Below are 72,089 nucleotides of genomic sequence, written 5' to 3'. Positions count from 1 at the left end.
TTCTTCATACCAAACACACCCTAAGTGTCTTACTTTTCTCTTTAATTTGTATAAAAAAAAGTATATCTTTCTATATTTAATAAGTTTTTCAATTCTAATATTATACATGACGTGTTTAAATTCATAATATTCAAAATGTTACACACATTTTTAATTTGAGACTACAAAATTTCTTTTTATTTCTTAAACTCTATGCACGATCAAATTATGACACTTCAATTGAAATGAAGAGAATAAGTGGTTGTTTGGTAGTTGGTTAGAAGAAATATCATACATGTATATTGTATCTTACATAAGTAATATTGTTTTGGTAATTGGTTAAGATTTCAATAAATATTAATATTTTGAATTTGAAAGTTTAAAAGTTAATGAATTTAACGATAAGAATCATATAGTTTGAATTCATCAACTTTAAATTTTGAATTTATTTCCTTTAGATTTGAAGTTAAAATCTAATGAGATGCATATCATATTTGAAGTTAACATGCCTAATCTAACTTACCGTTCCCACTACATTACGAGCATTATTGACTTTAGCTTTAAAAAAAGTAGCTTTTTAAAAGTCAAATATTAGTAATTTTTAAGTTAAAATGAAATGTAGGGGAGTAGTTACTTTTAACTTTTTAAAAGTTATTTTAAATTTATTTTAAGTTATTTTTAACTTCGTCAAACACTCTCGAAAGCTAAAAATAAATTGAAAGTAAATTTGACCAACTTTTAAGCAATCCAAACAGGCTCTACATTACTTTTGTGTGTATTTGAAGTTTTTCATAGTCGAGTCAAAATGTTGGTTGATTGTAAGATCCATATGTTGTATAGAGTAGAAGACTTTTTTAATGCATTTGAACTACCACTAGCTTAATTATCTACAAGTGACCTCTATTATTACAAATTTCATTAAATGAAAAGTATTAGTTTAAGGGGGAGAGAGAAATTGATCCTATGTTTTATTCCTGGTGGATCTTTTAAGGGGAACTTATAGAAATGACTATAGTTTAGGCCTTAACAAAGTTTAGTAGCTATAAGTAAGATAATTACTAGTTGTAACTAACTTTTAATTAACTATCCTGTTGTATCTTAATGTATTCACTGTGTTTGTTAGTTGTATTCTAGTATACATATGTTGTTTTTAGGTAGCTACTCCGCATACAAATACAATATTTAATGCAGTGTATTAATTGTGTAGCAATATCTTTTAAGAAAGGAAATTTAACATAATATCTCAATCTTCCCTAATCAATGGAACTATGAAATCTCATAATATTTTTTCCATAATAAACAAAGAAATTGCACAACAAGATCTTTAAATCTTCATTGATTTTGTTGTATCACTAACTATTACGTGTACGATATTGATACATAATTTTTTTGCTATAGCGTGTTTTACTTGAATGCATTTGGTATGACATTGATATAAATGCATTCTGGTGATGAATACCCTATAGAAATACTCAAATACATTGATACAAATATATAATAGTGAACAAAAATATACTCAAATACATGATACAAATATAAAATAAGGAACTAATGAGCTTGAATACATTGATACAAATTTATAACAAGTTGCAAGATACACAATGCATTGATACAAAATGAATAACAAAGAAGAGATACACTTTGATTCATTGATACAAATGTGTAATCAATATCAGATACAAACAAATACATGTGATACAATAATAGTGAAACGAATACACTCAAGTCATGAATACAATGTAGATACAAGTACATTAATATATGAATAGAATGCATATATGTGGCGTTTGATTCCTTGAAAAGTTCCCAAATTTGCCTCAAATTTGCACCAAGAATCCCTCAAATTCAAGATATGAACTCCTCGTATTATATAGTCTTTCGAAACATCACCCATTAATTTTAGTAACAATTTCTTGAATTCGTAATTTTGAAATTAAGCTTCAAAGCTTTCTCTCAAGGTTTAGAATAAAGTTTCGTAAATCATCTTGATCCAATGTTAATGATGTTTTATGGAAAAAGGGAGAGGAAGCACATCATCATTAAATTTGAATTTGAAAAGAATTCGAAAGAATCGCCCATGGAAGAAAAGAAGAAGAAAATTAATTATTCATGAAAGAGGAAAAATGTGTTAATTTGGGGTTATACACTAATTTGGAGAGAGAAAAGAGTAAAGATAGATAATTGATAAATACAATGCCTAAAATTAAGCCTAGAAAGACACTAATTGAAAGATACAATTTTAAATTGAAAAATAGTTATTAAATAGATATTATAGCTGGAAATTATATATATATATTAAATACATAACATATATTTGCCTTGCTATGTAAAAATGAATAAAAAAGGTGGACTGTTTTTTAACTCAATAGGTGAATGAGGAGCATATTTAAATCTTTTTAGATAGTCCAGGGTATTTTGGCCCTTTTTTGTATATCTATTAAGTTTTTCAATTCTAAAATTCTACATGGCAAGTTTAAAATCATAATATTCACAAGATACTACAAAAAAACTCTTTATTTCTTAAATTTCATGTATAGTTAAACTAAGACACTGCATGTTTGGCCATGCAATATGGTATCGAATCATGATATGATATCATAATATAGAATTATTATTACATTGTTATTTGTTCTCCACTTAAGTAACTGTTTCATCTAACTTTAATTCAATAAAAAAATTGAACATAAATTGTAGTGTATTAGTCTTTAATATTACTCAACAATCGGTTGGTGTGAGTTAAAGTGACTATATGTTGGTGAGAATAATTAATAAATTTTATGTCGATGAGAATAATAATATTTTAAAAAGTAATGATGTCGTTATAAATTTTATTTACATATAAAATAAATGGTTAGTAGATATAAATGTGGGGTTGTTTTAACAAATAAATTTGTGGATCAATTTTTGTATTAAAATTATCTCAAATCATGATATGGAATTCTATATCATGGTACTTGGAGATAATGGAATCACATCTCATGATATGGAATCATGAGATGAAATCAGCGTAAAATCGCATGTCCAAATGCTAATTTCATCTCATAATTTCATACCGTGATATGGTATCGCATGACCAAACGCCTACTTAAATTGAAATAGAGAATACTTGTTTAGTATATATATATATCATCAGAAAATATTGTGTTTTGGTTGAACCCAAGGGATTGTTTGGTAGCTGGTTAGGAGAGCATAAGTAATAGTACCATTTTGGTAATTAGTTAGGACTATATATAAAATTAATATGGTGTTCTGTTTGAAATTTAGAAATATTCATAACTAATATCTATATAAGTTATAAGAGAATTAATGTATAGTTTTATAGTACATGATAAAAAATGGAATAACTAAATCATGTATAACGAATTTCTGCATGAAACAATACATAAATATCCTCATAACTGATTAATGTATTACTCATAACTACACCGACTCCTGACTTTGACAAGTTGTTTGCAGATATGACGAGAATTTGCCAGACGTAGACATATTCGTTTGTACAGCAGATCCATTAATGGAACCTCTAACAATGGTGATTAACACAATATTATCAGTCATGTCATACAATTACCCTACTCAAAAGTTGAGTATTTACCTTTCTGATGATGGGGGTTCACAATATACATTTTATGCTCTTCTTGAAGCCTCTCAATTCTCTAAATATTGGATACCTTTCTGCAAGAGATTCAATGTGGAGCCTAGGTCCCCTGCTGCCTATTTTCAACATGATGCCTCCAATTTAAATGACAAAGTTTTTGCACAAGAATGGTTCAATATCAAGGTGAGAACTTGAGATTGAGAAGAGGTAACAAATAAGTCATGACTCAATCAGTGGCAGAGCCAAAATAATTTGACTAGGGGTTCAAAATAGTAAACACATGAACTAGTCGAAGGAAGTTTAATACTGTAGAGTTTTGACACGACAATTTGATGAGTCATTTCGAGTTCAAATTAACAAATGAGTCATATCTTAGTTCATCTAAACTGATGTGTAACTTTCTTCAGAAATTATATGAAGATATGAAAAGCAGGATTGAAGCCTCCATAGAAAATGGTAGCATTCCCAATGAAATTAAGGCTCAGCACAAAGGGTTCTCAGAATGGAACACTAAAGTTACAAAACAAGATCACCACTCAATTGTTCAGGTACATTATATATGCTATTGTTACTACAACAGTTATTAATTAACGTCGAAAATGAACAGAAAACAAAAAAGAGACATGTAATTTGTATCTTTTCAGATTTTAATAGATGGAAGAGATCATAACATGGTCGACATGGATGGAAATCGACTGCCAACGCTTGTCTATATGTCACGAGAGAAAAAACCAAATTGGCCACATAACTTCAAGGCTGGATCAATGAACTCATTGGTAAATTAAGCTATGAAACTTATTATTAGTAATTTCTTAGCTCGATCTTTTTAACAGTATAAATTTGTTTTTGTGTGTAGATACGAGTTTCGTCACAAATAAGTAATGCACCTATCATTCTTAACTTGGATTGTGACATGTACTCGAACGATCCAGATGCAATAAGAGAATCATTGTGCTTCTTCATGGATGAAAAGCAAGGGTACAAGGTAGCCTATGTTCAGTATCCTCAACGTTACAATAATGCAACTAAAAATGATATTTATGGAAATGTAGCTCGAGTTACTCATGGGGTAAGTTGTAGAAATGATTCTTTGACAACCCTCTTTTAACAATTTTTTTGTATATATAAGACAATTTATAAACTTCGAATCTCGACATGTAGATTGAACTTGCTGGTATGGGAGGTTATGGAGCAGCTTTGTACTGTGGCACAGGGTGTTTACACAGAAGGGAAAGTCTTTGTGGTCGAATATTTTCTGAGGATCAAACTTTTGAATGGAATAACAAGCTGCAAGAAAAATCCACCTATAAAACTGTGGAAGAATTAGAGGAAGCATCGAAAGTTGTTGCAAATTGTAACTATGAAGAGGGGACTCAATGGGGAAAACAGGTACTAATTCCTAGATACCGTCAAAGGGTGTAGTGGAATGTTAAAACATTCATCCTGTTTTGATAGATGTTTCGAGTTCGAGCTCTGAGAACATATGTTTGATTATTTTTGTCCAGATGGGGCTGTTGTATGGATTTCCTGTGGAAGATATAATCACAGGATTAGCAATCCAATGCAGAGGATGGAAATCAATATACTATAATCCAAGTAAACCTGCTTTTTTAGGTGTTGCTCCAACAATCTTAGATGTTGCTCTTGTTCAACATAAGAGATGGTCAGAAGGCATGTTTCAGATTTTCATATCCAAATATTGTCCCTTCATATATGGTCATGGCAAAATCAGATTTGGTGCCCAAATGGGATATTGCATATATCTTCTTTGGGCCCCTCTATCTGTTCCCACACTAACTTATGTGTTGGTTACTTCTCTTTCTCTGCTTCATGGTATCCCCTTATTCCCAGAGGTAAATCAACTTACGTGACCATCTTATCTAAAAACTTAAACTATACTTTTTTCATGACCATCACCTTTTATTTACTTAATGATGTCTTCATCACTAATTATATTGCAGGTGTCAAGTCTATGGTTCTTGCCTTTTGCGTATGTTTTCATCGCCAAGTTTGTGTATTCCTTGGCTGAGTCCATTAGCTGTGGTGACACACCTAAGTCATGGTGGAACTTGCAAAGGATGTTGTTGATTCGAAGGACAACTTCATACTTCTTCGCGTTCATAGATGCAGTGATTAAGCAATTAGGCTTCTCTCAGACAGCATTTGCCCTCACGACAAAGGTAGTAGACGACGATGTACAGAGGAGATACGAGCAAGAGATGATGGAGTTTGGCAACTCATCAGCTATGTTCACAATCACAGCCACACTTGCATTGCTTAATCTAATTAGTTTCATTTGGGGAATGAAGAAACTTGTAATGGCTGCAACACTACAAGAAGTGGGAAATGTTGTGTCACATGTGATTCTATGTGGATTAATAGTTATAGTGAATGTGCCAGTGTATGAAGCACTCTTTTTCCGCAGTGACAAGGGAAGATTTCCATCCACTGTTATGTTTAGGTCTGTTGTCTTAGTATCAATAGCATGTATGCTACCTATCTTTTAGATTGTAATAGGACATCAAACATGGGTTAAATAATATACGGAGTGAGCAATAAGTACCTCTTCATCTTCAATTAGATATCTCATGTTCGAGTATTTAGAGGGAAGTTAAAAATTTTAATTTATGATTTCTAAATCATACCTCTCCCAATTTCACTCGCCTCTCTCCTCCCTCTCCTAAACTCGCTCACCAAATATACAAGTACATATGTATACCAGCTACATATATACAATTATCTGACAGATATACATCTACAATTCAACTCTCTCTACTCTATGCCCTCTCTCGCTCGCCTCTCTCAATCTCGCTCGCATCCCTCCTCCTTCTAACATATAACTACGAATCATAATTAGCAAAGTATAGCTATAGAGCCTAATCAAATTTGTTTTAATGTTATTTGCAAAATTTCCTCTTTACTATATGAAGAAAGAAATAAGTCAAATTTGATATCGATATAATGACTGAGACTCGTACATAAGATTGTTCTAGCTTATATTCTTCTAAGGAAGTATGAACTACTTTCCATTCTAAAAGTCTTTCTAAACTCTTGAACTTAAGAGAGAATTCTTTTCAAGCTAATCTTTATTTTATATGATATAAAGCTTAATAAAAGAAAAGTGGCGTGACACTTTTCTTTGGTAAAAAAATTTATTAATCTTTTTTTCTCAACTTTTTATATTTTTTCCTATTTATTTATTACTTATTATTATACAAAAATAAATGTGTCATTTACAAATCCTTCTTTTATTCATATTTTTTAATATAAAATTAATTTAAGTTATTAATTTCCTGACTATTTAATTATTGTATAGAAAGTTTGTTGCTTTACAAATAAATCATGTGGCAGAATGTTTTTTTCGAAGTTGCTGCCATCAAATTTTCTCTTCCTTTCGGTTAAAATTATTTCTCTTTTTTAACCTTTTGACGGTAAATAAATCTCAACCATCAATTTTTACCTATACACACGGCAAGTGAGAGCGGGAGAGGATCAACTCAGCGTGTGACACATATAATTTAAAGTATATATTACTTTGATGTAAAATAAACACATTTAAATAATAATAATAAATATCTCATGTATTCTAATAAACAACAACTTGTGAAATATAACACATAGAGAAATTCATTATTAATTGCTTCAATTTAAAATGTGCAAAGCTCAAATGTGTTTGAGAATATTAATCATTAGCATAGGTAGTAAATCATTGATGAAACTTAAATTTACTATACAACCACATTAATTCAAATCTTGTTATTGAATTAGTGAGAATATTTATTTAAGATAGAGAAAAGCAACAATTTAGAGGAGTTTTTTTTGCAATTTTTTGAAACTTGAGAATACAATTAGTGTAATAAAAGAAGCTATCAGAAATGTTTGTAAATTAAACACAAAAGAGTTGGTGCTAAGTGATTGCACTTAGCTCTTTTTTTTCCTGATTCAAGGTCACTGTAATCTTTGACTAATCTATTTTTAAATTTGGCATAAGAAAATTTGTAAATTAAACACAAAAGATCAGTCACTGTTGAGTCATTAGACATAGTCTTTTTTTCTGATTCAAGATTACTATAATCTTAGACTAATCTGTTTCTAAATTTGGCATAAGAAGTTACAAGAAATAATTATAAACTAAATACAAAAAGGGTCATTGTTGAGTTATTGCACTTGGCCTTTTTTCTGATCTAATATCATTTTAATCTTTGAAAGATATGTTCCTAAATTTGGTATATTAATTAAAATTTTCTTCTAAATTATTTGGAAAATAAGGTGTAATATGATTATTGAGGTGAATTTGTATTATTATAAGAGATGAAATATTTTATATTATTAATTTAACTACATAATAGGCAAGTGAAAACACACACTCAAAAGATATAATCAAAATTTGAACAAAAAAATATCTAATTTGAACGCTTTATTAGAGTTGGATATTCAATTAGAATATGACTTAATTTGGATATCTAAATGAAATATATTGACAAATTTAAGGGGCTTCATTATTGTAAAGTTGACCAATATGAATGAGCCTGCTATTGTAAAGTTGACCAATAATAAAATATCTTGACCAATCTTATTATTATAGTTTGAAAGAGACAAATATAGTTCAGATATAAAAGCTATAACTATAAACAAACACTCACATCTTTCTCCACTCAATTATAAGAAGGAAAACAAACAAATCACACATACAAGAAACAACATTTCTACTTACAAATCATGCCTCATCTACCACCGGGCCGTTGTTGGCATTCAATCTCATCCCGCTCTACCACCCCACTATCACCATCATCACAACCAATACCTTAATCGCTAATATTTAGTAATACCATTCCCCGTTCCGTTGATCAAACACCCCAATCGTTGTAGTAGATGGGGCTCTCCAGCCAGGGGCGGAGCTACAGCCTAGTAAGGGTGGTCAGATGAACACCCTTCGTCGGAAAGGGTAGGCAAAATAGAGTCTAATAGGTGGATATTTATTAATTGAACACTCTTTGAAAAAGCAAAGGCAGATGGTCCAGTGGTAGGCTCACTCGTTCACCTCATGGAGGTCTGGAGTTCAATTCCCTCTAGCTGTATTTATAATACAAATCACTTTTTAAACAAAAAAACTCAGAAATTTTTGTGCTCCGTCACTGAAATTTTTAAAGGTTGAACACCCTTGACGAAATTTCTAGCTCCGCCACTGTCTCCAGCCATTCACTAAATATGGATAACAATCAAGAAATAACTAACAACATTCAAGACCCTGTGTACCTGGCTCAAATTATAACAGAAGGGATGAGGATGAAGATAGAAACCTACGACAACCACATGAGTTTTCCAGGGAATTACCCACCCGTGGAGAATCTAATTTTTACCTAATGGGGGGACCATTCCTACAATTCTCCCATGGGTAGAACTCCATTACTATCACCCCCAGCAAACAGGGGTGACAGTAATGGGAACAAACAACCCACTAGTCTCGCCGATACACGTCCCAAGTTCCGACTCTTCGAGCAATACTCACACCACACCTTCACACCAACCACAAATTGAACAAGAATTAACTCATATTCCATCGATAACATTTCAACTAAGAATTCTCCTAAAGATTTATGTTCTCAACTTCATGATATCCTATTTGTAAATATGCATTTTAATGAGATGCCATGAGGATTTTTTCAAATTTTTTTTTTTTGTTGAATAATTACAATTAGCATTTCATGGAATTGAGAACATAAATCTTTGGGTGAATTCCTTGTTGGAATGTCATCGATGGAAAATGAGTTATGTCTTGTTCGATTTGTGGTTGGTGTGAAGTAGGGTGTGAATACTACTTGAAGGGTCGGAAGTTGGGACGTAGATCAACAAGACTAGTGGGTTGTTTGTTCCCAATTGTCACCTTTGATTATTTGGGTGAAGGTGATAGAAAGGGAGTTCGGTCCATGGAAGAATTATCCCCCTGGTGGATAATTCTCTGAGAAATTCATGTGATTGTCTTAGGCTTCTATCCCCAACCTCGATCCTTCTGTTATAATTTTACTTTCATGAGGTCCTGGATGTGCATAATTATCTCTTAGATTGTTACCGTCAGGTACAAGGATCTTTTACTTAAATGAGAGTGGATTTGTTATGTCATTCCCTCAAATATTCAGTTCATATATTCAGTTAAAATATATTTGATAAGGTATATGGTTGCACTATAATGTATACAAAATTTATTTTCATATCTTGTTTGTGTATTCAGTTGCAATGATCTAAACTTAGTATTAAGCATTCAATATATGTGTATATATACATTCAGTAGGTGTTGAACTTTGAAATTTACTACAAATAAACATATATTTTGTTGAATACATGCAATTACGTATACATTTAATCAAGTATACATTCGCTCTATAATGTATACATTACTTATACTTTGTTTGTATACATTATTAGTATACATAAGTATATTTTGCACCTATTGATGTGTATACCTTTCGATAAAATATTTCGATAAATAAAATCAGGTTTGTATACATACTTTCAAGTGCATATACATTCAGTTTGAAGACATATATATTAGACTGTTATAGAGTTTTACATCAATGTATATGAATTCATATTTCACAGTAAATAAAAATCAAACGTTTCTTCGACTTGAATACCTAAGTGAGTTTGTATATGTTGAAATTGATGTTGTAGGTAGAAAATGTTCAAAAATGAAATCATTATCCATTAATATTTATAATTGACAATTTTCAAACTCATCATCGATTTTCAGTTCATCATTTCCTCCAAGAATTTCACATTGTCATTTCCTACGTATCTTCTCTTTTGAGAATGAACTATTCTTATCCATTGAAAAATAATAGAAAACACAAAAATCATATATATTTATATATATATAAAAGAGAACCTTAGGCCCACCTACCGCCACCACAGACCAGAATTCCCTTTTAATTTATTTATTTCCAAAGCTAGCCTTTTCCTTTCATGAAAAGTTGTGACTTTTATGAAGAGTTGTGACTTTTATGAAAGGCTGTGACATTTATGAAAGGTTGTGACCTTTCCAAAGGGTTGTGATTTTTTCAAAGAGTTGTGACCTTTCCGATAAGGCACAATAAAAATTTGTTCACACTATCATTTGTTGTCTATAAATAGAGGAATTTCCTCTCATTTTAAAACAACAAAAATTCTGAACTTTTTCTTCTTCTTCTGCACAGTTAAATATTCGTGTATTTTGGTCCTGTTGAGTGGGTTATTGACACCATTGTTCTTGTACAATACGTTGGTGAATAAAATCATTCCATCCCAAGAGGATCTAATTCTTTAAACCTCAAGTATTAGAGCGGAATAATTTTCTTAAGGGGACACTGCGCATTCAGTGGACTCGATTTTTTTCTTTCTATTTCATTCTATTTTTACATATCCTGGTATTTTTTTACAGTCATTAATTTATGCTTATGATGTTAATTATTGTTTTTGAGTACATATTTCAAACTCTGTTGTTTATGTTTCTACAAAGTTATTGTCTCCGGTTATATTGAACCTATACACATATAGCAGGTATATTCATTGTGCAAAAAATAATTATTGTACTCAGTTCCAAGAATTCATGTTTTGATATTCTATATAAAATTCTATAACTTAAAAGTACTATATATAAGCTTACATATTATCTATTTTAACATAGATATGAGGTTTCTCACTTATCAAATGAAGGAATTCATTACGCAAGTTCAAAAGTTATAATTGCTTTCATGTTCAAGCATAATTTCTTTTTTGAATCTGTATACAACTTTTTGATTTTTTTCCTAAGACGGATATCACAATTGTATAATCTATGCAACTTAAATGTGTTTTTTTTCTTATGAAATGCCTTTGTATATATATATTCTTATTTTCTTCTTTATTTTCCTTTTAATGTTGATTAAAGAACCAATAATTTAGTATTTCCTGAATAATTCATTTGTTAGAGGTTCTTGAGTTATGTGATAATGATAAATAATCAAATTCATGTTGAAATAGTAAATAATTATTTGCAAGTTCAATGCAATTATTATTTATGACTACACGAAGTGCGGACAAATTACCTAGTTTATAAGTAATTAAAAACAAAAAAAACTTGCATCCAACCACAAAATAAAGAATATAGAAACCCTCATTTTTTCAAATAAAATGCAGACAATCAATTAAAAAAAAATAGTGTGATTTGAGTTACTTATTATGGAAAGTTACTCTTGTAATTGAACTCTAATAGAGATATTTTAGAGAAGAAAAATAGAAATCCTAAAACTTGAAAAGGGAGAAAAAAATGGAAGAAAGAAGGAGAGTTGAAAAATACCGTGATTTTTTTAAATATAAAATAGTGTACGCCCTATTGTTGTGCAACTGTTTTGGGACTGATGATGGCAAAATCGGTTGACAAATAATGAGATTAAAAAAAACAATAAAATAAATGAAATCGAGAGAGAAAATCAGAAGAAGAAATCATTTTTCAAGAAAAAGAAATATAGCTATTTAATGCCAAATAGATATAAAAAAAAATGCCCAAAAAAAAATTAAAAATAGACTATTTATTGCCAATTAAATCTTAGGTTGTAATGTTGTGCCATTTTTTCTTTTTGAAGTGTTGGAAATACTTGTATCTTTTATCAAGACTCACCCGCACTTTGTATACATTCATTCCTTCAATTAAAACATGTCATGTCTCATGTGGTAAGTTGCAAACTCACGCTAACATGACTTGAAGCATTTGTTCGGACGGCTAACCCTAGGTGAATTATTATTGTTGTTTATAGGGTGAATTTAAGAAGGGTTATGGGGTGTCATGTTACACTGCCTCCTCGAGAAAATTTATATATATACAATTAAATGGAAAAGGCATATAAAAGAGATATATACCACAAGATAGACAATCCTTAAAAAAAAAGTTTGTTTAGTGCAATTGGTTAGGCTTTTGAATTTCAAAGCTTAGGTTGCATATTTGAACTTGTATAGCCTTTTTTTTTTTTTTTGTACATTTTTTATGTTTTTTTTCCTTCTTTCTCACTTTAGTACTAACTATTATTTTTAATGATGTTATATATATATATATATATATTTCTCATTTTAAAAAAGTGACATCGCTAACGAAAAATTACGCCACTGATTATTCATTCACATGTCACACTTTAACGACTCAAATCATGGCCGTGATATCAGTTTATCTCTTAGTTCACTTGTGTTATTATTTTATCTTTTCCTTTTTTCAGATTTTTTTTAATACGTTGTTTGATTATATATTTGAAATATTTTTTTTGATTACTTTTTGAAGATGAACTTTTCAAACTTGCAAAAGTAGTTTTTGACACATGTTCAAACACAAAATCAACTTTCAAATATAATCTTTCAAAGTTCAACTTCATATACTAAATTGTTCAAACATCACTTAATTCATGTCCAAACCCTATTTAAGTTGAAGTTTCACAAGTGAAAAAAAAGATGTTTCACTTGAAAAACTCATCTTGAAAATTAATTAAAGAATGAATTCAATATATAACCAAACAATGTTTTGAAAAACTAACTTTTTTTCTAAGTTATAACTCTTCTTAACAATCTTATTGAATGTTCAATCTTTGGGGAAGAGATGTACGAAGGAGGATAACAACCTTACTTTTTTTTCCCATTTCTCTTCCAAGGAGCAAAGCTAAAGCAAGAGGAACTATAAACTTTTAAATTTTTACTTCATCCTCCATCAATTAAACACTAAAATTAACATGTCGTGTACTTGTGCTTCCGAAGACAGCAGAGTCAGGAATACAATCATATTCCCGTCTATAATGTGTCCGAAGACAAATTGACAAACAAAACTTCAGAAATATGAATGTAGGAGAAGAGAGAATGACTATCACAAAGGGGCAGCCTGATGCACTAAAGCTCCCGCTATGTGCAAGGGTCCAGGGAAGGGCCGGATCACAAGAGTCTCATACACATAAGAAACGAAGCTGAACTCTTGCTTTGGCTTTCTGGAAAGGATAACATATCTAACTACCCTTTAGGACTGATCATGACAGCTCCGTTATCACCCGTTCACATTTTTCTTCTAAAATCTTTACAGCTTCTGTAAACAGCACCTCAGGTGGCAATGCTCCAGTTGATTCTATGGTAACTAGAAAATACACAAGAAATATTGTAAGTTTCTCTGAAGATCGAGCTATTTGATCGGATGAATGGGACCAAGGAATGGAAAATCAGTTATCGCCAAGAAGCACATAATTGTGTTCATCCAGCAATTGAAAATATGCATGAATTTTTCTCATGTTACTATGAAAACCTGAAGCATAAAGAATCTGTTTCACTCTGCCACTTCTAGATATGATCAAAATGCTAACATATTATACTCAACCTAACATTTTGATATGCAGAATGTCAAAGTGATGAGTAAATTGAAGTTAAACTCTCAATACCCTAAAATCTCTTGGTACTAGAAGTAAACATCACATACTGAAACAAAACTATTCCGCTAGAATAAAGTAAAAAATGCTAAATATATTACTACCAGTATTTTCTTGGATGAAGTAATATATTATTATCATTATCTCATCAAAGTTACCTCAAGAACCCCAAACCGAATTGAAACTCAAGAAACTTGAATTTAAGCTCACAAGAAAGTAGATAATAATAGGGGACAAAGATACAGATATTATTCTATTTAAAGGATACCAAGAACTTTGGACATCTCTGCATACAGTACTCAACCAAGTAAATACCCTGCTATTGCTATACTTACAGATGAAATGATCATTTACACGTCTCAGCGCTACATTCTTGTCCCAACCTTCCTCTCTGATGCATTCCCTACAGAGAGTGCAAACCCTTGGTCGAGCAACAGTTGCCCTCTTTTTACCTATACATTAATGCTTGTTAGAAACAATGGAAAGAACATTATCGCTTCAGCTTTGCATTTTTAAATTTGCAATTGGTGACCTAATTAAATCAAGGACTGACAGATAAATGTCGCTATAGCGGCTATACCTTTACCAATATCTTCGATGTCGAACACCTTAACCGGACACTTCTTCACAAGTGCTTCTGCTTCATCATCTTCAATATCCCGCAATAATACAACCTTCAGTGCCCAAATAATAAGATCAATAACAAGCATTTACCAAAAATATGTTGGGTCTTCAATTTTAAGACTTAAAATTTGAAAACTAATAGTCAGAAGGTAATAATTTCTATACACAAAATCAAATATTGTGAAAAATCTATAGTCACCTCGGGAAGCATCCTGTACCAAGCCGTAGCCACAGGAGACCACTTTGCATGTGTCTTACCCATTCCTTTAACAGCATGAGCTTCTAGCTCGATTTCCTACAAAGGAGGCATAAAAGTTCTCCAGAAGTAAATTAAACACCTTAAATGCTCCATAGGAAGAGACAAATATGTGAAGTAAAATTTCTGTTCAACAGAGATAAGCATGTATTAGAAACAATATTTGGTGGAATGAGTGAGTGCACTACATAGGAAGAGTCAAAACGTGTTGATACAATGTTTACGGAACTAGTCAAATGGTAATATAAGTATATTTGATCTTCAAAACTTTGTAACAAATGGTTGTGTTTAATGGTATCTTCAATTAGTAATATTCGAAGCAAAGAAAGAATACAAAGAAAGAGTTAGTGCACTACATAGAAAAAGTCAAAAGGTGTTGATGCAATTTTGCCATTCTTAGTCAAATGGGGATACAGGTATTTTAGAACAAAACTTCCATAACAAATGGTTGTCTAGAAGAATCTTCACTTAGTAATATGCAAAGCCAAAAAGGATAGAAAAGCAAAAGTGCACCTACAAGTTTGTGAAATAACAAAGAGCAAAGTGCTGATGATCAAGCAGCAATACTACAATGTTCAACAATTCAAATATTGGCTCTAATAAGTTTCTTCCCTTTTCAACAGGGAGCAGCAAATAAGAATATATAAGACACAAGGGCTACCTGACCCGGTCCAAGTTTGGCTACAATAATATCTGCATCTTTTGGGGCAATTGGTTCATTCGAGAATTCTGGTCGAGTATCCTGACTACAGCTGAATGAAGTATAAGTTTTTGGTTTCGCACTCGAACTTGATGCTGAATGTTCGGTTCCTAGTATCAATTCACTGCCATTTGGTAACCACTTCAGCTCACTAGACAAGACTGCAATATTTAACACAGAAATGCTGAAGAATTAATTAGCCTGCATGAGTAGTGGCAATCAAATGGAGCACCACACATGAAAAAACAGAAAATGCAGAACTAAATGATGGGAAAATTTTCATGATATAGTCATACTAATAATATTACCTCTAAGTCGATCACTGCCTTTTGTACAACGAGCATGGAGTTTGAAAACAATTGTATTCTTTTCATTAGGGACATCATTTTCTGACCAAAAAAAGAGGAACAAGTTAATTAGCCATCATAATTCCCATCAGAGGCAAATCCTTTATTTGAGAAAAGGGGGGAGAGGCTTAAAACGAAACTCAATAGTAACTACTGATATGATGTTACAAGAAGATCTAATACCTGACATATACTCGAACAGCCTTGGATCGACTTCAATCGGGATGAGACCAAGTCTATGAGCGAGTACTTCATCTTGGATAATGGATGTATTGTTTGCAATAAGAACTTTTTCAATAGCCATGGTTGGGAGCTGAACGACAACCAGACAGCAAGGGAAATAAATAAACATCATCAACATTTCAAATGCCAGACACAATTCATCAAGTAGAGGAACAACACAAGCCAGAATATGTTATGAGGAATAAAATAAATATGTCCAAATCATCGAGTTCATGTCTTAAACTAACCAACAAGTTTATATGGTCCAATCAAAATGGCTTGTCGATAAATAAGCAGAAAATACGCCTCAAAGTAGCCCAGAATCAATTGTTCATGAAATCTTACTACATCGCCTCAACAACATAACTAGTGTAATCCCACAAGTGGTGTTTCGGGAGGGTAGTGTTTATGCAGACCTTACCCCTACCTTGGAAGGTACAAACATTGTTTCCGATAGACCCTAGGCTCAAGAAAATAATAGGAGTGAAGGAACCAAGACAAAATACTAAACAAGGCATGACAAAGCATTCAAAAAAGAAAAGTAACTACAACAAAATAATACAATAATCAAAGTACAAGGAACACTAAATAGTAATAGTTATCAAAAGTAGCTAAATTTAGTTAAATTTGAAAGCTTTCAGCTTCTGCAAACAAGAAAATCAGAAAGTGGTTAAATTGTTTCTGTTTCCTAAAATAAAAAGTTGAAGCAGAAGCACAAATTTACTCCAAAATGTGAAAATCCAAGTATTTTTTTTCAACGTGCAGATTTAAACTTTGAAACGTCACAGCTCCCATTGCTAGCCAAACAGTTGACCAAGTTCATGAATTTCCTATGGAGAACATATCGCTTCACTAGGAGCCCGTTTGAATTGGCTTATTTCAAGTGTTTTTTAAGCACAAAACAAACAGTAAAAGGAAAACAAAACCTAACCACACCAAAAATTCAATTCAGAAAAACTGTGTAGAGAGGGAGAGAGAAGTGAGCACCTCAGCAATTAGGATTCTGCGAAATGCATTGGCAAGAGAAGGATCAATACCAATCATATCAAACTCCAATTCATCCTCCTCAAGTCTCACAATTTCCACTTTGAAATTATTCCGAAATTGCTCAAACCGCACACTGTTATCAACACCCATAGCCGCATAAGCGCCTGAATAATTAACATTCTCTGTCTTCACTCCCCCAAAACAACAAACAAAAAAAAAACATAAGAACAGTAAACAAACCTCAAAATTCTTCACCAACAAACTCAAAATCACAACACAACATCATTAATCAAGAAAAATCAAAACTTTACATTAGTAGGAGCTAAAGAACCACAGAGAACGCGAGTCCTCTGAAGCTCAATGTGAGGAGGCAACTTCCCCTTTGGCAAGTCCGGCAAATCCCATACCGAAACCTTTGTGAAGGTCTCCTCTTGTGTTGATGTGCTTTCGGAATCCATGCTCTCGCTCTCTGTTGCGGTGCCCATGATTAGGGTTTAGGGTTTTTAAGTTCTTACCAGTAAACAAGGGATCCCCGCTTCTAATTAAAGAAAGGAAAAGGTTCCAGCCTTAACCTATTCGAAAATATCTAGATATGCCGGTTTAAAGTTTGGCTCACTTGTCTCATCTTCGTCCAACTTTTCGCATATATATATATATGCTCTTGTAGACATTAGTTGTTTTGACGGAAATAACCAACTCATTTTTTCTTTCCTTAAATAAAAAATGGAATTGCCACATTCCCTTTTAATTACCACATGACATTTATATTTAAAAATAAATACAGCTCTTTTAAATAGAATATCCTACCGGTAAATCATATCCGACCCAAATTCCTTTGGTGGATATTTCACATAAGCGGACAAACTATATCCGACCCAATCCTTTTGGTCGGAAAAACACCACCTCCAACCAAACTCAATCCATTTCTCCTAATAGAAAAACACCATTAAAGGTGAGCTTCGAGCTCTAACCATGAGCAAACAACGGAGCTCCAACGAGTTCACTGATTTGCACAACCTCCGATAAACAACCATCAAATAGCTCCGACCACCACAAGCTCCAAAACACCACCCACAACGCAGCCGACAAAACTCCAACCCATGCACCTCACTGGTCTGGCAAGACAGCCAACAAACGACCCCAAGCTCCGTGCTTTGGCGAACCAGATCAAAACCCCATGAGACAGCCTCCACCATAGCTCTCTTGTTAGCTCTGAGCTTAATTTTAGGTGAGGTTTGAGTTTTCGCTTCTAAATCTAATTAAAATTGATGTTGTTTTACTTTGTGTTTGCTTTTCTTGTTAATATGTTCAGTTGCATTTCAAATGTCAAATGTTATCTCATTTTAGATTTGGTTGGAGGGGTTCAAACTCCGGCCACCTTGGATTGGATATGATTTACGGATCAAATATCCTAATAAAAGAGATGTATTCATTTTTTAAAAATATAAATGTCATGTGGTAATTAAAAAGTATGTGACAATTCCATTTGTTATTTAAAGAAAGGAAAAATTGAGCTGGTTATTTCCAGCAAAGCAACTAAGGTCTACAAGGACATGTATATGTGAAAAGTTGGATGGCGTGGGCACGAGTGAGCGAAACTTTAAACAAAGTATATTTGGACATTTTCGAATAGTTTAGGGGCATATTTGACCCTTTTCTTATTAAAGAAACATAATGATTTATTATTTTTTAGATGATTAAAAAAGAATTTTTGATATCCAACTTATAATTTGTTATTAATTTTTTATTGGGGTGGGTTGGCGGCAATAATTTGTTTGGATTATGGAAAAAGAAATTCTTAATATTCTAAATTTAAAGTCTACAAAAAATATATACAGGTAAATCTTTTCTTTGACAAATGAATTTGAATTAAGTTCATTAGATTTCATGAAAAAAGTATATAAAGTAATTAAAATTATTTATAAAAAGAAATATATATATATTATAAAATTGAGTATATAACTTATTAGTGTGGTTCGATTTTTTATTTGATCTATTTTTTTTAATTAAATCAAATATAATCGATTTTTAAAAACTTAAATCCAAACCCCAAATCAAACAAAAAAAATGATTTGATTCAATTTTTTATTTGGATCGATTTTAACAAAATCATAAACACTCCTAAAGAAAATAGTCAAGATTGAAATATCGCAACAATTATAGTATTTTATTTCGAATATTGTTAGTGTTATAATCTCTATGAATCTTCTAATTCTTCTTTCAAAAATATATATTCAATTACTTTTGAATTTGATCTTGAGTTTGGTGGACTTGATCTTAATTTGTTCTTGACTTGTATTTGAATTTAAGGGCCTGAAATTTGATCTTGAATGTTCTTCTTGATCTTTAGAACTAGTAAATAAATACTTGATTAATGCTCGAGTGTTTGCACTTGTAGCTTGTAGATAAATTTGTTTATGCTTGCAAGCATTTCATTAGCTTAATGGATTCTCCACTATCGAAACCAACGACGTAATTTTTGTCAAGGACTTCAATTCAAGTACCTGTGGAATAGTCAAGGTGTGCATAAACTAGTCCGAACATCAATTGGTTTTTCAAAAATTGAACTATTGAGAAAAGCTTAAGCCTAACCTAAGTTGATTTGAGGCTTGAGCAAAATCGAAAAAAACTTAGACTTCGTCTTTCTAATTCGAGATCATTCAACTGTCCCCCCCTGGGCCCTCTATTTCATAGTTCTTGATGTAATAATGTTAGTTCAAAGAAATGCAGAATTTAGCTTATAAAATCATTTCTTTGAACTAGCATTGTTACATCAAGAACTATGAAAGAGAGGGGCAGGGGGGAAAAATAGTTGAATGATCTCGAATTAGAAAGATGAAACAATTGGTCTAAGCTTTTTCCTTTTTTGCTCAAGCAACAGATCAACTCAGGTTAGGTTTAAGCTTTTTCCAATAGATCAATTTTGAAAGAAACAATTAGTGTTCGGGTTAGTTTGTGCACATCTTGACCATTCCATCGAGTACCTGCTATATCTCCACTCAAGATGTCCCTGAATTAGGATTGATCATAATTTTATCCTTCTCTTGCAGGCTTGGTATAGTCTTTTGTTGATCTTCCTGCATGGTAAAGAGTCTAGCCAAATCAGTTACAGTGATTCCAATAGTTTCCTATTCATTGTTGTCTTTATCGTTCTGGGTATGGTCATATTGAGATGCTTGTTCGTTTGCGGTTTGAGTCTCTTTAGAGTTTAGATTGATCACATCGTCTGCAAAATTATTTAGCAAGAGATTAGTGTTGTTGATGTTGTTAATCTGATCGATGTTTTCAGTAACAACATTCGAATAGCAAGAAAAATAAGTGGTCCTCGTTTTGAGTCACTCATGATCACTTATATTCTTTTTAGCATTTATTGGCTTACTTATTTTTCTTTACATGTTAAACTTGCTTATGTGATTTGAATGTGTTCTTGTTCTTGAATTCACAATAGCTAAGCATGACTAAAAGGAATGAAGTTTTCTACAAAGAGCTTCATACCAATAAGATGGAAGCAGCGCATAATATGAGATGGACAAGATCCTCCATCATGTATGATAGCATCGAAAAGGGTCAATCCCCCACTAGACATGGAATATGATTCAACAAGAAGTCTATTGAAAATAAGAATCCTAACAAAGATTGTCTATGCATTCACTGTGGGCTAACCGTACATAAGAGTAATGCATGCCATAACAAATTAATAGCTCATGAGACAGTGCATGCTCTAGACACATGACTGGTGACAAAAATAACTTCCTCTCATTGAATAACTTCAAAGGTGGCAACATAGCATTTGGAAACAGAAAAAATTATGAAATATAGGGAATCAGAAAAGTTGGTCCCAATCACACTCAAGCAATAGAAAATGTGTACAACGTAAAGGGACTACAACACAATCTATTGAGTGTGTCCCAAATGTGTGACAAAGGAAACAATGTGTTGTTTACCTCAAATGAATGTAGAGTGTTCAATCCCATCGGTTCTTTTGGAAAGAGGCATAAGAATATATACAAAGCTGACATCATGAGTCCTAAACAGAAATCGCTAAAATATCTCACTGTTATTATTGAAAGCTCTCTCCCCTAACGTAAAAGGCTAGGACACATCAGTTCCTCAACAATGAACAAGCTCATATCAAAAGACTTAGTCAAAGGGTTGCCCACTAGGAGATTCAATGATAATCAAGTCTGCGGAGCATATACTCAAGTAGAACTTGTGAAATCCTCATTCAAACCAAAAGCAACAGTAAGTACAACCAAGCCCTTACAATTACTTCATATGGGTTTATGTGGACCAATGCACGTGTAACGTCAGGAAGAAAAAGATATGTTTTTGTAATTGTGGATGACTACACGAGATTCACTTGGACCATATTTCTTACAACTAAAGATAAGATATATGATATGTTTGAAATTTTCGTGAAACTGGTTTAAAAGAAGTTCAACTGTGAACTCATTAACATTCATTCAAATTATGGATCAGAGTTTGAAAATTCAAAATTCTCTGAATTGTATGCCAAAAATAGTGTTGATCACAACTTCTCTGCACCAAGAACACCACAATAAAATGGTGTAGTTGATCGCAAAAATAGAACCTTGAAAGATATTTTGTGAACCATGTTAATATCAAGTAATCTCCCAAAGTCATATTGGGTTGAGACAGTCATATTACTTAATCAATAGATGTATGATCCGATCAGTAATGAACAAAACTCCTTATGAAGTGTTGAAAGGGAGAAATGGATGGGGTTGAATTGGTTTTTGATATTGTCCGTCTTAGTAAAGTTTTTCATATCCCCACTGTTGGTTTAGCTGAATATGTACAGACTAAGGATGAGAACAGTATGCTCATGTCTAAATACACTCAAGGGCGGGTCACTGCACGACCTTGAAAGTGCTCAAGGAGGAAATGACATCCTTTCACAAACTGATGTACGAATTAGTGCACAAGGGGGTTCTGCCTAAGGGGGAAGACGCCATAAGGTATCATTTAAGGATATGGTGATAGCCAATGCCTTGGAAAACAAAGAACTTATTGATTGACCCTCTCTCATGATAAAATACATGGCACGAGTGGTTGGTCCCCATCACTTGGCTTTAGGAAACCTCCTTACCATTATATTTAAAGCTTTTGAAGTTTCTTTGGGGGAAGAGAGTGTTTTGTACATGAAGGATATGTTTACCAGGTCTACTCTTGATAACTGCAGACTACTTGATAATAACGATCAGGTTCTGCTATTGCTCCCAGGGCTACTGGCCCAGTTGCCATCCTTCTCAATGATTTTCATGTTGCTAGGGAACAAAATGCTACCATCATTGCTGAAATTGACTCTTCGCACTAACTAGGCTGAGTCACAGGGAAAGTAGCTAGATTGAAGGACCAGTTACTGCAACAACAACAGGATAACAATGCTTGAGTGGATCGTATGTTGTAGCTCTTGGCTTTATCTCACACCCCTCCTCATTCCTCGTCCTAAGCCCTTATACCAGACTGTCCTTTTTGCTTTTTTTGAGACAATCTTGTTGCTTCTTGTGTTTTGTATTTTTGGATGTTGCGTTGGAGCTCTTTTTGAGTTTAAAACATTGTATATTATGTTTTGATTAGCTCATTATCCCTGCATGATTGCTATCTTTGCATCTCGTTTAGATTGCTACTATCCTTAGATCTTGATCATTTACCTGTTTGTCCTGAGTGCTTTCCCTTAAGGCTCTAAGTTTGTTATGTTCATGAGCTATTTATTTTTTACTTTACCCTTCTTTTTTATATGTCAAAAGGGGGAAGAGTGTGTTCTATTGAAACAGGTGCAGGAAAAAGTATATTTGTCATCATCAGAAAGAGAGAAATTTATGAGACGTGCCAAAACATTCCAATAGCTTTTAGTGATGACAATATGAACCATGTTCATAAACATGTAGCAGACATAAAATAAAAAGAGTGAGAAAAGATTCCACAAACATATATGCAATAGGAAACATATTTAAATCAACAATCCAAGTCAAATAAGGAGAAGAATAAAAGCCAGATGAAACTTATGCGAAAAGGGAAGGATAACAAGTCCTATAAGGAAAAATAATATTTTTTTAGAAAAAACTAATTTCTTTCCTTGTAGAAGTCAACTAAGGCTGAATCCACATCTATAAAAGGTCGAAGTCAAATAAAGAAAAATTGACTTTTGCAATAACAAATTGAGAGAATCTTCAGGAAAGGCATAGTGATTCAAAGAGATTAAAAAGACGAGAAGAAAGAAGAACTAGAGTTAGTTTTTTTTTTCTCAAGGGTAGTTGCAATATTTCATCTTAAAAGCATTGCTGAAGAATTAGTGTTCCGAGTGTGTGAGAGAGTTGCGAGAGAATTGTAACAAGAAGTAGGTTTTGCTTCTTGGAGAGTAGACTCTTCGAATATAGTTAATCGATAGAGAGTAAAGGTAACTCTGAGTTGTAATCTTGAATTGTTCTTGAAGGTAATAAAATTGTGGTGTGGTTTTTCCCTTCCTTGAAGGCGTAAGGTTTCCACGGTAAAATCTCTATTTTATTGTGTTGCTTCTTTATTTAGGCAAACTAACAAGACCATGGTTCTTGTATAGGGAATAAGGTTTCTTCAGCCGAGTCTTAATTAAAAAAGATGAAGGGTTCAAAAGACAAAAATCTTGTAGTATACGATTATTGCCAAGAACTTAAGAATTCCAAAACCAAAATAAACTTTGAACTAGATTAATTGAATATCACTTTACTAAGGTAACATCTGCATACAGAGTGCAAGGAAAACATAACATTGCCGCATTACTATCTTTGTTTTAAGGTTTAGGATGCAATCTCAAATACGATCCAGTTTACAGTAATAGTAATAGTTTAATCTATTCATCTAAAGAACAATTAATAGGCTTCTAGACCTATGTAATTTTTTTATGATATCAAGTATTAAATTAATTGAGAAACACAACAATATTAATTACATATATGAAGAACACCTATAAAAAATGAAATTCGCAAAAAAAAAATAGTGTGTACCATTACGCCATAGCAATGCACATTGTCTTAGGTGTAATAGGACTCCTAGTTACTGCGCGCGATCGTGTACTGAGGTACTCCTCACCGGTTGTTGGGACGATGCGAGCTGGGTTGGATCTCGATTCAAAAAGATGAAGGGACCAAAAGTCAGAAATCTTGTAGCATACAATTACTATCAAGAGTTTAAGAATTCCAAATCGAAATAAACTTTGAACTTGATTAATTGAATATCATTCTAATAAGGTAACATTTGCATACAGAGTGCAAGTAAAATAGAACATTTTCGCAATATTATCTTTGTTTTAGGGTTTAAGATGCAATCTCAAATGCGATCCAGTTTACAATAATAGTAATATTTTAATCTATTCGTCTGATGATCAATTAAAATGATTCTAGACCTATGTAATTTTTTCTGCTATCAAGTATTAAATTAATCGAGAAATACAACGATATTAATCAGATATATGAAGAACACCTATAAAATAATGAAATTCGCAAAAAGAGAGTGTACCTTTACGCCATAGCAACGCACAACTAAGACAAATTAAACTTCGGCCGAGTTTTCTCTCCTTCGGTTAATGACGGCGGAAAACTATGGGGAAATGTTTTAGGTTTAGCCACGAGAGAGGACCTAGTGCCATATATATAGGCTTAAAAGTTTTAACCTAGTGGGCCTCCCAAATATAAGGTCACTGTTCGATCTCCAATAGGCCTACACTTTCGTCGGCCCACACCTAGTACATGAAATGATACATGTCCATCATGAAATCCACATAAATATATAGCTCGGGTCTTGTCCACCAAATATTAATACCATTGCCCATTTTGGTAAACGAAATAATAAGTTAATGTTAAGTCTATATTTAGTAAATAAGTCTAATAGTCCCAACTAGTTTGTGGATTGAATTATACTTCTTGTTGTGGAATTTTCACCATCAATAGACCATAATAGACTTGGACTCTTCATACAACAAACTCCAACTTGTTTCGGATTGAGACACGTCTATTACTATTATAAACCAACTATTTATAGTAAAGATGACATATAAGAACGAATGAAAGTAGTATAGAGCAGAAAGAAAAACATTCCTTTTTAGAGAGGTCAAGTTAATTGTGTCCAAAAATAAAAAGTTCTATATATGGAGAGTAAAATAAAGAATAGGATCGGAGATGTCCGAGAAAGGGAAGGAAGACATACTTGGGGTTCAAGCAAATCGGTGGGCCAAATCCTTTTAGAATTTGGACTTAAAAATACCCAAATCCTAGTATTTTATTTCGCCCTTACTTTCTCTAGTTATTCCTTCCTTCCCTCTTCTCCAAAAATTTACGTTTACAGCTAAAAAATCTTTTTCTCCCAAATCCAATCATCTTCCAAGCTCCTAACAATGGCTACTAGGCTTCAATTTGAAAAATCATCTGAAATTGGAGTTTTTTCAAAGCTAACTAATGCATATTGTTTGTTACCTACTGGCGGATCTGAAAACTTCTACAATACATTTGAATCTGAGCTATCACACATTATCCCAGTAATCAAAACCTCAATCGGAGGAACGAGGATAATCGGAAGACTCTGCGCCGGAAACAAAAACGGTCTTCTCCTACCTCACACTACTACAGATGAAGAATTTCATCACTTGAGAAACTGTCTACCGGACGGAGTTGTCGTTCGTCGCATTGATGAGCGATTATCTGCCCTAGGAAATTGCATAGCGTGTAACGATAATGTTGCTATGATGCATACGGATCTCGATGATGAAACTGAAGAGATGATTGGTGATATACTTGGTGTCGAAGTTTTCAGGCAAACAATTGCAGGGAATGCTCTTGTTGGTAGTTATTGTGCTATTTCAAACACGGGATGCTTAGTACATCCTCATACATCTGTTGAAGACTTGTATGAGCTTTCAACTCTTCTCGAGGTTCCGTTCATTGCAGGAACAGTGAATCGCGGTAGTGAAGCGATTGCTGCTGGATTGATTGTTAATGACTGGACTGGATTTACTGGATCAAACACTACTGCAACAGAGGTGTCTGTTATTGAACGTGTTTTCAAGCTTAGAGAAGCTCAGCCTACTGCTATTGTTGATGAGATGAGGAAATCATTGATTGATACTGATCCTTAGGTTTGAATTATTTGTTCAACATAATTGGAGGCCTAAAGTTAAATTTTAATTAGAGGGCTGAAATCTAAATAAACTTTGTATGTATTTATTTATGAAAATTGTATGAAATAACAAATTATTAATTCAAATTAAATGTTATAGCCATAGTTTATTTTATTTGTAATTCGCAGCAAACATCACATTTTTTTGCCATCTGGTTTGGTATACAATTACCCATTCGGTATACAAATATATAAAATGTGTTTTTGTTTGTATAAAGCGAGAGAAAAATGTATATACAAATACAAATACATATATTTTCGTCCTATACACTTATAATTATACAAATACAGATCTTATTATACAGATTACAATATATAAATGAATTTATACAAATTAAAACTGAACAATTTGTATAAAATTGGATGTATCTAGCGAATTATATAAATCAAAAGCTCCATAGCAAACATAAAATTTGTTATGACGCGCAATTATGCAAACTATAACTATAACATACAAATATGCTTTTTATGTTTGTTATATGTGAAAGTTGCTCTTATTATTTTTCAAACTTTTTAGATGGAATTTATTACTTAATTTTTTATTTTTTTTTATGAATGAATTCTTTGAATACCTTGTTGTTTTCAGGTTTTATCAATTCAACCGTTGAAAAATATTTTTTAATGTAATCATTATATATGAATTGTTAATATAATTTTATGAGTAATAAATTGATAAACGTTATATAAAGATAAGAGTTAGAACCATACAATTTGATTCAAAAAATTGATAATTTTTTATAGCTTACATTGATATGTTTGTTTTAATACTTTGTTTAACTTTTTCCGACTATCAATTCATATTTTTGACAGAATATTAGTCTAACTTTTCAAAGATTTGACAGAGTATTTGACATAATTTGGTTTTGCTAAAAATTCGAGGCCCCAAAAATTGGGGTCTAAGGCATATTCCTTAAAATTTTCATTCAAGATCCGGTTCTAAAACTACCATTCTTTCAACCCTCAAATATCCCTTACATCAATTTTTAGGCTAAAAAATATTCTTGATATTAATCCTTTGACTCGTATTTGCCCTTATTTTTAGCTAAAAGGTTGACGTCAGGAATATTTGAAGGTCGAAAAGTGAACGGATGATAATTTTTACCAATTCAAATAATTGAAAGGCATTTTAGGTTGCATGTACTACAAAATTCTGTGTGGAAGTTTGAGTTGTTGCTTTTGTATTTCTTATGTTAAAAAGCTCTCACTTAATAATGCACATATTTCTAGTTAATCGTAATTAAATTTTCTGTTTTTCAAGTGTATAATGTAGTACATATTGGGTATTTATGAAAATTTCATCTCCATAAAAAAGGGATAAAAATACATTGAGGCTCATGAGGAGCTTTGTTGCATCTTTACCTCTCTAGTTGTTGTTTGCATAGAGGACAACAAGATATAATTCTAAGCCATTGATCAACACACTTGAGATGAAATATATGAGAACAAGGCAATTGTCTAATATCTTCTTTATCTCCATACTTGGCTAAACAAATACAACATTCCTGTTACATAAACATCACACAAAAAACTTGTTAATTTACTTTCACTTTTAAAATTTTACAAAATAATATAGTCCTTAAAAATGGAATTTGTAATCTAAGAAATAAGATAGGTTAATTATCAACAACGACAACTTAAATTACAATAATAGTATAAAATTTATTTACATTGTCAATGTATATAAATTAAATTTTTAGATGTAGAGTTTAACTTTTATATAGTATATTGGAGAAATCTAATAGTATTTTAGTTAATTGGTCATATGAACTTTCATCTTGTTGGTGAGAGTTCATTTTTTCGCTTTGTAATCTCTTTTATATTTTCCCTTCCTTCTCTCTTATGCATTATTTTTTTTAAAGAAGTTTAAATTACTTCTATCGATTGAGTAAAAAATAAAAAAATTATTAGATAATTACTTGCAGTATAATTGACCCAAGTACATTGTCAAAATGTGCCAATTTTTTTACAAGTTTATCCAAATGGACACTTAATTCGAATTTAAGTACTTTCGTACATTAACAATGTAAAAGACATCTTTCACATTGATCAGGTCACTTAAAAGATAACTATAGGTGATTATTGATATAAAAAAAGGTTGGATTAACTATCAGAATGAATAAGACAGATTATCTGCTATAATAACTTACGGAATTTTCATTTTGCAGAGCGGAATTTGTGAGGTCTTCTTCCTTGTTTCCAATTTCTGATTTGTATTTCCAGCTTGGAAGAGTGGAGAGTTGTTCATCAGAAGCTCCTCTATCTACAGATGCCATATTCATATTGTAGCCTAGAAATGTGCTCAACATTGGGACACAGCAACAGAGCAATAGAAACAATATGAATGGGAATGAATAGGTAACTGCATTCCAAGTAAGGAGAGAAATGCAGAGCAAGTGAAGTTTAGGAGCGCGATGGTATGACATTAATAACCGCGATTCAAACACCCAAACATTCCCCATCACGAACCATATCGCAAAGAATAGCTCCATACTAGTTTTGAATTTCTCCATCATATGTAATGACGATGCCCTATATATCCAAATTTGTACGTTCAGATAGTTTTATTTTGAAATTTGAAATTCATTGGGTGTCACATTGATTATGAATATAATTAATAAAATCATCACCTGGATTGATCATCATGGCTGCTTCTTTGCTGCTCCGTGTCAGAATCATGTCTTTGTGGCCTTATGTAGAATGCCCAGTAGCGCGAATAAAGCAGGAGGACGCTAAGTATACATCCAAAGACGTACCCAAACGCCCATATCCTCATTGGCCAAACTGGTTTCTCGTCTTTTGAAACAGAGAGTGTATATACACTCAGAATTATTTGGATACTTAATGATATACACTCCATCATCATCCAAGTTATTGAATTGAACGGGTTCGATCCAAGATCAGATCTTGAATATCCATTTTGGTAATGGAAAACTCTTCTTAGGAAAATGAACCACTTTGCTCTTGATATTCTCATTGCCATTCTTATCAAGAATGAAGAATCAGGAATATTTGAAACGCGAGTATACCTGTTTCTATTTCCACCTGCATAATTGCTTCCTCCTACTGATACTGCTGTTGTTGATGGTGAAATTGACGGAAAAGATACAACGATGCTCGAATGGCAAAGTGATATTGGTGTAAGAAAGTAGCGGCGGGTATTCATTGAAAGAGAATTTAGTAACTTGTTTTACACTATCAGGTCAACATAACCGCGGAAACAATGGATTGAGTTGCATCGATCAATAGTGTAAAAACTTGATCAACAAGAGTACTTAGCTAAAAGTAGAAGCTAGCTAGCTAGATGGAATGAGTGTTTTTACAGGAGAAATTTCGAAGAAGTTTCAAGTTGTAGGCATGGAAGTTGTGTTTAATTCAGTTATAACTAACTATATATGTGCAATGATCATGAGCCAGTGATCACTGAAGAAGTTTGTGCACAAGATTCCCATGCTTGCAGAGTTTGCAGTACAATATATAGTAGATGTTGAATCCTCTATGGCTAGTTCGTGTGTTTATTTAGATTCTTTCATATTTTGAACCATCTTGATGAAAATCTTGGTTCCGCCACTACTGACAACAGACAAGTGATTACTATACTCTTGAATAACTTGGAAAATACTTAGATACTACAACAAATTTAATTACTAGTGACGAATTAATGGAGAAATTGGAGGTATGGGTTGAGATGGTGGTGGGTGAGGGTGAGGGTGAGGGTGAGCTATTGGCTATTGCTTCGATTTCAAGTGAAACTTTTAAGGGAGTGACAATGCAAGTATAACCATTTGCCTAACTTCTTATTTTTTTTTATTTTTTTTTTGTTTATTTTGGATCCAAGCAACTCAATGTGGTTCTTCAAATGGACATCACTCCAAATAAAGATTCAATTAATGATTAATTATTAACCTATATATATATATATATTCCTGATGTTAACGTTCCATTTGATTTTTATTACAGAAATGCTAGGTGATGTATTTTGATTGTACACCAAATTTAAGAAATATGTGGAAATTTGTAATGTTTCAAAATTATCCCTTAAAATAAATAAAATTTTAAATAAAAGAGTACATTTTTGTGATTTTTTTACCAAATAAATAAGATACCACATAAGTAAAATATTGATAATGTCACTAAAAATTTGTCAAATAAAGGAATGTTTCATTTTTTAAAACCAAAAGTGTCAAAAAACTACTCACAGAGGTTTCTTTCTTAATCTGCTTTAAAAAGAATGTTTTTTTTTTTTGACAACTTTTTAAATTTCAACTTTTCAGATAACGCATTTAAGACTATAAAATTAAAGAAAAATTTAATATATTACACATATCTTTAATTTACCACAAATTCAATTTATTAAATTTTGCATAAATCAGAATAAGACAAAAAAATTTAACAAAAAAAACATATATTTTGGAAATTCTGGCAACAGATTGACTATCATTTGAGGATATGGCAGTTGGCTACCTAATCAAACAAGCCGTGAAAGCAACTTTGTCCTTTTGTCATGTTGAGGCAGCAACAAACTTTTCTTTGTTTCCACGATTAAATTTGAATTTGCGTAGAAAAATTCTATATTAAAGGATACTTGATGAAATTTGAAGTTGAGATCTCTAATTAAAGATAAAAAAATATTTATCACTTCACCATAATTCTGATCGGTGAAGCAACAACAATTGCTTTAACATCTATTGCCGCTACTGTCATATCACTGGTACTTCCATAAGTTCAAATGATTATTCCCAAATCCCATGTTTCACTTTATATTAGAGCTGTCAATATGGGCTAGCCCACTCCATCCGGGCTAATTCATACAGGCTTTGACATTTTACGGGCCAGGCCAGACTAGCCCATTTTTGGTGTGGGCCAGAANAGCAACAAACTTTTCTTTGTTTCCACGATTAAATTTGAATTTGCGTAGGAAAGTTCTATATTAAAGAATATTTGATGAAATTTGAAATTGAGATCTCTAATTAAAGATAAAAGAGTACTTACCACTTCACCATAATTCTGATCGGTGAAGCAACAACAATTGCTTTAACATCTATTGCCGCTACTGTCATATCACTGGTACTTCCATAAGTTCAAATGATTATTCCCAAATCCCATGTTTCACTTTACATGAACGTGCTTTATTTTTAGTTTACTTAAAAAAGAATAATTACTTTTTAATGTCGTTTATTATGAAAATTAAATATCATTTACTTTATTTGGAAAAAATTTAAGTTAGGATTAGAGTTGTATTTAATCATTTTTGCAAAAAAAATAATCTATTTAAAATGTAAATATATTTTTAAAAAATATGTTTATCACCCTTAATTGAAAAAACTAGTAAAACTATAGAACTTGAAGTCTTGATTAATTTATCTGAAATTACAATTAAAGCTATCTCATACTGTAATAGATAGACACATAGTGTCATAGATTAGATCTTGTATACACATATTATTACAAATAATTTTTAGTATATTTAAAAAATTTGAAAATGAAGTTGTGTTTGGTTATTGTTTTTGATAAATAATATTTGATAAAATAAAAATTTGGGTAATTTTATAAAATAAAAAATTTAGGACAAAATATGAAAACAACGGGTGTGTTACCTTTGGGCATACCATGAAAGAACAATTTGCTTCTACTCGAAAATTATAATGCTTCGGTTTCAAGTTTTCATAGTATTGCAACCCAAAATAGTTGAAGAGCCACGTACGGTTGGTAAGATAGACGGATCACAACTCAAAAGCAGGGCATAGCTATGTTATAGTCGGGCTGTCCAATCGTCGAAAAATAATATCATATATATAAGTAAAATAGTATACAAAGTAATTAAAAGAGTAACATATTTTAGACACCTTTAACAAAATAATGTGTTGTGGCCAAGTAGTTTTAGATGTCTTGAAAGAGACGGTGCTTAGGGTGCTCACAAGTCACATGTTTGAATCTCACTAGCAACAATTTTTTCCACCTTTTTTTGACATCCTTTGTGAAATTCCTGTTTTATTGAATCTCACTAGCAACAATTTTTATTTTTTTTTCATTTTTTTGGACAACCCTCTGTGAAATTTCTATTTTATTTTATTTTATTGTCGACCTAAGAGGAAAGCTCTTGTCATGAGCAGCCACGATGATAATTTAGTTCAAATTCTATATTTATTTATATTTAAAAATTTAATAGCACATAAGATCGCAATCTAAAATACATCTTAAAGTTGATCTATCTTTTCGACGAAGGAGTGTCGCTTGAAACCCCTTTGGGACAATGATAGCGCTGCCCCAGAGAATGAGTCTAGTTCATATAGAGCTTGTACAGAGTTCAATTTGCTACAGTTCAATTAATGATTTGTGAATGTAATACTTTAACTATTTGCTGCATCAGAAATGTTGAAGACAATTAAACTAACTCTCTCTTCATGAAATCAAACTAACGTTCAGAAATATATAATAACACAAGTGTATAACCTACTTGCAATTAACTAGCCATTAGCCACAAAACTAGCAATTTGTGTACACAAATTAACAGATCATTTTTTTGTAGAAAGAATTAAACCTCGAGCCATTTTCGGGTTGAACATTGATATGATGCAGGCAGGGGACATAACAAAACTTCAATCGCGAAGACGTTCAGGCATACAACATTGTCCCTATCAAACGAAATTGCAACACTCTCCTTATGGCTTCTGAGGATCACACCAGGCATTAAAAACTTATATTTGTTATACTTATTCCTCTTGTCCTTCCAAAACGAACTCAACGTACAAATCTTTGATTGCAATAAGAACCGTTGTTATTAATGGCCCCATTATCGCTCCCTGAATAACATACACAATCAAGAATTGACACATATCAAGAAGCGTAACACTATATCAAAGAGAAGGGTTATTCAAGTCGAATATATACGAAATGCAATGCCATGAAATGTAACAGAAAGATGTCTGTTAATTACCTCAACTGCTGAAGGAAACAATGTCACGCCACCAATAATGCTGAGACCGGTGAGGTATGCACTATAGCCGGGGAAATCCTCTTGAATTTCAGATGCACCGAAATCCATAAGCACAAGATGAATAATGGATAAGCTAATGGCCAGCATATATTGACCTTCAAGAACCAACTGTAAAGCTGCTGGGATAGTCGAAACCAATGAGGGGAATATAGGAAACAAAGGACTAACGAAAGCAAGGACAGTTGACATGTACAAAAAATGTATCGAAGATAATCTGAACAAGAGCCAAGTTAAGCATCCTTGAAAGAAGGCAATCTCAGCAGTTGCTAAAAGAACTCCAAAAATAGCTTTATCAAGAACCTCAATAAAACGAGTCCTTGCAGAACGCGAAATGGGAAGCATACATATAACATGTTCTGTTACTCCACCAGATTCTGTTGTGATAAGATAATAAAGTACCCAAAAAAATAATATCGACTGAGACACGAAATTGAAAAGCCCTGCAGCTCCTGATACTATGGAGTTCCCGATCAAGAATATAACCTTCACACTACCACCTAAAACGGATTTGCTACTAACAAGTACACGTTGAGCAAATCCTTTCGCCTTTTCAACTAAGTCCACTCTAGTGATCAACAATTCCCGAAAAATTGCATCAACTTCTGTGTATATTTGCCCCCATTCAAGATCCTTAATTCTCCTTTTTAGGCTCAGGATCTTCTTAGTATATGGAGAGCGGGATGCCAAAGCTGTGGACCGTTCAGAAGAGTTATTCGCGGGGGTTATAACAAATTGCTTGATACCCGAAACAAACTCAGTCATATTATATTGCATAGCATAGCTATCTATCTGATCAAGTACAGTCTGGCACAACTGATTACTGTACTTATTAACCATTTCCGGGACATCATGTTCATCAATCCATTTCCTTATACCAATTTTCTCAGCATAATTGCTCTCCTCTACATGGGATTTCAACGCGAAAACTGCATCTTTCCCCTCGACTCCAATTTTGTAAGAGAAGAAAATCATACCTGCCAACGATCCAAGAATCAATCCAACAATCAATCCGATAGCCACAATGGTTTTCAATTTTTTCAATATCCCTCGAGTAAAGAAAGCAGTTATAGGGAGTCTCCGAAAGCTCTGACTTCTAAGAGATGTCACAGCATTGATAGTAGAGTCCACACTATTAGCTGTGAACATGAATCCAAATGCAAGAAGAGCTACTGATCCAACACCACCAATCTGCTCACATGTAATCACAAACACCCAAAACGACACGAGCCATCTCAACAATATAAAAAATCCACTTCTATGACGCCTTAAAGCGTTATGTTGTTTCTCCCTCCTATGAACAACTCTGTATATCATATCCTTAATCTCAACAAGAGTTCCAACCGAAACCCTGAATACAGCTACGGGGACGGCTAATATGGTCTCTGTGAGGCCTAGTTTTAGAGGTTCGGACCAGAATGCAAGAAGAGCATGCTGAATTCCCCTCAAAGGTATCGAACAAAGGACAGCCCATAAGAGAGGCCTCAAATAATCTTGAAGCAATTTACCAACAGCATAAAGAATGAATATTGTGAGGGCAATGCTAGCATGTGCCATGGCTATATAGAGAGCCTGGCGTACATGGGGATCAGCTGACAAAGTGTTGTGATTTGGTTGGATGCGGTTTCTTGAGGGAGGTTGTGGATGATCATGATCAGGAGGTGGCTTCGGCTTCCTCATTGAAACTAATACAGAAGCCGAAGAAAATAATTGAAATGCGCACAAACTGAGTGAAAAACAAAAGACTCTTTAATGTTTCAAAAAATGAAATCAAGATCCAAATCCAGGCCAGTCCATCTAGATGTTAAAATCTTCAAGAAGTTGAAGAAAATTCAAATCCAGGCAATGCCATAGGGCGGTCCTCTGACCAATTGAACTACAGTCCTGGAAAAATTAGGTGTAAAATTTAAAATCAATTTAGATTCGAACCATTTAATTTCGTCAGTATCTTCAAATTTGGGAGCTGCTGGTTTCAATGATTGGTGACTTCTTCTAGTCCATAATTCTGAGCACATGTTACATTGAAATTTTTGGTGAAATGACTAGTGTACCGTTGGATCTCCTTGTTTGATGCCTAATTCTTTTATTAACCAGAAGTTTTGAAAAGAGAAGGCATCATAGTTTTATGTATTTTCCATAAAATAAAGCATCAACTAGAGGGAATAGTAAAGTTAGTGTGTGAAATCATAACCCGCCCAACTCACTCAAGTTTGGGTTGATTTTGACCCGATTATTTAGGAAAAAGTTTGTTATAGGAATGTCATGAATGGACGCGAAATGTCAAAGGTGTCTTGGTGTATGTAGACCCCTCAAGGAGGGACTAATGGGGCATTAAAGTTTTTTTTAAAAAAACGAATCGATTTGATTCAATGTTTAGTATACATTTTTCTAAAATTGAAAAACTGAACGGGAAAGCTATTGGTTCCATGCCTTTAGAGATCCGTGCTTATGGATTTCGGTGCATCTGAAATCCAAGAAGATTTCCCCGGCTATAGTGCATACCACACTGGTCTCAGCATTATTGGTGGCGTGACACTGTTAGGTTATCATTGGTTCAAATTCAATAGTGTAATCCGATTTTTACTCGAAAAAACCATTTATATATAATGTAATGACCTAAAAATGCCTGAGATATTAAAATCATGGATGGTAAAGATAATATAAACAACTAAAACTTTCAAACTAAACAAAGAAGTTAAATTAAAAATTGTGATGCCGACCCAATACCTATTAAGACACTGTAGGGACAAAAAGTTCATCATATTGTACACTGAATCAGATTTTCTTGTGTTCTCGGTGAGTAAGCAAAAAATATTATCCTAAAAATATTTGTGTATAATTTAGACTAGATCACTAAAGCAGTGGCTTTAGGTCCAAAAAAAATAAGGGTCTCGTCATTGAAAACTTTTAATAGTTTGTTAGACAATATCTTGCTAATTATTATGCACCTATTTTCAATATTTTACTGTTTTCTAAATATACAATTGATGTAGTTTTAATTAGAAGTCATTGATAATCAAGTTTGCAATTACTTGTTGTTTTTTAATTTGACTATTTACTTCAATTTGAATCAATCATGTTTTAATATATTCTTAGACATTTCAAGTTCAAACTAATTAGATTATTGAATATTTAAATTTCAAAAAGATTTTGTCTTTAACTTTGAATGCCTTCTAAATGTAACAATCACTAAAATATAGATGACTTAGACCTATTTTGTAATGGAAAATGGCAATTTTAGTCCCTGTATTATTGCATAATTCAAATTTTAATCCCTATATTATTTGACTATGCACATTTAACCTTTAATTATTTGAAGTGTGCGATTTTGATTCTTGAAGTTAACAAAAGTTAACTATTTAACAGAATAGTTATTTTAAAATATATAAAATAAAATAAATTGAAGGGTTGGTGATTCTAAATGCTTGAAGAATTATGTGTACAATAAAATTGAATTTAATAAAAATTAAATGTTAAATATTTTAAAGACGGGAAGTTGTTAGGACACCATTGATAGTCTTAAGGAGTATGTCCACCTACTAAACTATTTCAAATGTAATCGTATTTGACCTTGATTAATAACTATTGAAAAAAGAGAGGAAGAGCGAGTTGCAAATGAATCAAAAACAGAGCAAACAGAGAAGCAAATGAGATCAATTATATATTTAAATAATCATTCTATTTGTATATTTGTTAAGATTATATAAAATATGATTTTAATTTTATAACATAATTTTTCAAGCATTTAGAATCATCAGCCTTTTATTTTATTTTATATATTTTCAGATAACCATTTTATTAAATAAATAATTTTTGTTAGCTTCAAGGACCAAAACCGCACACTTCAAATAATTGAAGGTTAAATGTATATAGTAAAATAACACAAGGACTAAAACTAGAATTATGCAACAATACAGGGACCAAAAGCGATATTTCCCTTTTGTATAATACAAGTAAAAAATGATACTCTTATTGACATATTCAATCAAGTGAACTCTTAATTATTATTTTTAAATACATCTAGAATAATTTTATAATTTGTGTAACAATTAATTTAATTGAAAAGGTTTTTCAAAATTATAATCAATAAAAACTTATCTAACATTTAAACAATTGTGGTGTTATGTACCGTATATTAATTTATATATGCATGTCTGTGTCTTACAAAATATTACAAGAAATATTATATTATCAATTAAAAAAAAAGAAAAAATAATTTAAACTATAATCAACTATCAAGTATTTCTAGAATTTCTGAAAATAAGCATAAGAAAATTATCAAATGAATAGAAGAAAATAACTTTTTCATATATAGTTATAGGTAAAAATAAAAAAAAATTTAAGCATAAAAACTAAACAAAATTATTGTAAAAGTTTTCTACAAAACAAAAGGAAGACAATAAAAAAAGCCAAAGAAAAAGAAATTTTCTGAATATGAAAACTGTTACCTCATTTGAAGAAATTTTTTAGATCTGTGATTCTCGCTTGGTTTACGCACTAGTTGTTCACTTTTTGTTACAACATATGTCCTTCTACTTTTCAAACATTCATTTCTCCATTTCTTCATGATTCAATGTCTCTTGTTCATACTCTTGTTCCATTAATATTTTTATGACATTTGTAGTAGAGTGAGTAGGCTATGAGCTTTAATTTTACTCAAAATAATGTTATCTTAAAAGCATCTCAATACGTTTTTGTTGTTTGTTAAACAGAGTTCTACCTTTTTCCACACTCTTTTACCTTTCTTTTGCAACTATGACATTCTCTTTCTTTCATGAGATATCTCACATTTTGAAATCATTCTCAGTCATCAGACTTTGAAATCCTTTTCATAATCTCATTCTAATTAACCATCATTTTTTGGGCATTTTACACTAAGAATTTGTTCCCTTTTGATATAGAAAAATTGTGGGGAGGGTTATGAGCCTCCTGGATTATTTATTTGGAAATCGGATAAAAGATTTATCAAGAGAAAAGATAGCGATGCTGGTGAAGCATGTAAAGAAGTATTCATCCTTTTATTTATTGATTTTTAGACTATTAGGAAAAATTTCTATTGTCATGAATGGATGTGAAATGCCAAAGTTGCCTATGTAGACCCCTCAAAGAGGGACTAGTTGGGCGTTAAAGTTTTTTAAAAAATGAACCGATTGTTATCTCCTGTATTCAGGTTAGTAAATCAGAAACAAAAAAAGATGAAATAGAAAGACATAAAATAAAATAATTTGAATCCACAGAACCCACTGTGTATTCTTAAGAAATTTAATCCCCTGAAATATCTGAGGTTGTAGATTAATTTCTCTCAAGATAATACAGATTAAATCATTAAAGAAGTAGTTGTACCTCAAACTTCAATAATCTCAACGAACTCAAAAATCAACAACGAGATCACACACACAGACTCAGTCGATCGATAATTTTATTTGTAAGAAATGTATGCAGAAGAAGAGTAAAATTTTCAGTGTTTGAAAAATGAGAAAAGTCTTTCTATTCATAGCCAACTACAGCAAGTGTGAACAACAGATGTGAACGCACATGTTCAAACAAGAGTGTGAACTCACCTGTTCAGACAAGACATGTATGTTCAACTGTGTCTTTTGGGAAAAGAAGTGTCTGTTCGGAAGGAACAAGTCCTTCTGAGCAACTTTACCGTTACGCGAATTTTCAAACAATTATGTTACGCAAAATTAATTCTGTTAATTAATTATTAATTAATTAACATTCTGAATTTATTTTAAGAAAAAAGAAAATTAATTAATGAGATTGATTAAATAATTTTTTCCTAAAGAATTATCAATCAATCGATTGTCAAAACCAAAGTCAAAGTCGAGCAAGCAACGACGACGGCGCGAGGGGGCATCCTCTACTTAACCCTTTGAGAGCTAAAGAAAGTGTTTCCTAATATAAAGATAAACATTTTTCTTTCTTCTACCAATATGGGAGAAATGACTTTTCATTTTCCCTCCAAATTGATTCCCACACATTTCTCAATTTCTCATTCATTCTTATTTCTCATTCACACCTTGTTTAAACCCAACAATCTCTCAAATGAATGGGGAATGGTTATTGTTAAAACATATGCATGAAAAACTTGTGTGTCTCGTAATAAGGATTGATTGCATCTAGATAAGTAGATTTCCTTTTAAACTTTCCGTAGTGAAAATATATCGAATATACTCGGTCAATCGGTAGATTTGATATCTTTGCACCGTCAAGCTTTGGTGTATATCTAGACAACATAAGTCACACAATCAACCCTTGAACTGTTTTTGGTTCTCATTATTTTGTTCGTTTCAGCCATGAACACTGTCTAAGTTTTTGACAATGTTGAACCGTAATTTATGACTTTGTTTGATCTCCTTGAACCTAGATCTTGGGATATCCAGTCTTTTAGGTAGAGTTACCGCCACGATGACTTTTCCTCGACCATAGTCTTATTTCCATCGATAATTTCTCAACTCCATCTCTAGTTAGGCATTTTATAAGNAGACAACATAAGTCACACAATCAACCCTTGAACTATTTTTTGTTCTCATTATTTTGTTCGTTTCAGCCATGAACACTGTCTAAGTTTTTGACAATGTTGAACCGTAATTTATGACTTTGTTTGATCTCCTTGAACCTAGATCTTGGGATATCTAGCCTTTTAGGTAGAGTTACCGCCACAATGACTTTTCCTCGACCATAGTCTTATTCCCGTCGATAATCTCTCAACTCCCTCTCTAGTTAGGCATTTTATAAGTGGATCCGGTACATTATCCTTTGAGTTTACATAGTCAATTATGATAACTCCACTAGAGAGTAGTTGTCTAACAGAGTTGTGTCTTCGTCGTATGTGACGAGACTTGCTGTTATATATAACGCATCCAACACTTCCTATTACAGCTTGACTATTACAATGTATGCATATAGGGACCATTAGTTTGGGCCAAAACAGAATATCTTCTAAGAAATTTTAGAGTCATTCAGCTTCTTCACGTGTCTTGTCTAAGGCTATGAATTCAGACTATATTATGGAAGTTATACATGTTTGTTTGGATGATTTCCAAGATATTGCTCCTCCCCCAATAGTGAAAACATATCCACTCGTGGATTTCCAATTTGCATCACTGTATCCTTCAACAATTGTTGGATATTTGTTGTAATGTAATTCATAATTTTAAGTGTCATCTAAGTACCCCAAAACCCTCTTCATTGTCATCCAATGATTTTAATTGAGATTACTTGTGTATCGACTCAGTTTACTTATAGCGCAGGTTATGTATGGTTGTGTACAGTTCATGACGTACATCAAACTTCTCAATACTCTGGCATAATCCAAGTAGAGAAAGAGACTACTTATCCATTAAATTGTGTTTATATCAGGTGTTTATTGATGGGAAGGAACATGAAGGAAAAGATTGGAAAAGAAGCTTAATCTGGCAGGAAATTGGGTCTCTGATTTTGCATATGCAAAGGTATGTTCGCTTAAGCGAACGATCAATAGGTTTCTTAAGCGATCGTGCAGGAGTCTCTTTTGCGAACGGGCCACAAAGAGCGGGGTTCGCTTAAGCGATGGAATTGTCGCTTTTGCAAACACCAAGCCGCTTTTGTGAAGCTCGACCATCTAGACTAAGGAAAACTTGGAATTTCACATATTTTAGACTCAAATTCTCATAAAAGGGCTGAGGGTGTAATTGTAGAAATATTGGTGTAATTGTATATATGAAATTGAGGTTTTGTGCTAGAAATAGACAAAACTATTTGGGTATTTAAACTCAGTCTATTGCTTTTGTTATTCATTGATGTCATGATTGAATTCATATAATGAGTTTAATCTATTTTCATGTTTGAATTTATGATTTGAGAGTGCACGCTCAGATCTAACTTTCGATCTTTGTGGGTTGATCGAAAGAGAATTTGTGAAATGGATAATTAGATTAATAATCATATTTAGCTTTGTGTCCTAAATTTGAGACCGGAAGGAGAAGATTTAGGTTTACTTTGTTAAATGCTAAACTTGCTAGAAATAGGGGTTTAGATAAAGGTATTAAATTGCATTGTTGTTAAACACGATTGAGACTGAAATGAGATTTTGTGATATAACACTTTGAGACCGAAAGGATATTAGTGTTGATTCATGATGATCTAGCCTATCTATGATTGATTGATCATGTGTTGAATTGCAATGGATCATTTGAGTGTGAATTGAATTCCATATTTCTCAATTCTCATATATCCCTTGCTTGATATTTTCTTTGCCCAAAGCCATCGTTTGGTTGGCAAAATCACTCTTGATATTGATAATCGTGTATTCTTAAATTTAGGTTCAAACTAGTAGCTTGTAATTGTTTGTCTTTTCAATTGCCGACAAGTTATTTGTTGTGGGATTCAATCCCGACTCTTAGTTGAATATTTTTATTGCTAACGGTCGATTACTCTTTGAACTTGTTTTGAGGGTAATTTGAGCATTATCAGATTTCAATTCTGTTAGTGCTGCAAATAGAGACTAAGGTTCCAAACATAAGCACAAGAAAAGACTTTATTTCTGAAAAGTTGCATCCCTTCAGATTTAAAGAAAGACTTTGTTTCAACAGAAAAGAAACAACACTTCTTTCCTTTTCTTTCTTCTTCTTCTCTAGAAAGTTCCTCCAACAAAGAGTTGTTGATTGATATTCTTCTACGAATACAACTAGTTGTTGATTGAAGATTCCTTCTATGAATATTAGAAACTTAATTATCTGTAACATGTAAGATTTTAGATTGTAACTTTATATGGTATAGCTCATCTTAGTATGTGATTGCATTTTCTAACTAGTGAAACAAATTCAATGATCATGTGTTTGATTAGATTCTTCAGTGAGGAAGAAGAAATCATCCACATACTAGTAACTAGTACTTTTTTTTCCTTCTCCCAATTCCATCTCAATAATCTTTCAAATTGCTTAAAACAATAGCTTTGTTCACATCATTAATCATGTTTATGACTAGAACTGACAAAATGGGCTAGTCCAACCCAACCTTAACGGGCTAGAGAGTTAAATGGGTTGGGACGGGCTGACCCTTTTAATTAAAGGGCCGATAAAATAGCAGCCCAATCCATCCCTAAGAGGGCCACGGGTTGGGACGGGTTGGCCCTTCAACCAAAAAACGGACAACATTTTCCTCTTAGAAAGGATACGAACGTTGATGTCCGATGGACACGACATCAATACATACATACATTCATTCATGAATTACACATACTTCAGTGAATATTTACAAAACAAATACATAATAGTCAAGATACAATATTCATAAGATTTATCCGAGCAAAAAAACATTACATGATCATTATTATCATAAACAAGACAATAAAGGAGAAGTGAAAAATTAGGCATAAAAACAAAAGTAAAAGAGGTCAAAGATTCATAGTTATAATTGTATTGATGCATAATATTATGATATAAGCCAAAGTCATCTGCGGCCCCTCAAAGTTGTCCTCATTATTCATTTAGACACCTCAACTACACCTAGTACCTATTGAACACCTCTACCACCCCAGATTTGAACCGTCTAAGCATTTTTGCCTACATGGCAAATCATTTGTGATTCACGCAAATCGGGTGCGTGAATTATTTTTTCCCTTTTTTACCCTACATTTAAGACATACAATGTTACAATTTTAACTTGGATATTTTAACATTAAAATACCCAATTCTTCTTACCCCAAATCCATTTTAGAACCCTAAATTCTCAAATCTCTTTTCTTTCTCTAAATATCCAACATTTCTCTCTTCTAAATCAATTGTCTTTTATCAAATGTCGCAAAGTTCGGTGAATATCGAGGAAGTTGATATATGTAAGTGTGGTTATTATTGTCCACTGAAAAACTTCGAGGACTCCATTGAACCCAGGTTGTCGATTTTTTTATGCAAAGCATCAAAGGTTTGTAATTATTCGAACAAAAACTACTGTTATTGTATTATTTGAAAAATTAACATTTTTGTATATTTATTACTGTTATGTGGTTTGTAGGAAAATGGTGGATGTGGCTATTTTAGATGGATTGGTCCGTCACTTGAAAATGCTGATGAATCATCCTTAATGAATAGATGGTCAAAATCCGATTGATCGACTAAAGAGAAAAGTGAAAGATCTTGAAGAAGAAAGGAATTCTTTGAAATTTCAATTGAATGAAAATGAAGAGAAGATGATGGTATTGAACAAGAAGCTCAAGGAAGTTAAACTCCAAAGGGATTGAAAAAATATCAAATTTAACAGAGTTGTGATTATTTTTCTTTGTTTGCTAACTATAAAATGGTTCTTTAATATTGTGTAGTTCATAGTAGTTCAAGACTGTAGTACTTAATTGTTTAGTTTTACAGTAGTTAAGAGGCTCTAGATCAATTAGTGTTGTACTTAATTGGTTTGTTAAGTTCATATTTTGTATCAAATTGGAAGTTTGAATGTGAATTGATCAGTGTCGAATTGATCAATGTCTCTTTTGTAAATTTCAGTGTGAATTGATCAGCCTCTCTTTGTAACTTGCCTCTGTTTTCTAACTTGTCGTGTGTTCTGAAATTAGTTATGGGATCGACTTGCCCTGTGTAGTTGTTGTTCAAAAACTGAGCTAATAACACAAATGCATGGCTGGAAAATACATAACACAAAGTCATGGTTGAAAAATACATAACACAAATGCATTGAGAGGTAATCAAAAACCATTGTCTTGCATGGTTCAAAAATATTTAGTCTTTCTAACACAAAGGCATGGTTCAAAAATACATTACATGAGTGTTCAAAATAAACTAAAGAGTAGCTTGTTGAAGACCCTTTTAACATGGGCCAAAATCATAACAACTTTCCAAATGAACTACTTCCAGTTTTTCCTGTTTTCTTTCATTTGTTGCAACTATAAGGTGTCGACTACATCTTTTCCCTTCCATTTTAGGCCACGAGGTTTAAAGTCAATGTCTATATTGGTTGGTGAAGCACTCTTCAATTTTGTTGGCCCATGTAGAATCTTCTCACTTGATGTACCATGCTGCAATATAAGAAAGAAAGTGTAATATAAGGTAAGATCATAATATGGCTATCAGAATATACACCAAAGCAAAGTAAACATATTAAGTGAACATACATTAAATACTTGGGCTCCAGTTGTAGGATCAGAGTAAACACCAAAACCAGTTGCAGGCCTTCTGTTTCCTCCAGTAGCAGCAGCAAATGAGGCAAAATTGTATGATCTCTTGTGACCTGATAAAGGTGGCAGTTGACTAGAAGAACTATCTCTTTCAGTAACAATTGGGGTCCCTCTTGCATTAGCTTTTTTTCTTCCCAATCCTCTTCCAATCCCAACTTGAACCCTATTTTAAGGAGGTCTTGGCACATATTCTGTGTTAGCACAAATAGAACTTGGTTGACTTGATTGTGTAGTTGCATGTGTGGTTCTGAAAGTAGAATGTGATGGACCTCCCATTGTAGACTATATAGCATAAATAAGGATTTATGAATAACTTGTAGAACAATCAGAAAATGCAAATGAATTATTAAATCTAATTTTATTGTTGTTTGTGTAGTTCTTGGCACAGCAGTGGTATCAGCACAAACAGAACTTTGTTGACTTGATTGTGTTCTAACCTATTGAACAAAAATAAGGAGATATGAATAACTTAACAATGAAAATTAATGCAAATGAATATGTAAATCAAATCTTACTCCTGTTTGAGAATAACTTTGTTGGCTTGAATTTCCTTGACTTGTAGGCTGAGAAGTGCTCGCCCTCTCATTCTATGTCACCACAAAATAAAATATATGATTATAATATATATAAACTTTAAGCAATTTACAAATGTGAATATGAAGTATTACTTACTCTTGCACACACAACTTTGTTATGACCAATTTTCTTGCATATGGAACATGTCATCTTTACTCCTTTTCTTGAAAGTTTGCCCCATAGTTCTTCACAATTAAATCACCTGAGTCCCTGTCAATGGAAGCATATAACAACCACTTACAGTTAGCATTTTTGCACTTCACCCTCACTCAATGTTTTTTATTAGGTCTTAACTTTATCTTCCTCCTGTACTCTACAGCATAATCTGCCACTACTTTTCTAAACTGATTTGCACCCTCAAAGACCATTCCAAGCTCAAATATTGAAACTTCACAATCTTCATCATACCTAACTTTTTTGCTTCTCCTTTTAGCAGGTATATCTACTCCCCTAACAGCATCCACATCTAGTTGTTCATCACTATCATCACTCCAACAGTCAGAGCTATCAATATAATTCTCATCTCCACCTAATTTTCCTGCATATTTGTCAGTTTTATTTTTCCCAATATTCTCAAAGCCTCTATCTATACCACCAGCCTCTCCAACTGGTATTTCTTCAAATCCAGTAGCCTTTTTTCTCTGTTTTTTGTTTCTTCTTTCTTGTCTAAAAGCTCTCAACTCCTCATTAATATCTGAACCATCTTCTGAAGGTATATCTAGATCTGAATCACTACTCAAGAAATCAGATTCACCTTCTCCACCTAGATTATCATCCACACCCTCTCCACCTAGGTTATCATCCATACCCTTTTCACCAATGTTAACATCAACACCCTCACCACCAAGGTTTACAGCCTCACCTTCTCCACTTAGGTCAACAACCTCACCTTCTCCACCTAAGTTAACTACCTCACCCTCTTCACCAAGGTAAACATCAACACCTTCACCACCAACATTAGTTAGATAGCCTCTAGGTCCGTCAGTGTCAAGTAAGGGTTCATCTAATACATGACAGAAAAATACTTCAAAAGTATCCTCATGTTTTAAGTCTTTAATTAGGTGTAGGAGATGTTAGTCAGTTGTAATTAGGACCCATTTTCTATTCAATAAATCCTTTACATAAAAGCCTGCAACAGTTTCATACCCCAATTCTTTAGTATAATACAGTAGTTCCAAAATGGAAAAGTAGTCCTTAATAATATACCTGAGTGCAGGCACACAGTTTTCAACATAAGTAGGGATAGATATCTCGGATAAGATTCCACCATGGTAAATCTTTGTAAATATAATCTCCTCCATGGTCAATTGTTAGCCCTACAAAATATCAAACAAACCCTAGCTTAAGATAACGGAATATACTCATATAACTCATACAACAACTAAAAAACAAAGCTTTAAAGCATATTTTCTGGGTAATAGTAAAGAAGGGACATAATATTCGCAAAAANTATCGACTCAGTTTACTTATAGCGCAGGTTATGTATGGTTGTGTACAGTTCATGACGTACATCAAACTTCTCAATACTCTGGCATAATCCAAGTAGAGAAAGAGACTACTTATCCATTAAATTGTGTTTATATCAGGTGTTTATTGATGGGAAGGAACATGAAGGAAAAGATTGGAAAAGAAGCTTAATCTGGCAGGAAATTGGGTCTCTGATTTTGCATATGCAAAGGTATGTTCGCTTAAGCGAACGATCAATAGGTTTCTTAAGCGATCGTGCAGGAGTCTCTTTTGCGAACGGGCCACAAAGAGCGGGGTTCGCTTAAGCGATGGAATTGTCGCTTTTGCAAACACCAAGCCGCTTTTGTGAAGCTCGACCATCTAGACTAAGGAAAACTTGGAATTTCACATATTTTAGACTCAAATTCTCATAAAAGGGCTGAGGGTGTAATTGTAGAAATATTGGTGTAATTGTATATATGAAATTGAGGTTTTGTGCTAGAAATAGACAAAACTATTTGGGTATTTAAACTCAGTCTATTGCTTTTGTTATTCATTGATGTCATGATTGAATTCATATAATGAGTTTAATCTATTTTCATGTTTGAATTTATGATTTGAGAGTGCACGCTCAGATCTAACTTTCGATCTTTGTGGGTTGATCGAAAGAGAATTTGTGAAATGGATAATTAGATTAATAATCATATTTAGCTTTGTGTCCTAAATTTGAGACCGGAAGGAGAAGATTTAGGTTTACTTTGTTAAATGCTAAACTTGCTAGAAATAGGGGTTTAGATAAAGGTATTAAATTGCATTGTTGTTAAACACGATTGAGACTGAAATGAGATTTTGTGATATAACACTTTGAGACCGAAAGGATATTAGTGTTGATTCATGATGATCTAGCCTATCTATGATTGATTGATCATGTGTTGAATTGCAATGGATCATTTGAGTGTGAATTGAATTCCATATTTCTCAATTCTCATATATCCCTTGCTTGATATTTTCTTTGCCCAAAGCCATCGTTTGGTTGGCAAAATCACTCTTGATATTGATAATCGTGTATTCTTAAATTTAGGTTCAAACTAGTAGCTTGTAATTGTTTGTCTTTTCAATTGCCGACAAGTTATTTGTTGTGGGATTCAATCCCGACTCTTAGTTGAATATTTTTATTGCTAACGGTCGATTACTCTTTGAACTTGTTTTGAGGGTAATTTGAGCATTATCAGATTTCAATTCTGTTAGTGCTGCAAATAGAGACTAAGGTTCCAAACATAAGCACAAGAAAAGACTTTATTTCTGAAAAGTTGCATCCCTTCAGATTTAAAGAAAGACTTTGTTTCAACAGAAAAGAAACAACACTTCTTTCCTTTTCTTTCTTCTTCTTCTCTAGAAAGTTCCTCCAACAAAGAGTTGTTGATTGATATTCTTCTACGAATACAACTAGTTGTTGATTGAAGATTCCTTCTATGAATATTAGAAACTTAATTATCTGTAACATGTAAGATTTTAGATTGTAACTTTATATGGTATAGCTCATCTTAGTATGTGATTGCATTTTCTAACTAGTGAAACAAATTCAATGATCATGTGTTTGATTAGATTCTTCAGTGAGGAAGAAGAAATCATCCACATACTAGTAACTAGTACTTTTTTTTCCTTCTCCCAATTCCATCTCAATAATCTTTCAAATTGCTTGAAGCAATAGCTTTGTTCACATCATTAATCATGTTTATGACTAGAGCTGTCAAAATGGGCTGGCCCAACCCAACCCTAACGGGCTAGAGAGCTAAATGGGTTAGGACGGACTGGCCCTTTTAATTAAAGGGCCGATAAAATAGTAGCCCAATTCAACCCTAACCGGGCCACGAGTTGGGACGGGTTGGCCCTTCAACCAAAAAACGGACAACATTTTCCTCTTAGAAAGGATACGAACGTTGATGTCCAATGGACACGACATCAATACATACATAAATTCATTCATGAATTACACATACTTCAGTGAATATTTACAAAACAAATACATAATAGTCAAGATACAACATTCATAAGATTCATCCAAGCAAAAAAAATTACATGATCATTATTTTCATAAACAAGACAATAAAGGAGAAGTGAAAAATTAGGCATAAAAACAAAAGTAAGAGAGGTCAAAGATTCATAGTTATAATGGAGTAATGAACTTGGTCTAATAAGAAAATTTAGTGGGCTAATGACCCTAAAATGTAAAAGATATGTAAAAAATATAGTCTTGACTTTATATTGATATTTTAAAAATATTTATTGACAAAATCTTAACAAGTAAAACACTATTTAAAATATATATAATAAATATTTTTAAAATTCACAGCCCACGGACTGGCCTCTGAGGCTTGCGGGTTGGGCCTACAAGGCCAGCGTGCCAAATAAGGTCGGGCTAAAAAGCCTCGTTCTTAAATGGGCTGAAAAAATTGAGCCCAACCCCATTTAATTCAAGGGTTGGATTGGTCCGGTCTAATATGCCAAACCCATTTTGACAGCTCTATTTATGACATAACCATACTCTATACTTATGTTGACACGGCTTGCACACACTTCGACTATTCCACTGGATACATATATTGAAAAAATGATTCTAGTATCTCAAAAAGAAATATTCATAATATTATATATATTTATCTATTGAATGGGTCTTAGTATATTTTAAACTAGTGAATTAGTTCGCGCTTCGCGCGATTATAAAAATCTTATTGAATTTTCTTAATATTCCCTTAATTCTCGAATATCAAGACTATTGAAACTTTTTTTAGTTTTAAATTTTCGAACACATTGTTTCTTAAGCTTTAAGCTAAGCATAATATTTGTATTGATGCATAATCTTATGATATAGGCCAAAGTCATCTACGGCCCCTCAAAGTTGTCCTCATTATTCATTTAGACACCTCAACTACACCAGTACCTATTGAACACCTCTATCACCCCAGATTTGAACCGTCTAAGCATTTTTTGCCTACATGGCAAATCGTTTGTGATTCACGCAAATTGGGTGTGTGAATTATTTTTTCTCCCTTTTTTACCCTGCATTTAAGACATCCAACGTTACAATTTTAACTTGGATATTTTAACATTAAAATACCCAATTCTTCTTCCCCCAAATCCATTTTAGAACCCTAAATTCCCAATTCTCTTTTCTTTCTCTAAATATCCAACGTTTCTCTCTTCTAAATCAATTGTCTTTTATCAAATGTCGCAAAGTTCAGTGAATATCGAGAAAGTCAATGTATGTAAGTGTGGTTATTATTGTCGACTGAAATCTTCGAGGACTCCATTAAACCCAGGTCGTCGATTTTTTGGATACAAAGCATCAAAGGTTTGTAATTATTCGAACAAAAACTACTGTTATTGTATTATTTGAAAAATCAACATTTTTGTATATTTATTACTGTTATGTGGTTTGTAGGGAAATGGTGGACGTGGCTATTTTAGATGGATTGATCCATCACTTGAAAATGTTGATGAATCATCCTTAATGAATAGATTCATAGATGGTCAAAATCCGATTGATCGACTAAAGAGAAAAGTGAAAGAGCTTGAAGAAGAAAGGAATTCTTTGAAATTTCAATTGAATGAAAATGAAGAGAAGATGATGGTATTGAACAAGAAGCTGAAGGAAGTTAAACTCCAAAGGAATTGGAAAAATGTCAAAGTTAACCAAGTTGTGATTGTTTTTCTTTGTCTGCTAACTATAAAATGGTTCTTTAATATTGTGTAGTTCATAGTACTTCAAGATTGTAGTACTTAATTGTTTAGTTTTGCAGTAGTTAGGAGGCTATTCTAGATCAATTAGTGTTGTACTTAATTGGTCTGTTAAGTTTATATTTTGTATCAAATTGGAAGTTTGAATGTGAATTGATCAGTGTCGAATTGATCAGTGTCTCTTTTGTAAATTTCAGTGTGAATTGATCAGTGTCTCTTTTGTAACTTGCCTCTGTTTTCTAATTTTTCCTGTGTTCTGAAATTAGTTATGGGATCGACTTGCCCCGTGTAGTTGTTGTTCAAAAACTGAGCTAATAACACAAATGCATGGCTGGAAAATACATAACACAAAGTCATGGTTGAAAAATACATAACGCAAATGCATTGAGAGGTAATAAAAAACCATTGTCTTGCATGGTTCAAAAATACATAGTCTTGCTAACACAAAGGCATGGTTCAAAAATACATTACATGAGTGTTCAAAATAAACTAAAGAGTAGCTTGTTGAAGACCCTTTTAACATGGGCCAAAATCATAACAACTTTTCAAATGAACTACTTCCAGTTTTTCCTGTTTGCTTTCATTTGTTGTAACTGTGAGGTGCCGACTACATCTTTTCCCTTCCATTTTAGGCCACGAGGTTTAAAGTCAATGTCTATATTGGTTGGTGAAGCACTTTTCAATTTTGTTGGCCTATGTAGAATCTTCTCACTTGATGTACCAGACTGCAATATAAGAAAGAAAGTGTAAGATAAGGTAAGATCATAATATGACTATCAGAATATACACCAAAACAGAGTAAACATATTAAGTGAACATACATTGAATACTTGGGCTCCAGCTATAGGATTAGAGTAAACACCAAAACCAGTTGCAGGCCTTCTGTTTGCTCCAGTAGCAGCAGCAAATGAGGCAGAACTGTATGGTCTCTTGTGACCTGATAAAGGTGGCAGTTGACTAGAAGAACTATCTCTTTCAGTAACAAATGGGGTCCCTCTTGCATTAGCTTTTTTTCTTCCCAATCCTCTTCAGTCCCAACTTGAACCCTATTTTGAGGAGGTCTTGGCACAGATTCTATGTCAGCACAAATAGAACTTAGTTGACTTGATTGTGTAGTTGCATGTGTGGTTTTGAAAGTAGAATGTGATGGACCTCCCATTGTAGACTATATAGCATAAATAAGAATATATGAATAACTTGTAGAACAATCAGAAAATGCAAATTAATTATTAAATCTAATTTTATTGTTGTTTGTGTAGTTCTTGGCACAACAGTGGTATCAGCACAAACAAAACTTTGTTGACTTGATTGTGTTCTAACCTATTGAACAAAAATAAGGAGATATGAATAACTTATACAATGATAATTAATGCAAATGAATATGTAAATCAAATCTTACTCATGTTTGAGAATAACTTTGTTGGCTTGAATTTCCTTGACTTGTAGGTTGAGAAGTGCTCCCCCTCTCATTCTATGTCGCCACAAAATAAAATATATGATCATAATATATATAAACTTTAAGCAATTTATAAATGTGAATATGAAGTATTACTTACTCTTGCACACACAACTTTGTTATGTCCAATTTTCTTGCATATGGAACATGTCATCTTTACTCATTTTCTTGAAAGTTTCCCCCATAGTTCTTCACAATGAAATCACCTGAGTCCCTGTCAATGGAAGCATATAACAACCACTTACAGTTAGCATTTTTGCACTTCACCCTCACTCTATGTTTTTCATTAGGTCTTAACTTTATCTGCCTCCTGTACTCTACAGCATAATCTGCCACTACTTTCCTGAACTGATTTGCACCCTCAAAGACCATTCCAAGCTCAAATATTGAAACTTCACAATCTTCATCATACCTAACTTTTTTGCTTCTCCTTCTAGCAGGTATATCTACTCCCCTAACAGCATCCACATCTAGTTGTTCATCACTATCATCACTCCAACAGTCAGAGCTATCAATATAATCCTCATCTCCACCTAATTTTTCTGCATATTTGTCAGTTTTATTTTTCCCAATATCCTCAAAGCCTCTATCTATACCATCAGCCTCTCCAACTGGTATTTCTTCAAATCCAGTAGCCTTTTTTCTTTGTTTTTTGTTTCTTCTTTCTTGTCTAAAAGCTCTCAACTCCTCATAAATATCTAAACCATCTTCTGAAGGTATATCTAGATCTGAATCACTACTCAAGAAATCAAATTCACCTTCTCCACCTAGGTTATCATCCACACCCTCTCCACCCACCCTCTTTACCAATGTTAACATCAACACCCTCACCACTAAGGTTAACAACCTCACCTTCTCCACTTAGGTCAACAACCTCACCTTCTCCCCCTAAGTTAACTACCTCACCCTCTTCACTAAGGTCAACATCAACACCTTCACCACCAACATTAGTTAGATAGCCTTTAGGTCCCTCGATGTCAAGTAAGGGTTCATCTAATACATGACAGACAAATACTTTAAAAGTGTCCTCATGTTTTAAGTCTTTAATTAGGTGTAGGAGATGTTGGTCAATTGTAATTAGGACCCATTTTGTATTCAATAAATCCTTCACATAAAAGCATGCAATAGTTTCATACTCCAATTCTTTAGTATAATACAATAGTTCCAAAATGGAAAAGTGGTCCTTAATAATATATTTGAGTGCAGGCACACAGTTTCCAACATAAGAAGGGACAGATATCTCGGATAAGATTCCATCATGGTAAATCTTTGTAAATATAATCTCCTCCATGGTCAATTGTTAGCCCTACAAGATATTAAACAAACCCTAGCTTAAGATAACAGAATATACTCATATAACCCATACAACAACTAAAAAACAAAGCTTTAAAGCATATTTTTTGGGTAATAGTAAAGAAGGGACATAATATTCGCAAAAATCACAAACCCTATATTTTTACAAAACCCTAGCCTTTTGGAATTCATTTAACAAAGCATGTAAAAATCATTAACAATCCTAACTTACACAAGGAAATCTTCAAGATCGTAACACGAACAAGACGAATCCAACTTCAATCTGGAGGAAATCGCGAAGATGGAGAGCTTCAATTTGGAAGAAATCGCGAAGAGAGAGAGAGAGAAGTGTTCTGTCAAAGTTAACGATTTAGAAATCTTTCCCAATTAAGACATTTACAAATACACGTCAGATACACGTGATAGTTGTTAAATGGTCATTCTATACACGTCGGATACACGTGGGGAGCTTAGATACACGCGCCACACAGTTTATGAAAAGTGATAAAAAAATGCTTAGACGGTTCAAATCTGGGTGGTAGAGGTGTTCAATAGGTACTAGGTGTAGTTGAGGTGTCTAAATGAATAATGAGGACAACTTTGAGGGGCCGCAGATGACTTTGGCCTATGATATAATATCTCCTCTTTTAACCCAAAAAAAAAGCTATGCATTATTGTTATTTATTTTCTTTTTATTTTTCTTTAATTTTAGAATTATTAATCATCTAGAAATACTTGAATTGTATATAATAATAATAATCTATATAAATGAAGCAGTAATTTATATTTTCTTTTAAAGCTGAATCTTGAAAGAAAGAGATGAACTTCAAAATAAGAATGTAATGTTTTTATATTGAGATGTGTACAAATTTAAACTTTATTTTACTTCGTTAATTAAACAAACAAACACATAGATATATGTATCTATAGGATCATTGAACATCATAGATTTTCTATTTCTTGAGAAGATGATTTTTTTACATCTTTGGTCATACCAAAGAAATAATTCAAGAAAGGAAAGGATTTTGGGGTATTTTGAATTTTCTTCTCGTATACAAGGTGCAATAAGCCAATATTCAGAGACTATAATAATATCGAAGAAATTATATACCTTTAAAAGATTTCCTCCAATCACTTTCCAAGTGATCAGTTTCTTCTGAGGATTGATAACTTCAGTACTGTCATAAAAAACATTTATTTTCCATCTATTCATTAAAATTAATTAAGTATATTCTGACTTTTTCTCTATCTTCCAAGAACTACACTTTATGTATTATTTTTTTTTTAAAAAATAACTTTAAAAGTGTTCATCAACAACGGTTACTGCAAAATAATAAGTGATTCCCAAAGAATATTAAAGCTATATTAACAATTCATAAAATATAAAATCATTACTCATTTCTATTTTTTTTTTAAATCTATAAATTCAATGCTCATTAGAAAAAAAGGAGAGAATTCAAAATACAATTGAAATTCTCAAGCTTCAATCTTTTTTTGGTCAACTTAAGAATTTATAATTTACGTATTCCTTTTAACTGAAAATACATAAATTTAACATGTTATTATTATTGTTGATATATTTTTAACTTTAGCCGCCAACATCTAAGCAACAAAAATATGCTTATATTATCTAGAATAATACAAGATAAAGGAGTGAGAAAACACATTATTATAATAAATATAGTAAATAATTAACACCAAGAATTCAATAGTGTACCTGTTTTTTTTTCAAGAAAGTTCATAAACATTTAGAAGAAGATGAGAGTAACAATGTTACTGTAACATAAATAAAAAATCATATCAATCCACTAAAAATAATAAATAACTTGCCAAACAAAATAAGATAAAATTATGTCCGCCTATGATTCCATTTGCTAGTCATATATTTTCAATTTGCAAAACAACACAAACATATATCACAAGTAGCATTATAATATTATATAAATATTTTTAAAATAAAATAAAAATAAAGAATTTAATGAGATTAGTCACCAGACAAAAANGATAACATTATGTCCGCCTATGATTCCATTTGCTAGTCATATATTTTCAATTTGCAAAACAACACAAACATATATCACAAGTAGCAATATAATATCACATAAATATTTTTAAAATGAAATAAAAATAAAGAATTCAATGAGATTAGTCACCAGACAAAAACACAAACATATATATCACAAGTAATTATATAATATTATATAAATATTTTAAAAATAAAAATAAAAAAATTCAAAGGGATTAACCTGACACCAAAGGGATTTATCATATGATGGATTGAAGTGAATTTTGGGTGATATATAGGTAAAGATAAAAACGGTTACATTTAAGAACATTCATTTCTTCTTCTGATTATAGTTGGTTAGAGGCTTTTGAAGTTTTCATCATGATTAAGAGTATTAAAGAAATGCATTTTAGTGATGAGTGAATTATTTAATTGTTAATTGTCTTTTGGATTTCCTTGATCCATAAATACATACAGTTACAACTGAAACGTATATGATTAAATTTGTGCAGCTACAACTTTTAAAGGTGAAAAAGTACGTGGGCTTATTTAATTGTTTTCTTAGTGAGTAAATTGTTTAATTGTTTATTTTCTTAGTGAGTAAATTATTATATTTATATGAAAAAAATGCCTAAAAAATGAGAAAAAAAATAAATATGAATGGAGATGCCACATCACCTTCTCTATGTTTCTCCTTTATATATAACTAGTTAACATGTTCGCGCGATCATAACAACTATTTTTAAGACAAAAATTTCTTATAAATTAGTACATACTAAAAAGAAGAAATATGATTAATACTTAGATCTAAATTTTAAAATGTTTATCATAATTGTTTCAATTTTTAAGATACATTTTTCTTATTCTTTTGTTGGGAGTGAAAAGAACATGTTTTTTATTTTGAAAAAAAAATACTAACTTAATTTTCTGCTTAATTTTCTATTTGCCGTTGATCATCAAATAAAACATAAATAGTCTGTCCTCCTCATTTTTTAAAAGAAGGGATGCTTATTTAAATGAGGAACTACTGAACTTAGACCTTTTATAATATCATTCCTCACTGTGATTTTTTGTTAAAAAAATCATACTTGTTATGTACGACTGTAAGTAATCTTTTTNCCGATCTGTCCCAAGTCCGAATTGATTGTCCAATGTCTAGAATCTTTGATCATCCTCGTACTTATATCGATAATTTAGTACTTCCTATAGATCCTTGGTTCCCATCTACAAACAGTTTAGTTGCAGCTAAGCTTTACCATTTTGAAAGTGGTGGCGTAGCGCTTGGTGTATGCCTGATGGGTGCAGTTTGGGTAATTTCTTAAGGGACTGGTCCATGGTAGCGCGCGATTCAGAAGCAAAACTATCTCCCCTGTTTAATGGAGCATCAATATTTAAACCATCATTTGATCAAGTGGTTGTTGATTTTGATTAATTCAGCTGAATCCAAAACTGAACTACGACAGTAGAAGCAATCACTACATTCCTATACAAATGTGTCAATAATACATCAAATTTTATGCCATCCTTATTGATACAAGCTGTAGATCAATGCGGAGCAAGTAATATTGCACGCAGACTTAACCGGGAATGCTAGCTATTCTTCCTTTCGTTGTATCAGCAACGAATAAGGAAGAGGTGAATTTGCAAAGACTAGTTAGTGAGCTTAGAGAGGATTCAAGATATGCTCAAATACATCGAATCAGAAGAGTTTCTATGTTCAAAGGTATCTGATATAGCTAGAGATCAACTAAACGAACGGATATCAAACAACCATATTCCTATGTATAGATTTGGGATAAGACACAAGTACCTCCGGAGGCAAACGTCTCACCTTTAACCATCCTACGATATTAAAATTTAAAATTGAACGACGTAAGTTTCTTATTGTCATGGAACAGCACCAGTGATTTGTGATCCTGAAATAAGTAGATCAACAAAAGGAGTTCTTGTATGTCTTTTTAATTGATTTCTATTGAAGTATTGCTAGAAATTGTGTGCTTCTTAACTATTCTGTCATCTTTCTTCTGTTATATTTATGTCTCTCGATTTAAGTTAACATCATTCGTCTCATAACTATATTTGTTAGAAATCTTACGGAAAGTACATGTAGAGAATTCTTGAAAGCTTAAGGTATGTTAAGTAAGTTCTTCCTGATATTTTTCAATATGAAATAAGATTTCACTTCCTTTGTATGCTTCATAATCTATATAACAAATTTTTTATTAAATAATATTAATTTCATCCAAAAAAAACATTGATTGAGTATATAGTTTAATATTGTTCTGTAATAAAACAAATGAACATAATAACAAAATGCTATTACTTTTAAGTTTTAACGGAATTTATAGTGTGATAATATCTTATAATGATTTGATACAATTAAAAAAATAAAGATATTTCATAACAATTTCTTAAAAGATCATCTATTTATATTATAAATAAATTTTAAATTATAATTATTAAAATTTTTCATTAATGACAATGAAAATTCATTTATCAACAAAGACAATAAAGAATAAGAGATGAGCATAATTACATAAACATGTCATCTCATCTACCCCTCCAACTTCGGCTGTACATAAGTAAACACTATAATTTATATAAAGTTGAACAAGCAAACACACGCGTTCTACATGACAGTTCGTGTGATACACTCGAATTGATTTGTATTATGTCATGTAAGACACATATTATGTTATGTGTAGAAAGATGTATTTCTCTACTTGTTTAACTTTATACAAATATAAATACCTACTTATGCACATTCATGAGTTAGAGAGCATAAATGTCATTATATTGTTTAACTTTATACAAAGTAAACGCTCCTATCAAGAATAGAACACAAAATCTCATACAAGTTTTGCAATCCCTTAACAACTACACTAAACCTTTAATTAACTTGTGTCAACACTTATATATATATTCATTAAATTAAATTTTGACCTATATACAATGTAATTTCCGACAAAGAGGTGTTGCTCGACACCCCTTGCTCTAAGGTAGGCCCGCCTCTGATTGTGGTCGAGTTAAAAAACACGAAATAAGTGAAACTTAAATAAGTATGATTTTAAAACATTCATACATATGTAATATTAAAATAACAATCATAAAAAATATATATCAAAATTTGCAATAAACTTATAAAAGAATTATTCCATATATAATGTTAATAAACTTAATTTTAAAAAATCTATAAATACTGGTTCAATAATAAAAAAACTAAGCAAATAAAATTTAAAACAAATGTTACATAGATGAAGTATTAAAAATGACAGGAGTAATATAAATTTTGCATGGGATAAAAGGGGGAAATGATTATTCTCAAAGTTAGAGGCGAGAGTTTGATTTTTAAATCAAAGTTTGGGGTGTGTAAATTTCGCCCTTTACAAAATGGATAAAAGAATAGTCTTTTTAGTTTTATCATGCGTAAAAATGAAGATCACTAGTAAAAATATCACAAAACAATTTATTTATTTTATTGTAAGTTTTCCAAAACAATTATTGTAAGTTTTCCAAAACAAATAGATAGTACAAAATGGTAATATGTGTATTAGTTATGCATGTATTAGTAATGTGGATGTTAGTTATACAAGTATTAGTTATGCAGTATAAGTTATGTGGGTATTGATTATACAAATATTAGCTATACAGGGTTTAGACATGCAGAATTTAGTTATGCATAAATTATTCTTTGGATGTTGGCTTTTTTATATTAAAAATTAGTAAAATTATATATTTTAAAAATTAAAACATTTCTTTACAATTATACCATTTCCTTCTTTAACTTTGTATTTAAATTAAAACATTTCTTTAATTATGTAGAAGAAGAACGTAGTCTAAGTGGGAGTGATAAGGGTAATATTGTCATTTAATTTTTTATCCATGTATTACGCATAAATAATACGCAAATTTCCTCATAACTTATATATGTATTAGTTATGCTAATTTAAAAGTTGTCAACCAAACGTTGTATTAATTTCCTACATGAATAATTTTTTGTATCCACCTGCCAAACGACATATTAATTATATACATTAACTTTTTTCTTATCCACCTACCAAACGTCGTATAAGTTATACATACTCTAATACATGGATAAGACTTGTTTTATACGACTATCATACGACTCCTTAAATGAATAGAAGAAATTAACTTTTTCAATAGGTAAAAATAAATATTTCTTGGGGTAAAAACTAAACATAGATTTATGGTAAAAGTTAATTACAAAAACAAATTATCTCTAATTTTGAGAAAGACAATAAAAAAAGCCAAATAAAAAGAAACTTTCTGAATATGAAAAATGTTACCTCATCTGGAGAAATTTTTTAGATCCGCGATTCTGGCTTGGTTTACGCATTAGTTTGTTCAATTTTTGATGCCCTCTCTCTTCTTCTTCTTTCTTCCCCTTCTCAAACATTCATTTATCCATTTCTTCATCATTCAATGTCCTCTTCTTCATACTCTTGTTCCATTAATATTTTTGTGACATTTGTAGTAGATTGAGTAGGCTATGACTTTAATTTTACTCAAAATAATGATACCTTAAAAACATGTCAATACGTGTTTGTTAAACAGAGTCCTGCTTTTTCTACACTCTTTTACATTCCTTTTGCAACTATAATACTATAATACTCCTGAGATCTCTCACATTTTACCTTCTCACATTTTGCCTTTCACGTTCATTAGATTTTGAAATTCTTTTCATTCTAATTAACCATCAATTTATGGGCATTTTGTACTAAGTTATGGGCCTTCTGGATTATTTGTTTGGAAATGGAGGTAGAAGGTTTATCAAGAGAAAAGATAGCGATGCTGGTGAAGCAGGTGAAGCACTATTCGCCTTCTTTTTTTTTTATAATTGATTTTCAGACTATTATTTTTCTGTTTGCTTTTTTATTCTCTCATGGTTAATTTTCAGGAGTTTTAGGTTTTCAAAAATTTGATTTTTATTCTGCACACATTCTTGTTGAATACCTGGAAACTGGGATTTGACAATCTGTTTGTTCTAGAAAATTAGAGTGTGAGTTTATTAATGCAATCTGATTCTTTGCTGCAAAATTTATTGTATATTATTGTATTAATCAGAAGTTTATAAATTATCCAGCATTTAGTTAAGAATCATTGTATATGCCTCTTCTTTTACCGAGGCGGGTCCAGGATTTAAACTTAACGTGTTCTTACTTTAGGTTATTAGATATGTTATAAAGTTTGGGATAACTTATAGCTGATTAATTATCCTTACCTCTGGTAGAATAATTTAAAATGACAAAAATATCCCTTAAATTATTTTTATACACTTCCCACATCCTTAACAATTCTGGAGGGTATTTTTGTAAACATGCATATTATTTGTCCAAACATTCACTAAGAAATAATACTAGGATAACTAATCGTAGCATAGCTAAGCCTATCATAACTTGTCTTCAAACCAAATGACCCATTAGCGGTCAGCACTTAAGTTGTTGTACTCTCTTTTTTCCATTCTCAATGAAAAAGATGTACACATATGTGATGTATATGTCATGTGTCTAAAATAGTGAGTTCAGTTGAACTTGTAGTGTATAAGCTGCATCCGCCTCAGTTCCTCTGCGTCTACAGACACCTTGTGGGATTTCTGCTTTTCGACTGCTCTTCAGCATGTAGGGAAATAGGCATTACCTAGAACAATAATATCTCTCCACTTACAAGTACTTACTATACATAATTTAGCTGTTATTTAGAACAACTTGAACTTTTGCTTCGATTCAAAGCTAAATACTTTTACCCTATTATAAACCAGGTCGGGCACTGGAAGAGCTCAGAGGTTCTCTCTACAATGAGCTTCGAACATCAGAAGGAGCCAAGCGTCAACAACAGCGATTCTGTGGTCCAGTTATGGCAATGACCTTCAATTTCATGGTTGCTGTTGGAATAATATTAGGAAACAAACTTGTATGGCTTTCGTTCCTACATTTTCCAACTCTTGATGGTTGCAATATATATAACACCAAAAAAATCGAGTCTATAACTGTTTTGACATGACCTGGTGAATGGTGAAATGTTTTATTGGCTTCTAAAGTTGCAAATGTGGTTTGCAGATTATGGGAAGAGTTGGATTTAAATTTCCCATTTTCCTAACGCTCATCCATTACTGCTGTTCTTGGATATTACTCGCCATCTTCAAGGCTTTGTCATTGCTTCCAGCTGCTCCTCCTGCTAGAACAACACCATTTTCTTCACTCTTTTCGTTGGGCGTTGTGATGGCTTTTGCCTCTGGCCTTGCCAATGCTAGTCTGAATCATAACAGGTTACCGTATTTGTAAACCTTTTCTCCAAGTCCAAACCTTGTGGCAACTTCTCTTTTCCTAACTAGCTGACTCGTGCAGTGTGGGTTTCTATCAGATGGCTAAAATTGCGGTTACTCCAACCATTGTCATTGCAGAGTTCTTTCTTTTCAAGAAAACAGTATCCTTTCACAAAGTTAGTTACATGAAGCATTACCAAATTATATGTATAAATAATATAGACCTTTACGGATTACATCATTCTTGAATTTGCTTAAGTTCAAACAATGATGCAGGTTCTGGCTTTGGCTGTTGTGTCAGTAGGCGTTGCAGTTGCAACTGTCACAGACTTGGAATTTAATTTCTTTGGGGCTTGTATTGCACTAGCATGGATAGTTCCAAGCGGTGTAAACAAAATTCTTTGGTCAAATCTCCAACAACAAACCAATTGGACTGCTCTTGCGTAGGAAATGCTTCCTTTTTCGTTTACTTTTCATATGATAACAAGTGACTCTGAGCTTGAATATGCTGAAGACCAAAGTTTTATGCAGGTTGATGTGGAGGACAACTCCAGTGACAATTTTCTTCTTGGTACCACTGTCGCCTTTGCTAGACCCTCCAGGAGTGCTATCTTTCAAGTGGGACATCCACAATACGAGTGCTATTCTCATCTCAGCCTTACTTGGTTTCCTCTTGCAATGGTCTGGAGCTTTAGCACTTGGGTAAGAGTCTTCTAATATGAGCTCCGGACTTATCTGTTGCATGGTTTTTTGAAAATTCATTAAGAGGAACTGTAATTGTTGATGCAGAGCTACATCAGCAACGTCACACGTTGTTTTAGGACAATTCAAGACTTGTGTGATCCTACTAGGAGGATATTTCCTGTTTAGTTCAGATCCAGGTTGGACGAGTATATGTGGTGCCGTTACAGCTCTTGGTGGAATGACAGTATACACATCCCTCAGCTTAAAGGAATCAAGAGAAAAGGCGAGTGATCAACTCCCAAAGCATAGTTTACCTCCTCAAAAACTCAAGAGTACTGAAGATGATGACAACTCCAGATACACTCCTCCGGACCAAACTCCTGCTGTCGTCTAAGTAGCATTTCTTACTTTTTTTTTTGTTGGTACATAAGTTAGATCTAATTTTTTACCGTGAAAACGGGGTTGTGGGAGAGCAATACAAGTGTCGTGCTGCTAAGCAAAGCAGCCTGTTGATCCACTTTAATTGATTATTATAACGTGTAAATTTCTGCATGGCAACACACCAGCATTATGTCTATTGTAAAAGATGCTTAAGGATTAGAAAATTTTGGAAGTTTGGTTGTTTAGTATAATGAGAATTGCAAAAGTTATCCAACTTAAACTAAAATATTCAACTGGAAAAGAAAATGATACATGATTGAGAAGCTGTTTCTGAAAGACTCTCGCCATAAGTAGTGAACATCAGAAGTATTGAAGTAAAGAGGACAAAGAAAATAATAGGAAAAACATAACATAGCAGTCAAAAAGAATAGCAATAACCATAACCAACCAATGCGATAACTGAAGCACAGTAAATAACGAGTAACAAAAGTCGTAAGACTGGCAACTGCAAGCCAAATGCTACTGCTACTGGTATAAATAGGGAAACATCTACAATGCATCAACCTATTCCGCTACGAAACGAGACAATGCTCAAGTTTTTATCATGAACTCAAGTTTAATATGTTAAATAAGCATTGTATAACACACAAAAGTTTCAAAATCTTAGATTTCATCAAGGATTCAAAGGCTTTTCCAACAACTCAAAACCTAGGGATTTTTTGAGTAACAGCACTTGAAGCAATGAGTTGAAGGCAATGAAACAACAATGACAGCAGAATACTGAAAGATTTCATTGGACTTTTCTACTATTTATTAAAGGTGAAAAAGGATAAGAGTTTCCATTTCTTGAAAATAATAACAATCCATCATCAGTACTTCAAGCTAAAGTAGAAGGGGAAAAAAAGCAGAAAAATGCATGAAATACAGACATCTCACTCCCAATGAGAGAATGAAGTTCATTAATTATTTTATTTCCTACTTCTGTCTCTTATAAATCTTTCCCAAGAATGATAATAGCACTGCCTGCACTGCTTTGCTTGGATGAGCTGCAATAGAGCTGGTCAGCTTTTCATAGGACGTCTTCTCGTAATCCAGAAATACTTCCTACAAAATTCAGAAGAAAATAAATTAAAAGCTGAAGAACTATGTTTCGACTACTGAACATCAAATGAGATCAACCACTTGTAAAGAGAAGAGTGCAATGATTACACAGAACTTTCGATTTATCTCAGGAGGGGGGAGGGAAAGTGGAATACCTCAAGTTTGAGATCATTATAGAGTGCCTTTATTTTAGCAATACAAGCAGCGTCATCTTTTCCATAGTTCTCCTGCAAAACAAGCTCTTCTAATTAGCATCTTCAAATAGAACAAAATCTTTATAGAAATTAACCGAGGGATAACAAGTTTCGAGCTTACAAATAATATCTTCTTTTGCTCCTCGTTGCAGAGTTCTAGAGCTTTAACTACCAACCAAGAACACTTGAAGTCTTGAATATCAGTGCCAATCTGATAGCAAAAGAGGTCACCATAAGATTTCTATTTTTTCAAGTTAAAATAGCTCCCTGATTAATGTTAAAGGAGCTTTGTACTATGAGCTTCCTTTACAACATACCTTGCCCAGCACCTCTGGGTCAGCAAAACAGTCCAGATAATCATCCTACAAAGTCAAGAGAGCTACTAGTCAGAATCTGTTGCATGAAAGCACAAACGTTGTGAAACTAAGTTTTGTCGATGGTTCTTGGGTATATTGGAAACCAAACTAGATGGAGATCTCAAAAGGATACAGTGTCCAAGACCACATTCATCACACTGTTCGCCATGTACAAATTCTTTTCACAGTTTGACCACATGAAACGCGTTGACTTTTATCTCTACAATGTTTCTCATACTTCTTAAAAAAAGACCACATTCTTTTACGATTTGAAAGTAGGCTAATTTAAGGAATTATCTTCTTTGCTTTTGATTTGCTCTTTTCCATTTCCCAACGAGATGCAAGGTCAGACTACAGCTGTCAAACTTCAAAAGCATAACTTTGGTTGAGAAAAAGAAGATAGTTTCCGTATTGTTCCATGGTGAATGTTCATTTTTTCCTCATTAAAGGTCAATTTTAAATTGAAACGATTCTTCGAATATAAATGTGGAACTATATACACAATGGAAGCTATTAAGGAGTGGTTGTAATTCTCACCTGAACTTGAAAGTAGATTCCCATGTCAATAAGAATTTTCTTGACATCAACATGGTTGTCAAGATTCTCTCCTGCCATAAGAAGTGCACATGCCACCTGGAGATCTTAACCGTGAGTACTCAGGATGTAGCTTATATACAAATTAAACTTTGAGGCACATACTATGATTCTGAAGAGACAACTTTGCTAAAGGGACCAGAATAGTTAAATACAAAACAAGAAGCATATGATTTGCAACAATGGAAAGGTATTGCTTATGGACACAAAATAAGAGGCTCCTCTATGCCTTTCCAGCAGTTGCATATAGTTAATATAATTCGAAGAAGATTCTGAACTTTGAAATGTTTTTAAGAGAAAATCAACCTCAGATCAACAAGGATAATGGTTTCCCATTTTTTTTTAGGAAGCAAGTGTTAAGAAACATAATAGACATGCAATCATTCTCAAAATAGTACAATAAGCTGTGAACTCAATTGAAAGGAAGATTTATACTCACTGGGAGGTAAAATGAATAATAGGCAGTTTTATACTGGACAATCCGGCGATGACTGCATGTAATCACATCATTATAAAGTTAAATAATGCAAAAAATATTGTGCAAGCAGAAAAATTGCACACAAGTCTTGAGAAAGTCCCCTTACATAGACAATGAGTACTTTGATAAATCTTTCTCTCCTGCAAGTGTTGTGATCAAATCTATCATTTGTCCAGAGGCAGTCTGGAACTCTACCTGTCAGATTATGTCCACAAAGCAAAAGAGAAAAAACAAAACGTTCAGCATTATATATATATAAGGTTTAATTCAAAGGCCTTTTCTTTTTCTTTGAAAAAAATCCTACCTCATTAAACAAATCTAGAAGATCAACATAATAAGGCTCTGGCCTGAAGTACTTCTTCAGAATTCTCGTGATGTGGTTGCGAAGAAGTATGCCATCATTGATAGCAATCATCCCAACCTATAAGAAGTATTGAAATAAAAATGACTGAGTGAAAAGAGAATGACCAGTAGGTATTGCACATGAAAGCACAAAGAGGAACAAACAGTAACCCCTGTGTAGGCCCACACCTTATCTAATTTGTACCAGCATGGTTGACCTCGACGTGTATGAGAGCCATCCATTATATCATCAAGAACAAGGAAGTATGCTTGAAGCTGCAACATACATTTGCTCTAGTTACACACTTGAAAAGAAGAAAAGCGGAACTAAAGCTGAATTTATCGGGGTCTCCAAGGAATTCAGCTTGAACCACAGATTGAAAAAAGTGATTGTTTTGCATACCCATTCAATGCACCAGCCAAGAGCAGATGCTTTAAAGATTTGATCAGGGGATAGTTCTTTTCCATCATTCAACAAACTAAGGCTGTCAATAACAGATAGTCCTCGATTCAGCTTCCCTGCACAGAGAATACATCATTATAAAGCTGCTAGAAGATATTCTCAAGTTATCGAAGATTGTACAAGTAGTACAAAATTTTAGAATAGTTAATAAGTAGAAATTATTTCCTACCTCCAGGTACATTGTAGTCCAGCATCTGAAGCAAATCATAAAAAATATCAGTTACATATAGACTGTTCGAAAATTTGAAAAAACTCCGAAAGATTAAAAGCGAGAAGAAGCTGAGAGTCGAGGGTATCCACAAATTGAAGAACTATAAGGATGACACAAATTACCACATCAACAGTACTGAACTAACAAGAAGTTATATACACCAACTAGTTTACATCATAAGGTACAGCAGAAGGCAATCCATGTTGAACTCACACCAAAGGTTGTTATAGAGATTCACCTTTCTCAAATCACACAGGTAAACCTCTCTCCCCCACCCTTCCTCCCCCTCTTTATTTCATGTACACACAGATAAAGACAAGAGAAACCACTCCCACAGACAACCATAAACGACAAGCAAGAGCGCATAGATTCTAGAGTAAAGATATGTTGGATTCATATGTTCAAGAACATTATAATTTCTGTTTTCAAGCAAGTTTCTTAGTGGATGTTTAGACTAACTTCAAGCTTGAGGAACATCAGAACAAGCTCCACTTTAATATACATTCTAATGTTGAGCTATGTTAATTGCCTTGTCATTTTCAACTGTGAGCGAATTTCTTTCTGAATCATAGACATGTCTTTATGTATTCATTCTCTGTTCATTATTATATCATACAAAAGAGAGTTTCTTTTTCACCCAAATTCCATTTAATGGAAGATATGAAGGAAAACAGATCTAAACTTTTCAACAATTATTTTGACTCATGTCAATCAACTCCACCACAATTATTTTTTTTATTCCTCCTAATAAGTATGACTAGCAGATCACTAGTAAGGTCTAACTTTTAAAGTATCAAAGACAATAATGAATATTAAGCAATCAACAACATACAAAAAATCACGTGGATGGATAAACCAATATTCAAACTACTACTTCCTTCATTCCAATTCATTTAATTACTTTCCTTTTTTAGTTGTTTCCAAAAGAATACATCTTCCCTTCATTTCAACTCTTTAACTTCAACTTCAACTTTACATATAACATAACATGTTTAAGACCGTAACATTAACAAATATTTTATTAAAATTCAAAGTATCTTTAATTTGAGACCACATGATTTTAAAAATCTTTTTCACTTTTTTTATGGCCACGGTATCTAGGTCAGCTTTCACGCACCTCGACTAATTCCACGGATACTTGTCGGAACAGGTACCACATAACTCTATCCACCAAGGCTAGAACACAAAGAATCACTTATCTTCAATGAGTTTTGAACCTAAGACCTCATGAAAAATGGGGCCAGGGAAACTAGATTGTACACAGACCTTAGCACCATCACTAGGCCACACCGTTGGATGCAAATCTTTTTTACTTTTTTAAACTCTGTGTAAGTGGAAATGATATCTACAACAACAAACCCATTGAAACTAGACTATACGGAGACCTTACCTCATTTTGAAAGGAGAAGATAGCAAAAGATAAGAACGATACAAACAAGAATAGCAAGTAAGAATATCAAAAAGGCAAGAAACTTAGTAAAATGCTTAAATTAAAACAAGATTCATCAATAGAAACTTAACACATGTAATGCAACAAGTGGATCTACACATTCACATATATATATACAAAAACAAAAACAAAAAGGAAAGCAAAAAACCTTCTCGACCCATTGACGAGAATCATCTGTAAATTCAAAAGCCGGGTCTTCTAGCAGATCAGATTTAAGAACAGAGTACACCTCCAAAAATTTGGCCTTCAGGTCAGTCATTTTCACACAGAGAGAAAAAAAAGTATGTGTAAGCAGAGAAGGAGGAGATCTGAGGATCGTTGAGCACTAAGGAAGTTGTTATTTATATATAGGAAAAACAAGCGCAGTATTTTTCTGAATTATTATTAAGTCATACAACAACAGCAGGCGCCAGCCACCACTCACTCTCACTCACATTGTCTTTTTGTTTTTTTTTTAAAGATTATTTATTTATTAAAAAATAATTATTTTTTATTCCTCTTTTATTATTATAGATTTAAATAAACTTCGTTGTTAAGCTAGCGTTTTGACATAGATGTTGGAAAGTAGATTTTGGAGAGTATTTTTGGAAATTTGCTTAATGGTGAAATTTGACAAGATTTTAAAAAAAAAATAGACTTTAAGACTGGTTTTGAGATTTATATTCACAAATGACAAATTTGAATTTAGGAATGTAGTTTTTAAAAAATTGTTTTTAAATATTTATTTTGATTATAAAATTTAATCATACTTTTGAAAATAGTAAATTTTTGGAATTTGTTTAATAATGAAATGTGATCAGATTTTGAAAAGTTGAATATTTTCTGACTTTTCATAATTAGACTGACTAGTTTTGAAACTTACATTCACAAAATATTAAATTTTAGAAAGTAATTTTTATTAAAAATTAATTATTTTTTCCTCATTTTGTTATTATAAGTAAAAACTTCACTATTAAACTAGCGTTTTGTCATAAATTTTGGAGAGTAGTTTTGAAAAATTATTTTTGGATGTGTTTAATAGTGAAAATTGACCAGATTTCAAAAATGGACTTGTATTGAGACTTACATTCACAAATTTTAAATTTTGGGAAGTAGTTTTTAAAATATTATTTTTAAATATTTGTTTTGACTATAAAATTTAATCATACGTTAAAAATCTAAATATTTTCAAGTTTTTAAAAATGGATTCAGATTAATTGTTGAGACTTTCACTTATAAAATTTTAATTCTTTTTCAAGTAAAAAATATATATGTCTAATTTAAATTGTAAAAATCACAATTTTAAAAACTAAAATTTCAACTTCAAAATCTATGATCAAATAGGAGGTTAATTAACATTCAATTATGCTTTTTGACAAACAAGAGCTCTTGTTTTCATTTTACATATCACTATTATAATTTAAGATATCAAGCAATTTTTTTAAAACAAATAATTTTTCGAAACAACTTATTAATATTATTAATTATAACAAAATTTGTGATTTATAAAATAGTTCTTATGAAATTTTGATAAAGTAAAATTTATTTAGATTTACGTATAGAATACGAATGCATTTCCTCTAATTTGGAGACTTAGAAAAAAAGAAATAATAATTAATAAAGAAGCCAACTTATTGTATTTGGCAATTGGAGAGCTAATAAGATAAAGCACCGCCGGCTTTCCGATTAGTTTATTTCGAATTCGATGAATATTATGGGAAATATTTTAAAGTATGTATATTTATATATTAAATTCATATACTACAAATTACTTTCTTCATTTCATTTTGGCATAAATACATAAATATGTCCTTTAATTTGGTCTCATTTCATATTTATATCCTCTAATTTTGGATATGCACAAAAATACTTGTATAAAATTGAATAAATAGACGCATACGGAATATTTGACATCCGACATGACAATTTGTGTCATATGTGGTGTCTTATGTGTATTATGCAACATAGGACTCATGTATCTACTTGTTCAACTTTATACAAATTTAAGTGTCTCAATTTTTTACAAGTTTAAGTGCATACATGTGCACATCAAAAATTGAAAGACGTATATATAAAACGATGTCAAGCTAAATGGCACATTTATGTATTATGTCTTTTCATTTTTTGTTGCAAGGTCATAGTCCGAGGATTAGATTATTTAATTTTGATATAAATTTAAAAATAAATCCATTATATTTTTTAAATATAAATTTATATATTTAAAAATTATATAAATAATGATGTAATCTATGATTTAATATATTTTACCTTCAATTGATTAAGTGTATATCTTTTAGTTTCTTTATATAAAAAAAAAAAATCTTATACGTCAATTGTTATTAGAATCATATTATTATCGAATATAAAGTAACAATATAAGTTAAATATAATACACAATAATTAAGTAATAAATAACTATTTTTTTTGTTTACTTTTACTTGTTACATTTAAATTTGACACATTCATTTAAAAAAATAAATTGACATGACTAATTTATCACACTATTCTTATTAATTGACGTTTAGTATTAGTATTAAAAATAATCTATAAAATAAATAATCAATATTAAAATACAAATAAAGAAAAAAATATTTTAATTTATTAAAAGTTACAAGTAAAAATGAACCTAGTAACTAATAACTATCATAAATTTAGAAATATTTACAAGTAAAAGAATTGAATCTATACATATTTAAGAAATTGGGGTCAAAAGAGAAGAACTTATTAAATAGTGATTATAATATGTGACATAAATTGAATTAAAATAATGAATGTATAAGGTGCCAAGAATATAGGGGGTTGAACAATGTACCATAAAATTATTAATTATTTAATATACAATCAAAGTTGAAGCCATCAATATCGACCTGATTTTCTTATTTAATGCATAGATGGGGGGCCAATATTAATTACATTGGTGTCACGAGTTTCGCAAGCACAATTATCCACCACCTACTCTTATTTGGACTGCCACATGACAAATAAGTCATGTGACCTTTTTGGACTTCACTAGTATTAATAAAAATAATATTTGTGTTAATTATATATTTTATTGCATATTAAGGTGTGCATTATTGATATCATGAATTTTTAGATATTAATAATGTGATTTTTAGTAATGCCTGATGCATGCATTAACATGGTTAAAGATCATATTACCCCTCAAACAAATTACATCTTTTTCACCATACTTGAGAAGAGAATTTTGTATATAAATTTTTTTATGCAACGCATGCTAATTTTAATACAGTAAATCAAACAATTCATAAGAAATAATCTATATTTGATTATAAATTTTAAAAAAATTATCTTCAAAACTCTGTTTGGTTATAGATTTTTGATTAAAATTTAAAATTTTGTCTTTAAAGATAAATTTCAAGTTCATGTTTTTGAAATTTCCTTCCACAAAATTTTAATTTTTTTCAAGTTAAATACATGTTTAAATATAATTTTAAAAAATTTAAACTTTTAAAATGGGAGCTGAACTAACTAATTAAGTAGTGTAAGTGGTAGTGCAGCTGACCTTGTTTGACCTTGTGGGAGGTTGGCCAAAGCCTTGTTTAGAAATTGATCATTTTTTTCTAAATTAAATTATTATTCTATCGTTTTCAAAATATTCTAAGTGGTAGTACATATTATATCGTTTTTGACGTTATAAGCTTTGACTTCATTTTGTGAGAAATAACAACAATTTGAATAGCTTTTAATTGTAATATATTGCTTTTCTCTGTTTATTTTTATTTGTTCACATTATTTTTTAAAAATATATTTTTATTTTTTATTTTTAATATATTAAGAAAAGATAAATATTTTTTTCATATTTCATTCTTAGCATTAGTTATTTATTGCCTAAATTATTTTTTAAAATTAAATATTAAACATCAATTAATAAAAATAGTGTGATAAAATAATTAAATCGATTAGTATTATTTTTTTATGGGCATAATCAAATCGAAATGTGAAATGTTATAATTGTGATCGTTAATCTTTCAGAAATCATAGAGACTTTGTCAACATTCTAACCAATATATTTCAGCGGCGGAATCATAAATTTTATTAAGAGTGTCCAAAAATAATAGTGTGTGGTTGTCAAAATAAAACAAAAAAATATTGTGTTATTACCACTGCACAAAAGACACAACTTTTTTTTCTAAGGTGTCCAACTTCAAATATACATCCTTTAAATGTAGAATTTGACATATATATACAACGTAATTTTCTGACGAAGGATGTCCAACTGGACACCCTGGAATGGTTGTAGCTATGCCACTGATATTCGTATGTCACGTTGATACTGAGAAAAAATTAAGACACAATTCTTCTTCTCTTTTCATTTTTTTTATTGTGTTTTTTTTTTTTTGGTTTCTGCTCCAACGTTGGTCTAGAAATGCCTCTATTGTTACTAAATAGGTTAAAAATGCCCTTTAAAAATTAAGATATATTTCTTTTCTTATTAAACACATCTTGTTCCTAATAAAATTTAAATGTTACTTCTAAAGAACTTTATTCTTGTTTGTTTAAAAAGAAAATCACTTTAACTTATAAAAATGTAGGCACCAATTTTTTCTTCTTTTTAATCTCATTTTATCAATTTTCATGTACTCTTTTAATGAACAATATATG

The 72,089-nt window shown here is 32.0% G+C and overlaps 7 protein-coding genes and 1 pseudogene across 7 annotated transcripts in view; 4 read left to right on the top strand and 4 right to left on the bottom strand.

Moving 5' to 3' along the window:
• Window positions 1–6,138, top strand: part of LOC125863054 (cellulose synthase-like protein E6) — a 7,470-nt gene extending 1,332 nt beyond the window's left edge. The window contains exons 2-8 of the mRNA XM_049543196.1: window positions 3,436–3,757; window positions 3,982–4,122; window positions 4,219–4,350; window positions 4,431–4,643; window positions 4,736–4,963; window positions 5,080–5,427; window positions 5,536–6,138. Of these exons, the coding sequence (XP_049399153.1) occupies window positions 3,436–3,757; window positions 3,982–4,122; window positions 4,219–4,350; window positions 4,431–4,643; window positions 4,736–4,963; window positions 5,080–5,427; window positions 5,536–6,081 (1,930 nt within the window). The 3' untranslated portion in view covers window positions 6,082–6,138. The remainder of the gene's footprint in view (window positions 1–3,435; window positions 3,758–3,981; window positions 4,123–4,218; window positions 4,351–4,430; window positions 4,644–4,735; window positions 4,964–5,079; window positions 5,428–5,535) is intronic.
• Window positions 6,139–13,259: 7,121 nt separating this feature from the next.
• LOC125863025 (uncharacterized) lies at window positions 13,260–17,661 on the bottom strand. Its single transcript, XM_049543163.1, has 9 exons — window positions 17,425–17,661; window positions 17,114–17,299; window positions 16,088–16,217; window positions 15,866–15,946; window positions 15,519–15,718; window positions 14,801–14,896; window positions 14,558–14,651; window positions 14,313–14,429; window positions 13,260–13,691 (listed from the first exon to the last, which is right to left on the bottom strand). Exons 1-9 carry the CDS (start codon window positions 17,596–17,598, stop codon window positions 13,588–13,590), a joined length of 1,182 nt encoding a protein of 393 aa, XP_049399120.1. The 5' UTR covers window positions 17,599–17,661; the 3' UTR covers window positions 13,260–13,587.
• Window positions 17,662–25,434: 7,773 nt separating this feature from the next.
• LOC125862691 (eukaryotic translation initiation factor 6-2-like) lies at window positions 25,435–26,373 on the top strand. Its single transcript, XM_049542815.1, has one exon. The coding sequence runs from the start codon at window positions 25,503–25,505 to the stop codon at window positions 26,238–26,240; it is 738 nt and encodes a 245-aa protein (XP_049398772.1). The 5' UTR covers window positions 25,435–25,502; the 3' UTR covers window positions 26,241–26,373.
• A 1,128-nt stretch (window positions 26,374–27,501) lies between these two features.
• On the bottom strand, window positions 27,502–29,752 carry LOC125862356 (E3 ubiquitin-protein ligase At4g11680-like). Its single transcript, XM_049542405.1, has 3 exons — window positions 28,909–29,752; window positions 28,429–28,810; window positions 27,502–27,783 (listed from the first exon to the last, which is right to left on the bottom strand). Exons 1-3 carry the CDS (start codon window positions 29,442–29,444, stop codon window positions 27,637–27,639), a joined length of 1,065 nt encoding a protein of 354 aa, XP_049398362.1. The 5' UTR covers window positions 29,445–29,752; the 3' UTR covers window positions 27,502–27,636.
• A 3,197-nt stretch (window positions 29,753–32,949) lies between these two features.
• LOC125862618 (uncharacterized) lies at window positions 32,950–34,952 on the bottom strand. Its single transcript, XM_049542735.1, has 2 exons — window positions 33,216–34,952; window positions 32,950–33,081 (listed from the first exon to the last, which is right to left on the bottom strand). Exons 1-2 carry the CDS (start codon window positions 34,950–34,952, stop codon window positions 32,992–32,994), a joined length of 1,827 nt encoding a protein of 608 aa, XP_049398692.1. The 3' UTR covers window positions 32,950–32,991.
• Window positions 34,953–53,246: 18,294 nt separating this feature from the next.
• Window positions 53,247–56,787, top strand: LOC125861601 (acyltransferase Pun1-like; annotated as a pseudogene).
• Window positions 56,788–59,695: 2,908 nt separating this feature from the next.
• Window positions 59,696–62,483, top strand: LOC125862382 (nucleotide-sugar uncharacterized transporter 2). Its single transcript, XM_049542432.1, has 7 exons — window positions 59,696–59,774; window positions 60,730–60,881; window positions 61,028–61,236; window positions 61,316–61,409; window positions 61,510–61,676; window positions 61,765–61,935; window positions 62,023–62,483. The coding sequence occupies exons 1-7, from the start codon at window positions 59,696–59,698 to the stop codon at window positions 62,309–62,311; spliced, it is 1,161 nt and encodes a 386-aa protein (XP_049398389.1). The 3' UTR covers window positions 62,312–62,483.
• Window positions 62,484–63,069: 586 nt separating this feature from the next.
• On the bottom strand, window positions 63,070–67,847 carry LOC125862843 (farnesyl pyrophosphate synthase-like). The gene is made up of 12 exons (XM_049542968.1): window positions 67,636–67,847; window positions 65,996–66,020; window positions 65,767–65,882; window positions 65,553–65,639; window positions 65,326–65,442; window positions 65,128–65,216; window positions 64,983–65,034; window positions 64,487–64,582; window positions 63,911–63,955; window positions 63,715–63,804; window positions 63,555–63,626; window positions 63,070–63,402 (listed from the first exon to the last, which is right to left on the bottom strand). The coding sequence occupies exons 1-12, from the start codon at window positions 67,744–67,746 to the stop codon at window positions 63,274–63,276; spliced, it is 1,029 nt and encodes a 342-aa protein (XP_049398925.1). The 5' UTR covers window positions 67,747–67,847; the 3' UTR covers window positions 63,070–63,273.
• Window positions 67,848–72,089: the final 4,242 nt, after the last annotated feature.

This window comes from Solanum stenotomum, chromosome 4 (genome assembly GCF_019186545.1).
Source record: "Solanum stenotomum isolate F172 chromosome 4, ASM1918654v1, whole genome shotgun sequence".
Taxonomy (NCBI): Eukaryota; Viridiplantae; Streptophyta; class Magnoliopsida; order Solanales; family Solanaceae; genus Solanum; species Solanum stenotomum.
The sequence above is the reverse complement of the archived record's forward strand: the minus strand, read 5'-3'. Positions and strand labels throughout refer to the sequence as shown.

Excerpts from the sequence above, each read along its gene's own strand:
- LOC125863025 (XM_049543163.1), bottom strand. The coding sequence starts at position 17,598 with ATGGGCACCGCAACAGAGAGCGAGAGCATGGATTCCGAAAGCACATCA. Across the intron at positions 17,300-17,424 it reads GTTCTTTAGCTCCTACTAAT|ACAGAGAATGTTAATTATTC; the intron begins GTAAAGTTTTGA and ends GGGGGAGTGAAG. Across the intron at positions 15,947-16,087 it reads GCTGTTCGAGTATATGTCAG|AAAATGATGTCCCTAATGAA; the intron begins GTATTAGATCTT and ends TTTTTTGGTCAG.
- LOC125862691 (XM_049542815.1), top strand. The coding sequence starts at position 25,503 with ATGGCTACTAGGCTTCAATTTGAAAAATCATCTGAAATTGGAGTTTTT.
- LOC125862356 (XM_049542405.1), bottom strand. The coding sequence starts at position 29,444 with ATGAATACCCGCCGCTACTTTCTTACACCAATATCACTTTGCCATTCG. Across the intron at positions 28,811-28,908 it reads AGCCATGATGATCAATCCAG|GGCATCGTCATTACATATGA; the intron begins GTGATGATTTTA and ends TTGGATATATAG. Across the intron at positions 27,784-28,428 it reads CTCTGCAAAATGAAAATTCC|GAATGTTGTATTTGTTTAGC; the intron begins GTAAGTTATTAT and ends TTTATGTAACAG.
- LOC125862618 (XM_049542735.1), bottom strand. The coding sequence starts at position 34,952 with ATGAGGAAGCCGAAGCCACCTCCTGATCATGATCATCCACAACCTCCC. Across the intron at positions 33,082-33,215 it reads TGTTTCCTTCAGCAGTTGAG|GGAGCGATAATGGGGCCATT; the intron begins GTAATTAACAGA and ends TATGTTATTCAG.
- LOC125862382 (XM_049542432.1), top strand. The coding sequence starts at position 59,696 with ATGGGCCTTCTGGATTATTTGTTTGGAAATGGAGGTAGAAGGTTTATC. Across the intron at positions 61,410-61,509 it reads AAACAGTATCCTTTCACAAA|GTTCTGGCTTTGGCTGTTGT; the intron begins GTTAGTTACATG and ends ACAATGATGCAG. Across the intron at positions 61,936-62,022 it reads TCTGGAGCTTTAGCACTTGG|AGCTACATCAGCAACGTCAC; the intron begins GTAAGAGTCTTC and ends TTGTTGATGCAG.
- LOC125862843 (XM_049542968.1), bottom strand. The coding sequence starts at position 67,746 with ATGACTGACCTGAAGGCCAAATTTTTGGAGGTGTACTCTGTTCTTAAA. Across the intron at positions 65,640-65,766 it reads TTGGCTGGTGCATTGAATGG|CTTCAAGCATACTTCCTTGT; the intron begins GTATGCAAAACA and ends TGTATGTTGCAG. Across the intron at positions 63,627-63,714 it reads AGCAAAAGAAGATATTATTT|GAGAACTATGGAAAAGATGA; the intron begins GTAAGCTCGAAA and ends CTTGTTTTGCAG.